At 55.2% G+C, this 70,123-nt stretch overlaps 2 protein-coding genes across 2 annotated transcripts; both read left to right on the top strand.

Annotated features, from left to right (window-relative positions):
- The first annotated feature begins 4,995 nt into the window (after positions 1 to 4,995).
- Positions 4,996 to 14,482, top strand: BCL2A1 (BCL2 related protein A1). Its single transcript, XM_079764162.1, has 2 exons — positions 4,996 to 6,795; positions 14,344 to 14,482. The coding sequence occupies exons 1-2, from the start codon at positions 6,208 to 6,210 to the stop codon at positions 14,443 to 14,445; spliced, it is 690 nt and encodes a 229-aa protein (XP_079620288.1). The 5' UTR covers positions 4,996 to 6,207; the 3' UTR covers positions 14,446 to 14,482.
- A 9,457-nt stretch (positions 14,483 to 23,939) lies between these two features.
- Positions 23,940 to 56,159, top strand: MTHFS (methenyltetrahydrofolate synthetase). The gene is made up of 3 exons (XM_079764152.1): positions 23,940 to 24,691; positions 27,946 to 28,207; positions 55,567 to 56,159. Exons 1-3 carry the CDS (start codon positions 24,353 to 24,355, stop codon positions 55,791 to 55,793), a joined length of 828 nt encoding a protein of 275 aa, XP_079620278.1. The 5' UTR covers positions 23,940 to 24,352; the 3' UTR covers positions 55,794 to 56,159.
- The last annotated feature ends 13,964 nt before the right edge of the window (positions 56,160 to 70,123 follow it).

The raw sequence follows: 70,123 nt of genomic DNA, 5'->3' as shown, positions 1-70,123 counted from the left end.
GGTCTCTGAGTGTGCAAGGCCGCCCCGAGGCCTCCCCTGAGCTGCTCAGCTCAGCACGCGGCCCCTTTTTATCCAGCGGAGTGACCCCAGGTCCCCTGTGGTTGAGGGGAGACCTGAGCAGGTGCCGGCCCTGAGGCCTTCACTCGTCTTCCACGCGCACAGGGCCCCGCAGACACAGCCCCCAGTGACACGGGGGATCCCCCGACCTTCACCTTCAATCCTCCAGGTTCCTGTGGAGACTCCGCTCCTGTGACGTTTCTCTTTACATGCATGACAGTTCAAATCCCTGGAGAAATGGGAAGTGGGGGTAGGAGATTCTGGGAACCCCCCAGGTTTTCTAAGCTGGGGTGGGGCGCAGATCGAGGGCGACAGGAGGGGCTTTCCTTTGGAACGTACCTCTTGGGGGGGGGGGTGGCGTCGCCAAATGCCAGAAATGGGTCACAGAGACACTGATTCAATGGCACTTCTGTTTCTTTTCTTTTTTAAAATATAGAAATTACTTTCAGAGAAGAAGGGAGAGAGAGAGAAACATCCATGATGAGAGAGAATCATGGATCGGCTGCCTCCTGCACGCCCCACCCTGGGGATGGAGCCCGCAACCCGGGCATGTGCCCTGACCGGAATCGAACCATGACCTCCTGGTTCCTAGGTTGATGCTCAGCCACTGAGCCATGCCGGCCAGGGATGTGTTGTTAATCTTTTTTTTTTTTTTTTTTTTGATTTTTTACAGCAAGGAAGGGAGGATAGAGAGTTAGAAACATCGATGAGAGAGAAACATCGATCAGCTGCCTCCTGCACACCCCCCACTGGGGATGTGCCCGCAACCAAGGTACATGCCCTTGACCGGAATCGAACCTGGGACCCTTCAGTCCGCAGACCGACGCTCTATCCACTGAGCCACGCAAGCCGGGCATGCGTTGTTAATCTTGAAGACACACGTTAAAACCACCATGAGCTGTCGCTGCTCCTCCGCCTCAGCACGGCTACGTTACACGGACCGACAACACTAAGTGTTGGCGGGATGTGGAGCGCTCGGCCTCCTGGGTGTTGGGAGCACAAAATGGGAGCTGGCTTTGGCCTGCGTTCTGGCAGCTTCCGATGAAGCTAAGCTTATCTTGACCGAAACAAACAAAACAGAACACAAACAAGTCATTTATCACCGAACCGGAAATTCCACTCGGAGGCATTTACACAAGACACATGGAAACTTGCCCCCACAGGGACGGGGGCAGAGACCAGGAGAGCCGGCTCCTTATCAACAGACGCACTGTGCGTGCGGCCCAGCAGCCAACCCCCAGGCAGCACCTGCGGGGAATGAGGGCCTGTGTTCCCTAAACACCTACATGCAAGTGGGTACAGCAGCCGGAGTCACCACAGCCCAGACTGGACAGCATCGATGTCCATCGTCAGGAGAGACAGTGACCCGGTGTCGCGTCCTCACCAGAGACGGTGACTCTGTGATAGGAAGGAACAGACCAGCCCTGGCCGGTGTGGCCCAGTGGACAGAGTGCCAGCCTGCTTGATTCCGGTCCAGGGCACGTCTGGTCAGGGCTCGTGCAGGAGGCAACCCATCGATGTGTCTCTCACATCGATGTTTCTCTCTGTCTCTCCCTCTCTCTCCCACTCTCCCTGAAAATCAATGGAAAAATATCCTCGAGCGAGGATTAACAAAAAAAGGAACAGCCCTGGCTGGTGTGGCTCAGTGGATAGAGCGTCGGCCTGGGGACTGAAGGGTCCCGGGTTCGATTCTACTCAAGGGCACATGCCCGGGTTGCAGGCCCGATCCCCAGTAGGGGGTGTGCAGGAGGCAGCCGATCCATGATTCTCTCTCGTCATTGATGTTTCTCTCTCTCTCTCCCTCTCCCTCCTTCTCTGTAATCAATAAAATCACATTTAGAAAAAAAAAGAAATTCTTAAAATTCTCCCAGTAAAGGAGACCAGACAGAACACAACACCTACATCTCATCTTCATCAAGTCTGAGGACTGGTAACATGATAGACTGTGACGCCCCTGTGGCCAGGAGGGGGGTGGGACACGTTGGGGGTGGAGACCCTTCATGTCACGATGGGGATGTTTCCGTTCGTCGGAACTCCCGGAGACGTCCGCTTGAGGGGGGCGGGTTTTCTGTTTGGAGACGAAACCTGGAGAAAGTCGATTTAAAGGAACCCCGGGGCCCTGGCCAGGTAGCTCCGCCAGTTAGAGCATCGTCCCTACAGACTGAGGTGGAGGGTTCGATTCCCGGTCTGAGCTGGTATGGGAGGCAGCCCGTCGATGGTCCTCTCGCACATCCATGTTTCTCTCTTTCTCTCAAATCAATAAATAGCCCTGGCCGGTGTGGCTCAGTGGATAGAGCGTCGGCCTGCAAACCAAAGGGTCCCAGGTTCGATTCCCGGTCAGGGCACATGCCCGGGTTGTGGGTTTGATCCCCAGTAGGGGGCATTCAGGAGGCAGCCAATCCATGATTCTCTCTCGTCATTGATGTTTCTATCTCTATCTCCCTCTCCCTTCCTCTCTGAAATCAATAAAAATATATCATAAATCAATCAATAAATAGATCCCTTAGTTTATAAACAAACCCAAACTCGAAAACGCTGTCAGTGAAAATGCAGGTCCGGCTGAGTTGCTCCTTAACGAACACCCTTCAGATTTCCTCGTATTTTCTAGCCACTTCCAAGCGCCCGGCCCCGCACCCAGGCCTCGGGACCCCCGTCCGGCCGCCTCTCCCAGCGCGCCCCCAGCCCCCGAGCCGCTCGGCAGCCTCAGCAGGTGCCTTCTCCCCGCCGGGGCGCTTCATTCGCCCCATAGAGAAGGCGTGGAGCCCCCCAAGCCCTCCTGTCCTTCTGTACTGGGCCCTGAACACGGGCAGGTGGGCTTCCTGGTGCTGTGTGAGCGTGCCTCCCTCCCCCGCCCCCCGCAACGGGAGCCAGGGGTCAGGAGCGTAACCCCATGTACAGGACACCCCCCACCCCCAGCAGGAGGCAGGTGCTCCAGGAGGGAGCTCAGCGCCGTGGCTGAGTGACAGGCCCCAGGCTCTTGGCTCCCCCAGAGCTCTGCCCTCCGGGGCTCCCCCCCCTTCCCCCCCCCCCCCCCCCCCCCCCGCACCAGCAGACACTTCTGCTTCCTCCCTGCCCTTTGCTTGGGGCAGCGGGAAGTCCGAACCCTCTGCCCACAGCTCTGGAAGGCCCCGCGCCCACAGCGGTTCTCCCGTGCTTCCCGAGAAGCGTGGGGACCAGGTGGCTTGGCTCAGCTGAGCGAAAGCGAAAAAGCGGGTGTCGCCGCAGCCACGGTGTGGGGCTGACTGGGAAATAGGGCGTTTATGAAGCAGTGGTAATCATAGAGTTCCGCGACGTCACGGCTGCCGGCTCTGCTGGCCTGGGGGGTGCCGGGGGGGTGATCAGAGGTCCCCGAGGCCGCCCCTCCCCAGGAGCCTCCAGCAAAGCCACCACAGCGCATCCGCCTGAAATGTGCCCTTTACTCTTCCCACTTGTTGTTGACCCCTCACCTGAGGATATTTCTCCATTGGTTTTTTAAAAATATATTTTTTATTGCCCGCCCATTTGGCTCAGTGGATAGAGCGTCGGCCTGCGGACTGAAGGGTCCCCGGTTCGATTCCGGTCAAGGGCACATGCCCAGGTTGTGAGCTTGATCCCCCCATGGGGGGCGTGCAGGAGGCAGCCAATCCATGATTCTCTCTCATCATTGATATATTTAAAAAACTTTTTTATTGATCTCAGCGAGGAAGGGAGAGGGAGAGAAACATCCGTGATGAGAGAGGATCATGGGTCGGCTGCCTCCTGCACGCCCCACACTGGGGATGGAGCCCACAACCCGGGCATGTGCCCTGACCGGGAATTGAACCCTGACCTCCTGGTTTATAAGTCGGCACTCAGCCACTGAGCCACGCTGGCTGGACCTGTGCATGGTTTTCGCCTCCCCTGGCTGCTTTACTCTTTCCTCCCCCATCTCCCTCGTGGCCTCTATGACCTTAGAAAAATCCCACCCCAACTCTGGCCAGTGTGGCTCAGTGGATAGAGGGTTGGCCTGCGGACTGAAGGGTCCTGGGTTCGATTCCAGTCAAGGGCACATGCCCGGGTTGTGGGCTTGATCCCCAGCTCTGGTGGGGGCGCATGTGGGAGGCACCCAATCCGTGTGTCTGTCACATCGATGTTTCTCTGTCGCCCCCTCCCATCCACTCTCTGAAAATGAATGGAACAACGTCCTCTGGTGAGGATTAACCGCTCCCTTGCCGTCTGCCCACAGGAGCCCTGCTCCCCAAGACAGCAGGGGAATTGGGGTGAGATCCCACGTGCAGACTCGCTCAGAGGATCCCTGGAAACTGGACTTCTCACGTGGGAACCATCCACTCCCCCCGCCCCCCTGCTCCCCTCCTTGCGCGCCTCCTGCCCGTGGCTTCTGGGTGCGAGTGGGCTTGCCCTCCTGGTGGTTCTGACCCCAGGCTTGGCCTCGTGGACGAGGGAGACGCCGGGCTGCAGCGGCTGCTGGGGCCTCGCCTGGCATTCCCATCGGAGGCCATTGTTCTCTGCGGAGAACGCCCTGGCGGCCCTGGGCCTGGGAAGGAGCGTGATGAGCTCGGGTTCCCTCTGAGCTGCCGGAAGCCCGGCCGTCTCTCCCGGATCCGCCTGGGGAAAGGGGAAGTTGCCTCAGCGGTGTCTCCCCACGGTCACCTGTCTCCCCACGGTCACCGTCACGCACCCGGGACCCTGCTCTGGGAGCTGGGATTCCTCCAGCCGGGGCGCGCCGGGCCTCCTCTCCCACTCCGCATCCCAGGTGGCCCTCGTCCGTCGGTCATTGCTCTCTGCTCCCGGTCAGGGCACATGCCCGGGTTGCAGACTCCATCCCCAGTGTGGGGGGCGTGCAGGAGGCAGCCGATCAGTGATTCTCTCTCATCATGGATGTTTCTCTCTCACCCTCTCCCTTCCTCTCTGAAATCAATGCAAATATATTTTAAAAAACATATTAAAGAAGTAAACAGTTCAGTGGTGTTTAATATATTCATACTATTGTGTGACCACCACTTCTGTGTAATTCTCAAACGTTTTAGTCATAAAACAAAACCCGCACCCAGCAAGCAGTTATACCACCCCCCCTCTCTGCATGCCATACTACCTGCCTGCTTCCTGTCTGTGCATCTGCTGAGGGCGGGTTTTTCATGTATTGGTTTTTCCCGCTTGGCATCATTTCTTAAAAGTATTTTTATTGATTTCAGGGAAGGAAGAGGGGGGGAGAGAGAGAGAAACATCAGTGATGAGAGAGAGACATGGATCGGCTGCCTCCTGCATGCCCCTCACTGGGGATCGAGCCCATAACCCGGGCCTGTTCCTTTCATAGGTCGATGCTCAGCCGCTGAGCCACACCGGCGGGGCTTGGCATAATGTTTTTGAAATTCACCCACATTGTAGGGTTCCGTTTATGGCTGGCTAATGTTCTGGCCCTGGCCGGTGTTGCTCAGTGGTTAGAGTATCCCCGGGGCACTGAAGGGTTCTGGGTTCGATTCCGGGTCAAAGGGCGCATACCTCGATTGCAGTTCTGTTTCCCAGCCCTGGACACGGTGTGTTTGGGAGGCAATCAACAGCTGTGTCTGTCTCACATCCATGTTTCTCTCTCTCTCTCTCTCCCTCTCTAGAAAAAAAAAAAAGGAAAAATATCCTTGGGTGAGGATTAAAAAAATAATAACAACGTCCCATAATTTGCTAATCCATTCATCTGGTGATGAACACGGGTTCTTCCCACCTTGTTTTTTTTCAATTTTTGTTGTTGAGAATATTACCTATGTTCCCTCTTTCCCCCACGGCTCCTTCCAGCGTGCCCGCCCCGCCCGGCCCGGGCCTTCCCCAGGGCTGCTCCTGCCGCGGGGCCTCTGTGCGTAATGGTACGCTGTGCGTTTAAATTTGCTCCCCGTTTCCCGTTATTTGGGGCGCAGACGCTCAGACATGGAATTGCCCGGCCGGGCGGTGATTTCCGAATGAACGACTCGGGGACTTGCCCCGTTTTCCCAGGGGCCGCGCCTGGGCCAGCCCCCCAGTCTCCGCGCCCCTCGCGCGCACGGGGCCCGAGAGCTGCAGCAGCCGCACGGCCGGATGGGGAAGTGGCCGCTGCTCTGAACTTTTACTTTCGCCCCCGCCCCCGCCCCCGCCCCCGCCCCGGGGGGAAGGACCGGGTGATGCGAGCAGAAATTCCCGGCGCTGATGTCACCCGCGGGCGGCCCGTCCCCCGCACTGGGCTCTGGTCCGCGCGCCCTGCGCTCCGGCCTCAGATTGCCGCCGCCTCCGGGGAAGGAGCTCAGGCCGGGGCCGGGCCGGGGAGGGAGGATGGCCGGCTGCGAGGGCTTCGGCTACGTCCAGGGGCTGGCCCAGGACTACCTGCGGCACGTGCTGCGGGGCCCGCGGCCCGCCCGCCCCGGCAGGGTCTCCCGGCTGCTGCGGGACGTGGCCTCGGCCGTGCAGCAGGACGCCGAGAGGACGCTGCAGCCCTTCCTGGACGGCCTGGACGTGGCGTCCGTGGAGGCCGCCAGGGCCGTGTTCCTCACCGTGGTGCGCGAGGAGTTCGAGGACGGCGTGGTCAACTGGGGCCGCCTCGTGACCGTGTTCGCCTTGGAGGGCATCCTCACCAAGAAGCTGCTCCGCGAGCGCAGGGCCCCCAACCGGGACCGGGACCAGGACCAGGACCCGGACGGCCAGGACCTGGACGAGGACACCTCCGAGGAGATCTCGCACTTCGTGGCCGAGTTCATTACCTCGCAGGCGGGGGACTGGATCAGGCAGAACGGCGGCTGGGTAAGCAGTGTCCTCGCTCTTCACTCGGGGACAGGAATTCAGTTTCCTGGCTGATTGGAAGTATATATACGCCCCGGCCGGTGTGGCTCAGTGGATAGAGTGTCCACCTGCGACCAAAGGGTCCCAGGTTCGATCCCAGTCAAGGGCACGTACCTCGGTTGCAGGTTCCTCCCCGACGGGCCCTGGTCGGGGCTCGTGCAGGAGACAACCCATCGATGTGTTTCTCTCACATCGATGTTTCTCTCTGTCTCTCCCTCTCTTTCACTCTCCCTAAAAATCAATGGGAAAATATCCTCGAGTGAGGATTCACAAAAAATAAAATAATAAAAATAATAATAAAGGCCACAATCCTTTAAAAAGAGAAAACAAAGTATATGTCCACGCACAGGGCGGCCGCAGTAGGTGTACGCCCTCTGAGTGCCCCTCACAGCCGGCAGCTCCGTCGATGTTTCTTTCTTCTCAGACGTCACCCGTTGGGATAAATAATTATTCGAAGGGTGTATCCATCTTTGGGGGGGGCACCCCGGATGTATGGATTGTAGTTGCAAGGCCTCTGCGCGTCTTCAGTAGCGCGTGCAGCCAGCCCGGGCTCAGTGTTGACTAGGGTTGTCATGACAACGCACGCTTAGCCAAAAGCGTTGCTTGTAGACGCTGTTACATTTCCCCACGAGGTCGCGAAGGGCAGGTCTCTCTGCAAGTCCATGGCTTACAAGGTCATCTTCGCCCCGTCTGCTAAGATGACAATTCTGGCTGTGAACGCCCGATGACGGAAGAGGAACGAACCGCAAGAAACGTGCTTCCAGAATTCCCAAAGGAGAGTCGTTGCATTGTCAAGGCCCCAGACAGCCGCGGCCTGCGTGGGACGGGACTCCGTTAGAGATCACGTGACGGGGCCTGTCACGCCGGGTGTCTCTGCTTTTCCTTCATAGCCCACGCCCCATGCGTCGCTTTTTAAAAACACTGTGTCCCCAGGCGTCCTCTCCACACACACACACCCCCCCCCAATCTGGCCCTTCCCTCTCCCCAGAGGTACCCCTGCTGTCAGTTATTTTAATGCAAAACATAGCTGTTGACTACAGCCATAGAAAGCACCCATAGTGCATCTTTGTAAAAAAGGGTTTTTTAAATATGTGTAAATAGTACACGGTGCTCATTCTGCTTTTTCTTTTCTTTTTTTTAATAATTTTCATTAATATATTTTGTTGATTTTTTACAGAGAGGAAGAGAGAGGGATAGAGAGTTAGAAACATCGATGAGAGAGAAACATCGATCAACCGCCTCCTGCACACCTCCACCTGGGGATGTGCCCGCAACCAAGGTACATGCCCTTGACCGGAATCGAACCCGGGACCTTTCAGTCCGCAGGCCGACGCTCTATCCACTGAGCCACACCGGTTAGGGCATTCTGCTTTTTCTTCACCCAAGGGTATTTAAAATAGTATTTTTATTTATTTATTTTTTAAAATATATATATATATATCTATAGCTGCCTTTTTTTTTTTTACTTGATTTCTTCTTTTCTTAAATATGTATTTTTATTGATCTCAGAGAGGAAGGGAGAGGGAGAGAGACAGAAACACCAATGATGAGAGAGAATCATAGATCGGCTGCCTCCTGCATGCCTCCCACCGGGGATCGAGCCCACAACCCGGGCATGTGCCCTTGTCCGGAATCAAACCCCGGGGCCCTGCAGTCCACAGGTCGGCGCTCAAACCACTGAGCCACACCGGCCAGGGCTAAAACAGTCCTTCTAAAAGCGCCACCTCCGTGCTGTGTGCAGATGCGGTCGAGGGTCCGGCCACTTCCGGCTCCCGGACATCGAGGCCCTTTCCACAGTTCACGCCATGAGCGTGCTGCATCGAAGGTCTGCCCGTGCCTGCCCTGTGCACGCGTGTTCTCCCGGGCGCATGTGGGGATCTGGACTTGCTGGGTCGCACATGTTTTGATTTACTAGATCAGTGGTCGGCAAACTCAGTCAACAGAGCCAAATATCAACAGGACAATGATTGAAATTTCTTTTGAGAGCCACATTTTTTAAACTTGAACTATAGAGGTAGGTACATTGTTATTAACTTAATTAGGGTACTCCTCAGCTGGCCTTTGCTAAAAACTCAAGGGGCCAAAGAGCCGCATGTGGCTCGCGAGCCGCAGTTTGCCGACCACTGGGCTAGATCCTTGCCATCCCCAGCGTTTCTACCAAGTCCCCCTCCCATCACAGCCGGTGAGAGTCTCAGGTGTTTGCCCCCATCCCGGCTGCCTTAGCTGTGTGGTAGCGATCTCATCCTTCCCCCCCTCTGCGGGGTTCCAATGCCCTAAGTTAGCTTGTTGAAGTCTTTCTCCCTAATTACCAGTGGGGTGGTGGCCTCCGCCGGCGGCTCTGACGGAGGGACCTGCCTACGTACATTCTTGGCCCGTTTTTCTATTGCTTTGTCATCTTCTCAGTGACCCGTAGGAGTCCTCTGAATATTCTGCATGCAAATATTGTTTAAAATATATATTTTATTGACTTTTTACAGAGAGGAAGGGAGAAGGATAGAGAGTTAGAAACATCGATGAGAGAGAAACATCGATCAGCTGCCTCCTGCACGCCCCCCACTGGGGATGTGCCCGCAACCAAGGTCCATGCCCTTGACCGGAATCGAACCCGGGACCCTTCAGTCCGCAGGCCGACACTCTGTCCACTGAGCCACACCGGTCAGGGCTGGATGCAGCTATTTTTATACAGGTGGCAGGTGCTCCTCCTGTTGGCTAACTGGCTTTCAGAACCCTGGGTGACTTCAGTCATCGTGAACGTTTCGAAACTTGATGTGACCTTTGCATGGCGTGCTCCCCCCCCCCCCCAGTACTCCTCCTTCAACTGGCCTTTTCTTCCTGCGATGCTTCTGACTCAGCAGGCCTGGCCTGGGGCTGGGGCAGCGTGAGAGATCTTGTCAGTTTCTTCCTGCGGCTGTGGGCAGCCAGAGGAAGGAGGGGGGTGGGGGAGGCTTCCGCTGTGGGAGTAGTTTTAGTTTCACACGAAGGCAGACATTCTCGGGGCCTCAGAGGCCCCCTGTCAGCCTGGGCTGGGACTGAGTCCCCAATGCTTAGAGTATTTGCAGCAGAGACAAGGGATGAATATTATTTGAAAACTAGAGGTCCATGTGCACGGATTCGTGCACCCGTGGGGCCCCTCAGCCTGGCCTGCATCCTCTCGCAATCTGGGACCCCTCGGGGGATGTCTGGTACCCGCGGCGCTCCACTGTGGGAGCGCACTGACCACCGGGGGGCGTCTGCCCCCCGGTGGTCAGTGCGCATAATAGCGACTGGTCAAACGGTCAACTGGTCTACCTGTCACTTAGGGTTCTATCCTATCTAATAAAAGAGTAATATGCAAATTGACCATCACTCCAACACAAAATGGCTGCCCCATGTGGACACAAGATGGCCACCACAAGATGGCCAGTAGGGGAGGGCAGTTGGGAGGGATCAGGTCTGCAAGGGAAGGCAGTTGGGGGAAATCAAGCCAGCAGGGGAGGGCAGTTAGGGGTGACCAGGCCGGCAGGGGAGGGAAGTTGGGGGCGACCGGGCCTGAAGGGAAGGGCAGTTGGGGGGGACCCAGGCCTGCAGGGGAGAGCAGTTGGGGGGGACCAGGCCTGCAGGGGAGGGCAGTTAGGGGTGACCAGGCCTACAGGGGAGGGTAGTTAGGGGTGACCCGGCCTGCAGGGGAGGGCAGTTAGGGGCAATCAGGCTGGCAGGGGAGCAGTTAGGCATTAATCAGGCTGGCAGCAGAGTGGTTAGGGGGTGATCAGGCTGGCAGGCAGAAGCGGTTAGGAGAAATCAGGAAGGCAGACAGGCGAGCAGCTGGGAGTCAGCAGTCCTGGATTGTGAGAGGGATGTCCGACTGCCCATTTAGGCCCGATCCCAGTCACTCATTGAAACCTATAGATCCAGGGATCGGGCCTAAATGGGCAGTTGGACATCCCTCGAGGGGTCCTGGATTGGAGATTGGAGAGGGTGCAAGCTGGGCTGAGGGACACACACCCCCGTGCATGAATTTCGTGCACCGGGCCTCTAGTATATATATATATATGTATATATATATATATATATGTATATGTATATACACACACACACACACACACACACACACACACACAAGATGTAACCTTGTAGCAATGAATGTTGGGAGCTCCTGGAACTCCTGATCAGTGGGGGCGGGGAGGCTGTCTGGGGGAATTTCTAGAAGTGAACTTACCTTCCCGGGAGGTACAGGGGTCAGGGTGAGCCTGGCAGGGTGAGCCTACGCGCGCGCACACACACACACACACACACACACACACACACACGTAGGGACACACGTGTGCCCGCACACGCATGCTCGGCCGTCACGGAGCCCTTGGGTTGGTTCAAGCTCCCCACGTGACACCGGCAGGACTTGGGCCTGAGACGGGATGGACACACCTGGCAGGAGGGCATTTCAAGGTCGCCCCGACCTTCCTTCCTCGGCTCCCATGAGTCACTGCTCTGTGCACGGGAGGCCGGGCTGCTCTGAGTCAGGACGCTAGCCGGGCAGAGGGCAGAGGGCACCTTCTCACAGCGCCTTGGACAAACGAGCTTGAATGAATGAACTTGCCCTTGAGTGACTCATTTCCGGGGACGGCACAGCCTGTGCCTGCGGGTCTAGGCCCCAGGAAGGGGGGGGGGGGGGGGGGGCGGCACCTACTGGGAAGCGGGCGAACCCCGTTCCTTTCCGGGCTCCGGGGTGACCTGACAAGTTGCGTAACTTCTCAGCCTCGGGGCCTCTCTGCAGCTCGGGGCGACCCGGCCACCTGCCTCCTGGGCTGGAGGAACCCCGTTACTGCTGTAGCGGGAGCACCCAGAACCGTGTCCGCAGAGTTCTCAATACTTGCTGTTGTTGTTATTAATAGTAGTATTGCCTAACTTCCCTGAACAAATAGACTAAATCCCCGTTAATTATATGATCAATTACAGTTAGCCGCCATCTAAAACAGATGCCCTGGGCGGGGGGGGGGAGACCAGTGTATCAGTAATGGGATTTATGAGCTCCTGGTTTATTCTCTTTCTTATTTTTAAAAAAATATATATTTTTATTGATTTCAGAGAGGAAGGCAGAGAGAGAGAAAACATCCATGATTCTTAAGAGAGAATCATGGATCGGCTGCCTCCTGCACGCCCCCCCGCCCCCGCTGGGGATCAAGCCTGCAACCTGGGCAGGTGCCCTTGACTGGACTTGAACCCAGGACCCTTGAGTCCGCAGGCCAATGCTCTATTCACTGAGCCAAACCTGCCAGGGCTCTTTCTCACTTTTAACAGCATGCGTTCCCTGCTTCCTTCCTTCTTTCCCTCCCTCCCTCCCTCCCTCCCTCCCTCCTCCCCCCCCCCCCCCCCCGCCCTCCCTCCGGCTGCTGCTCATCTGGTTTACTCCGCATCCACACCCTCAGTCTTCCCTCCGGCCCCTCTGCCCATTGAGGTGCTGAGAAGGGCCAGCTCTCTGGGCTCCGACAGGAGGGCGAGGCTCTCCTCCGCTGTCCCCAGCACCCCCAGGCAGCCTCGTTCTGGAAAGCCTTAGAGGTGACCCGCCCCCCTTGGGATCGCCTTCCTTTTGTGCCTGCAGGCGCGCTCCCAGGGCCAGTGGGTGACCTTAGGCAACTGGCTCTTTCCAGGCCTCAGTTTCCCCATTTGTCCAACTCAGAGAGGGCATCTGGCCGGATGGCCTCACAGGTACTTCCAGTGCGGACGCTCCCTAATGTAGACGGTGTCCAGCCCAGACTCCATTGTGAGAAGCTGCGATCAGGAGAGTGACGTGTGAGGGACAATCAGAACCTTCCCAGCGGCTCAGAGCACCCATTCGGTCCGGCTTTTCGTGGTCCTCACGCCTCAGCAAGTGCAGTTTACAGACACACCTGCATGTTCCTTCTCCTTTTTCACCCTCCCCTGAGGGTGTGTTTTTATTGATTGATTTTATTTTATTTTCTTAGAGAAGAAAGGGGGGAGAGAGGACAATCGATGAGGACGAGAAACAGCCACTGGCTGCCTGCCGAGTGAGCCACTGATTCAGTTCCCACATTGAAGCCAGAGCCTCTCGGAGCGCAGGGTGATGCTCAGCCAGCGGAGCCTGGCCAGGGCCGCGCGCACATTTCAGGCCAGACGCTGAGAGAGAAGGGGAGCCGCTCGGCACTTACGCAGTTGAAATGTGGCTCGTCCCAATTAGAGTGTGCTGCAGGCCCGGCCCGCGCGGCTCCGTGGCTGAGCATCTACCTATGGGCCAGGAGGTCACGGTTCGATTCCTGGTCAGGGCACAGGCCCGGATTGCAGGCTCAATCCCCAGTGGGGGGTGTGCAGGAGGCAGCTAATCAGTGATTCTATCTCATCATTGATGTTTGTATCTCTCCCTCTCCCTTTCTCTCTGAAATCAATAAAAATATATATATTTTAAAAAGATACGCTGTAAGTACAAAATACACATTGTTTTATTTTCTTTTTATTCATTTATTTTGTTAATCCTCACCTGAGGATATTTTTCCATTTATTTTTAGAGAGAGTGGAAAGAGGGGGAGAGACAGAGAGAAAGAAAATACACGTTAACGATTTGATACAAAACACTGTCAAATATTTCACTAACCATTTTCCTATTAACTGCATATTAAAATACTACTTTAGGTAAATATATTTCAAAATCAATTTCGCCTCTTTCTCTTTTCCTTTTAAAACGTGGCTACTGCCCTAGTTTGTTTGAGAGTGAATAGAGTGTCAGCCTGTGGACTGAAGGGTCCTGGGTTCAATTCCAGTCAGGGCACATGCCTGAGTTGCAGGCTCAATCCCCAGTAGGGGGTGTGCAGGAGGCAGCCAATCCATGATTCTCTCTCATCATGGATGTTTCTATCTCTCTCTCCCTCTTCCTCTCTGAAATCAATAAAAAATATCTATACTAATAAAAGGGTAATATGTTAATTAGACCGGGTTGGCAGTTAGGGGTGATCAGGCCAGCAGGGGAGGGCAGTTGGGGGCGAGATCAGGCTGGCAGGGGGGGGGCACTTAGGGGTGATCAGGCCAGCAGGGGAGGGCAGTTAGGGGTGATCAGGCAGGCAGGTTGAGAGGTTAGGGGAGATCAAACAGCCAGTGGGGCAAGGTAGGGGCAATCAGGCAGGCAAGGGGGCAAGGTCGGGGTGATCAGGCTGGCAGGCAGAGGGGTTAGGGGCGATCAGGCAGGCAGGCAGGAGAGTGGGTAGGAGCCAGTCGCGTCCCGGATTGTGAGAGGGATCCCAGATTGGAGAGAGTGCAGGCCGGGCTGAGGAACCCCCTCTGTGCACGAATTTCGTGCCCCCGGCCTCTAGTTTAAAATAAATAAAACATGGTTACTGAGAAATTAGAATTAGAACCACAGACGTAGCTCCCTGAAGATGATGCTGAGGTTGGACCCTCAAACTAGTGAGAGCCCAGAGAGATGAGCCCTCTGCATCGCCGCGGTGACACGGCCTCTGCTTTTCCTCCCAGCACACTCAGTGTCCCCGATCGTGTTCTAAAACCGTGCCCTCTGTCCTCTCCTAGGAACACGGCTTCGTGCAGAAGTTCGAGGCCCGGCCGGGCTGGCCGGCCTTCCTGGGGGCGGCGGCCAAGGTCCTGCTGTGCGTCCTGGGGCAGCTGCACTGACCGCAGGGACCCGGGTGTTGGGAAACGTGGACTCTTGCGAGAGGTATTGCCAACCCTCACTTCTCCTCCTTCTGAGCAAACAACACTCGTGGTGCAACCGGAGGGCTCAGGAGTCACGGACACTCTGCCCCATTTCCACCAATAAATCGCATGTTCGTGCCTCTGCGTCCTCCGCGTCTTCCCGGGGACAGGTCACAGGGAGGGGATGAGTAAGAGGAAGGTGAGTCTTCGGCCCCAGGCGGGCTTCCTGATGGGCGTGGCCGTGACCCAAAGCCATTTTCTGTGACACTGGCCCGCATTGCAGTGGGTGCGTCAGCTGCCACTTCCCGGGGCCCTGTATTGGGTCCGCCCCGGTGCCCTGGGGTGCTGAGTTTTTCCTCCGGGTGCCCTCCCCCAGCCGGCACTCCTTGGCCATTTGGAGGTGACGGAGACGGCCGCTGGACACTCGGGACACAGTGGGATCGTTAGGACAAAGGGAGGTCCATGACTTAGTGTCGGGCCATTGGTAAACCTCCCATTAAAAGACTTCACAGCCTGGCCGGTGTGGCTCAGTGGATCGAGCGCCGGCCTGCAAACTGAAAGGTCCCAGGTTTGATTCCGGTCAAGGGCACATGCCCAGGTTGTGGGCTCGATCCCCAGTGAGCGACTTGCAGGAAGCAGCCGATCCGTGATTCGCTTTCATCATGGATGTTCCTTTCTCTCTCTCTCTCCCTCTTCCTTCCTCTCTGACATCAATAAAAATGTATAAAAAATTTTTTTTTTCACAAGTTAGAAAACTGCCTTTTGTTAGGCTGTGCTCCGATTTTTATTTTTTATTTACTTATTTATTTTTTATATATTTTATTTATTTTTTACAGAGTGGAAGGGAGAGTGATAGGGAGTTAGAAACATCGATGGGAGAGAAACATTGATCAGCTGCCTCCTGCTCACCCCCTACTGGGGATGTGCCCGCAACCAAGGTACATGCCCTTGACCAGAATCGAACCTGGGACCCTTCAGTCCGCAGGCCGACGCTCTATCCACTGAGTCAAACCGGTTAGGGCTGTGCTCCGATTTTTAAAAAGATAATTTTTGTTGATTTCAGCGAGGAAGGGAGAGGGAGAGAGAGAGAAACATCCATGATGAGGGAGAATCATGGATCTGCTGCCTCCTGCACGCCCCACACTGGGGATGGAGCCCCCAACCTGGGCACGTGCCATGACCGGGAATCGAACCGTGACCTGGATCCTAGGTCGATGCTCAAGCACCGAGCCACGCCGGCCGGGCGAGGTCAGCAAATTTGATTGTGACATGGGAGCTCTGTACCTCGCTCTAGTCCTTCCCACTCCTCCTCCTCCTCCCACCACACGGTCTCTACCCCTTGGGGTTTGCGTTCCCTCTGCTGGGACGTGGTAGACGGATCCCCGTTTTCCTCTGGAGAAAACAGGCTTAAATGCAGAAAGTCTCTGGTCCAAGGTCATGGGGTTGGTGGGCGGGTCACATGGACGCCCAGGCCCACGCTGGTCCTCAGGGCCAGAGCCTCCTCTCACGCTTCCTCCTGGTCAGATGGACCGCCTGACCCTCTGCTTCCTCCCCCACCCCTGGCAGGAGTCGGGGCTGCCAGTCAAGGTCCGCTGGGTGACCCTGGTCTCCCACCCACAGGGCGGGTCGTAAGCAGCCCGTGAATGTCCCGTGTCTTCCCCGTGGCATCGGCCCAACTTGAAACCAGTCGGTTGCCACTGTTTTGAATCTGGAAACTTCTACCACAGGGTGAGAGCTGCCGACAGGGAAGGACTGCTGTGTATCATCTGTATGGAAATAAAACCCTTGCTTGATTATTATTATTTTAATCTATTTTTATTGATTTCTGAGAGGAAGAGAGAGGGAGAGAGAGAGAAACATCCATGATGAGAGAGAATCACAGATCGGCTGCCTCCTGCACGCCCCCTCACTGGGGATCGAGCCCGCAACCCGGGCACGTGCCCTGAGCGGGAAACGAACCGTGACCTCCTGGTTCATAGGTCAAGGCTCAGCCACTGAGCCACGCCAGCTGGGCAAACAAACCCTTTCTTTTCTTTTCTTTTTTTAAAAAATATATTTTATTGGTTTTTTACAGAGAGGAAGGGAGAGGGAGAGTGAGTTAGAAACATCGATGAGAGAGAAACATTGATCAGCTGCCTCCTGCACACCCCCTACTGGGGATGTGCCCGCAACCAAGGTACATGCCCTTGACCGGAATCGAACCTGGGACCCTTGAGTCCACAGGCCGACACTCTATCCACTGAGCCAGCCCGGTTAGGGCCAAACCCTTTCTTGATAAGCAGTAGCAGCCCGTGTGGCTCTGTCTGCTGCTGAAGCAGAGCAACCCCCATCTTGTATAAAAACTGCTGTTTGAAACCCTCTGCTATTGTTAGATAGTCCCTAGTCCTATAAACTCTGTCACTTTAAGACAGTCTTTTATTCTATAAAATGATTTTATTTTTAGTTCAAATAATAGAAAAAGATAAACTTAACTATCTGACCTTGCAAGCTAGCCATCCAAAGTAATAGACTAATATAGACTAATACTGATAACAATTCCCATATTCTTTTTTTTTTTAAATATATTTTATTGATTTTTTACAGAGAGGAAGAGAGAGGGATAGAGACTTAGAAACATCGATGAGAGAGAAACATCGATCAGCTGCCTCTTGCACACCCCCTACTGGGGATGTGCCCGCAACCAAGGTACATGCCCTTGCCCGGAATCGAACCCGGGACCTTTGAGTCTACAGGCCGACGCTCTATCCACTGAGCCAAACCGGTTTCGGCAATTCCCATATTCTTATGCCACGTACTAACTCATTATGTTTTCAAGGTTACAACTGTCTGTAACAATAACTCACACAGAGCCCTTTGTAATATCTGCGAACAAAGAGGCTCAAAAAGTATAAATATAAGAAACTTCCTGCCCTAACTGGTTTGGCTCAGTGGATAGAGCGTTGGCCTGCAGAATCAAGGGTCCCGGGTTTGATTCCAGTCAAGGACATGTACCTGGGTTGCGAGCACATCCCCAGTGGGGGGTGTGCAGGAGGCAGCTGATCGATGTTTCTCTCTCATCGATGTTTCTAACTCTCTATCCCTCTCCCTTCCTCTCTGTAAAAAATCAATGAAATATATTTAAAAAAGAGAAAAAAGGAACTTGCTGTGGGACGTGGCTGAGATTTGGAAGAGACACCTCCCTCTGGGCCGCGGGCAATACACGCCTCCTGACTAACTGGCTCAGTAAGACGTCTTGTATCTCACTCGCCGATTACGCTACCTCACTGGAAGGTGCTGATAGGGGCCCCGCCTGAGGGTGCTGCCCGGCCAGGCCGTGTTTCCAGGGTGGGCGGTTTTCTCCGGTTCATCCGCCTCGTGACCAAAGGCGAGATATTCCCGACGGCGGGCGAGCCCAGGGCCGTGATGGGAACCGAGCCCATGACCGACGTTCCCCGAGCCTGTTCTCACGTTGAAGTTGGACGACCGAGCCGTTTGGGCACCGCAGGAGCCCCCGTACGGGAAGAGGGCGTCACAGACCCTTGCAGCACCGTTCATGCAGGCAGCTCATCCCACTGGCCTTGCTTCCCTGAGGACTTCCACGTCGCACCCCCTCCCGCGCGTCTGCCTGTCTGCCCTGCACCTGTACCAGAACATTCCTCTTCCCTCCTGTTGCGGGGACCCGCTGTTCTGAGGCCAACCCTTAGTATTAGTGTGTCAGACCTTGTTCCTCGTGGTCCCTCGTGGTCCCTCCCTCTCCGGCATCGGCGTGTCCCTGCCGGCCCATCGGTCCCCTTAGCGCATAGACTTGCTGTCATGGCTCCGTGTCATGGTGTGGCCGGTGGCTGACTGGAATGGCTGGGAGACCAGCTAGGAGCCTGCTGTGATCCATGGGTGGTAAAGACTTCCTGACTGTCACTCGATCAACGAAAATTCTTGTATCTGCCCTGACCGGTGTGGCTCAGTGGATAGAGCGTCGGCCTGCAGACTGAAGGGTCCCAGGTTCGATTCCGGTCAAGGGCATGTACCTTGGTTGCGGGCACATCCCCAGTGGGGGGCGTGCAGGAGGCAGCTGATCGATGTTTCTCTCTCATCGATGTTTCTAACTCTCTCTCCCTCTCCCCTCCTCTCTGTAAAAAAAATCAATAAAATACATTAAAAAAATAAAATAAAATTTCTGTATCCATCCATCTGTATGTGTATATGTAAAGCCACGAGCTCACACTGACACTGTTTTGTTATTGTTAACTCTTCGCCCGGGGACATTTTTCCACTGATTTCTAGAGAGAGTGAAAGGGAGGGGGAGGGACAGAGAGAAACATTGATGTGAGAGAGACACATCGATGGGTTGCCTCCCATACGAGCCCTGACCAGAGCTGGGGATTGCGCCCGCCACCAAGGTACGTGCCCTTGATGGGAATCAAACCCGGGACCCTTGCCAAAACCGGTTTGGCTCAGTGGATAGAGCGTCGGTCTGCGGACTCAAGGGTCCCAGGTTCGATTCCGGTCAAGGGCATGTACCTTGGTTGCGGGCACATCCCCAGTAGGGGGTGTGCAAGAGGCAGCTGATCGATGATTCTCATCGATGTTTCTAACTCTCTATCCCTCTCTCTTCCTCTCTGTAAAAAATAAAAAAACAAACAAAAAAACCCGGGACCCTTCGGTCTGCAGGCTGATGCTCTATCCACTGAGCCACACTGTTAGGCTAGGCCTACACTGATACTTTTAATTCCGGTACACCACCACAGGGCTCACGCCAGACTTCCTCTTTCCTTACTTGTCCCTGTTTTTTTCCAAAAGGGAGAAACCTGACTCTTATTACCCACAATGTACACTGAGTGACCAGATTATTATGATCTCTGAAGGCATAATAATCTGGCCACTCAGTATGTGTGTTTGTGTATAAATATTTTAGAGGCCTGGTGCATGAATTCGTTCATGGGTGGGGTCTGGCCAGCCTGGCCAGGGGGAGGGGACATGGGCGGTTGGCCAGCCTGCCTGCTGGTCGAACTCCTGGTCAAGGGGACAATTTGCATATTAGCCTTCTATTCTATAGGATATATATACACACTGAGTGGCCAGATGATTATGCGTTCAGAGATCATCATAATCTGGCCACTCAGTGTATGTACGTACTTGTGTTCAATTCTAGAATATAGATAAAGTAGTTTGACAGCCGCTAATATACCGTCCTCTGAAAAATAAAAATACAAACTACAGGCAATACACTGTGTCCCCAAGGAACTGTATGCACACTTTAACAGCTGGTGACTCCGTTTCCACTCCTTTTCAGGTTTAACTGACTTGAAATAATGGGTGAAGCCAGACAGCTTTGAACAAAGAAAACATAGCCACTGGACTTTTTTATGGGGATCCATAAAAGATAAAGTTTACGGCCCGGCCAGCGTGGCCCGGGGGTTAAGCGTCGACCTATGAACACTCGATTCCCCGTCAAGGGCACATGCCCAGGTTGCAGGCTCCATCCCCATTGGGGGCTGTGCAGGAGGCAGCCGATCCGTGATTCTCTCTCATCATTGATGCTTCTATCTCTCTCCCTCTCCTTCCCCTCTGAAATCAACAAAAATATATATTAAAGTTTACGGTACAAAACAGGCAACAGTTGACAAATGGAGGGTGCATAAACACCGAAGGAAATGATTCTTGATGTCTGCGATCCCGCTGCTTTGTGTTAAGAGCGGTGCCTGGGCCAGAACTGTCTTCAATTTGAAAACAGGCACTGACAAACAAATTATTAATTTCTGTAGATGCTTTTAAATTTTATAAGTGAACTCTATGTTAATAAATGCTGACTTTATCACCATTCAAAGTGTGTGTACATTTTTTGGGGGGATACTCTATCTATACTAATAAAAAGGTAATATGCTAATAGATTGGACATCTTCTGTACATCCTTCCGGACGTCCTTCTGGACAAAGCCACGGTTGCAGGGGCCAAGGCAGAGACGGTTAGGGGCGATCAGGCCGGCAGGGGAGAGCAGTTAGGGGGATCAGGCCGGCAGGGGAGAGCAGTTAGGGGCGATCAGGCCGGCAGGGGAGAGTAGTTAGGGGGATCAGGCTGGCAGTGGAGGGCAGTTAGAGGGGATCAGGCTTGCAGGGGAGCAGTTAGGGTCATCAGGCCGGCAGGGGAGAGCAGTTAGGGGGGATCAGGCCAGCAGGGGAGAGCAGTTAGGGGGATCAGGCTGGCAGGCAGAGGCAGGCAGGGGACCCAGATTGGAGAGGGTGCAGGCTGAGCTGAGTGATCCCCCACTCCCCCAGCCATGCATGAATTTCGTGCACAGGGCCTCCAGTATTTGTATAAAGTTATTTTTGTCTTTAGCCTTATGGCATTTCGTCAAAATACTTAGTCCAAAGTTACGTAAGCTCTCCACCCATTTGGTTGTGGTTATGTTAATCATTTGTAATCCAGTTTGGTTTGTCCCTGCTTGGGTTGCGTTTTGGTTCCCTCCCCTTGCCCCGCCCCCCATACACCCCGGGTGTATGCACGTCTGTCTGTAAAACATTACCGTGGTCCTAGCAGAGCTATGCAGAACCAAGTAGCAGGCGAGAAATGTCACTTTCTCCTCCTCGCTGCTACTCCATGCCTGTTCCCCATTCTTTCTACCCTTCTCTCACCCGTTCCCGCACAGGCGCCCAAACTCAGTCAGGTTCTGGTTTATACATGTACTTCATTTTCCCCCACAAATGAGTGGAAACATTTATATTTTCTTTTATGCCTTTCTTTTTATTTTATGAAGATATAAGTCGCATGGAATTCACTCTTTTATCTTTTTAAAAAAATATATACACTGAGTGGCCAGATTATTATGATCTCTGAACGCATAATAATCTGGCCACTCAGTGTATAGAGGCCCAGTGCATGAATTCGTGCATGAGTGGGGTCCGGCCAGCCTGGCCAGGGGAAGGAGACATGGGCGGTTGGCCGGCCTGCCTGCTGGTCGAACTCCTGGTTGAGGGGACAATTTGCATATTAGCCTTTTATTTTATAGGATATACACTGAGTGGCCAGATTATTATGCATTCAGAGATCATCATAATCTGGCCACTCGGTGTATTTCTTTATTGATTTCAGAGAGGAAGGGAGAGGGAGGGAGAGAGAAACATCCATGATGAGAGAGAATCCTGGATCAGCTGCCTCCTGCACACCCCCCACTGGGGATCAAGCCTGCAACCCAGGCATGTGCCCTTGACCGGGAATCAAACCCAGGACCCTTCAGTTCGCAGGTCGATGCTCTGTCCACTGAGCCAAATGGGTGAGGGCAGAACTCACCCTTTTAAAACGTAGTACATTCAGCATGGTACCACTGGCACCGCAGTTGAATTTTAGGACATGGTCATCATCCCCAAAAGAAATCCTGAACTCTAGTGCCCTTGGCCCCCAGCCCGCTGCAGCCACTCAGCTGCTTTGTGTCCATGGGTGTGCCCGTTCCAGACCTTTCCTATAAATGGGACCATAAAATACGTGGCCCTTGTCTAGCTTCTCTCACTTAGCGTACGATCTTCAAGGTTCGTATTGCATTTTACTTGCAGGGGGATGAGGGGTTTTCAATTTCTCCGCATCCTCTGCAGCCCCTTTCTGTTTGTTTTGTGTGTGTGTGTGTTTAAATTATAGCCATCCCAGTGGGTGTGAAGTGGTGTCTCTCTGTGGTATTGATTTGCATTTCTGTAATGACTAATAATGTTGAAATCTTCCCATGTGCTTATCGGCCATTTGTGTATCTTATATGAAGAAACGTCTATGGAAGACCTCTGTCCGTTTTAAAACTGGATTATCTGTGTGTGTGTGTTTACTGCTGAGTTGTAAGAATTCTTTTTATGCTATTCTGGACATGAGCCCCTTATCAAATATACTAGAGGCCTAGTGCATTAAAGTCGTATGGGGGTTGGGGGGGGGAGTCCCCTCAGCACAGCCTGCACCCTCTCGCAGTCTGGGAGCCCTCAGGGGATGTCCAACGGGGAGCAGGCTGTCAGTCGGACATCTTAGCGCTGCAACGGAGGCGGGAGAGGCTCCCACCACTGCCGCTGTGCTCGCCAGCCGTGAGCCCGGCTTCTGGCTAAGCCCGGCTCCTGCGTTGAGCGTCTGCCCCCTGGTGGTCAGTGAGCATCATAGCGACCGATGGTTCGGCTGTTCGGCGATTTGCATATTAGTCTTTTATTCTATAGGATGACTTGCAAATATTTGCTCCCATTCTCTAGGTCAGTGGTTCTCAACCTTTCTAATGCCGTAACCCTTTAATACAGTTCCTCATGTTGGGGTGACCCCCAACCATAAAATTATTTTCGTTGCTACTTCATAACTGTAATGTAATGTAAATATTTTCGTTGCTACTTCATAAATCGTAATGTAAATATCTGTGTTTTCTGGTGGTCTTAGTGACCCACAGGTTGAGAACTGCTGCTATAGAGCTTAAGACCATCGGAAAACACAGATATTTACATTACGATTCATTAACAGTGGCAAAATTACAGTTATGAAGTAGCAACGAAAATAATTTTATGGTTGGGGGTCACCACAACATGAGGAACTGTATTAAAGGGTCGCGGCATTAGGAAGGTTGAGAACCACTGCTCTAGGTAATCTTTTCATTTTACTGATGGTGTCCTTTGATGTATTTTTTTTTTTATATCCTCACCCTAGTATATTGATTTCTACAGAGTGGAAGGAAGGAGGGAGAAAGAGAGAGAGACATATGGATTGGTTGCTTCCCAAACCCGCCCCTACTGGAGCTGGGAAACCTGCATCCAAGGTACAGCCCTTGACCAGGAATCGAACCCATGATCCTTCGGTCCTTGGGTAGAAGACCAAGCTCCTTTGCTCTAACCACTGAGCAACCCGGCCAGGGCAGATGCACATTTTTAATTTTGATAAATTTTCTTTTGTTGCTTGCGTTTTTGTTGCTATAACAAAGTAACCACTGCCTAAGTCAAGGCGATGAAAAGGTATGCCTCGATTTTCTTCCATTACTTCTGTGTAGGCCTTTGATCGACTTTGAGTTGAAGGTATTTAAAAAGCCCACGCATGCCCATGACTGGAGATGATACACCAAATTTCCACACGGCTTCGGGTCTGTTTCTGTGCTTCTATCTGTTCTACTGCCATGTGTGTGTCCGAGTTCATGACGGTATGTTTCAATGTCTAGAAGGGCTAGTTCCCCCCTACGATTTTCAGTGTGTTCTTGGCTGTGTTTTTTTAAATGTTTTTGTAGCCCTAACCGGTGTGGCTCAGTGGATAGAGCGTGAGCCTGCGGAATGAAGAGTCCCAGGTTCGATTCTGGTCAAGGGCATGCACCTTGGTTGTGGGCACATCCCCAGTAGGGGGCGTGCAGGAGGCAGCTGATGTTTCTCTCTCATTGATGTTTCTAACGCTCTCTCCCTCTCCCTTTCTCTCTGTAAAAAATCAATAAAATATATTTTTTAAAAAATGTTTTCATTGATTTCAAAAGGGGAGAGGGGGGAGAGAGAAACATCAATGAGGAGAGAGAACCATGGATTGGCTCCCTCTGGCACGCCCCCTACTGGGGATGGAGCCTGCAACAGGGGCAAGTGCCCTGACCCTGAATCAAACCTTGACCTCCTGGGTCACAGGTCGATGTTCAACCACTGAGCCAGGCCGGCCAGGCCTCGCTATTCTTGATTGTTTTCCACACAAACTTTAGTGAAGTTGATGTATTTATTAACATAAAACGTAGTCCGTTTTCTCTAAACTTGCAATTATCTTAAGAGTTTCATGTCCTTACCCGTGGGACCCTCCCCCTTCCCTGGGGTTCCTGAGCGGCGCCCCGAGAGGGCTGATCTGACCTACAGGAGTCCGTCTCCCACCTGGAGGTCCCCGGAGGTGCCCGCACCTCCCGATCCAGGTAAAGGCCCCGCAGGGCGGAACGCCCGGTGCCTCCATGGTTTCCGCCGGCGCTCGGCTTCCATCGGAGGAGCGAACCCCCGCTCGCCACCCCACCGATGGTCACGGAGATGGTCAGGAGCCGGGGTGGCCCGCGCAGGTCAGCTCCGCGGGGCGGGGCGGGGGCGGGGCGCTCGCGATCCGGAAGCCGCCAGACCCTCCCGGGCCTGCGGACCAGCTGCGCCAACCCGGCGAGAGGGCGGCCTGTACCCCCCACATGGCGGCGACCGCGGCTGTGAGCGGCGCCAAGCGGAGCCTGCGGGCCGAGCTGAAGCAGCGTCTGCGGGCCATCAGCGCCGAGGAGCGGCTGCGCCAGTCCCGCCTCCTGGCCCAGAAGGTGCGCGATCGCAGGGACGGCCACGGTGGCGGCCCAGGTGGACGTCCTGCTAGCCGCGCGGCGCGGGTTTGCGGATCTGCGCAGGCGCAGGCCTCCGGCGCGCGCATCCTCCCTCCCCTCCCCTCCCCGCGTGCGTGCGTGCGTCCCCCAGCGCGCATTCACCCCCGACGCGCACGCGCACGCACGTTCCCCGGCGCGCGCACGTTCCCTCCGCCGCACTTCCGCCAGCCCCGGCGTGCCTACGTCCCACGCACGACGTGCGTACGTCCCCTCCCTCTGGCACGCGCACGGCCTTGGGAGCGTGTCGGGGCGCTCGAAGGCGCGAGGTCCCCGAGGGAGGGCGACTGTGAGGATGGCAGTGAGCGGGCGGAGTGGTGCCGCCCTGTGCCCGGGGAGGCGGGTGCGGAAGAGCTCGCCCCCGTGGGGCCAAGGCGGGAGCAGGTGCGGACAGACACCCCTGGTGGGTGCGGGGCGGCCCTGCTGAGGTGCCTTCAGGCAGCGTTCGAGGTCGGGAACCCAGAGGAGGCGAGGGGATCCCTCTCGGTGAAATGGCGGGAGAGTCGGGGCGACCGCAGAGGAGGAACGTGCCCTCGGGGTGCCGGCGCCCGTGAGCGAGGGCCGCCCTGACTGAGCCTCGCTCGCCCGGGGCCTAGCATGGGCCTGCCGGGCAGCGGGTGACAGGACGTGCTTTTCCGAGTGAATGAGAGGAAACATGGATTCTCCCGCTGCCCGCAAAGGTGGGAAGCGGATGGGGAGACAGGCGGGGAGAGAGCGGGGTTCCCTGTCTGGGGGTTCCAAACCCGCCCTTGGTTCCTCACCGCCGCCTCGTGAGATACAGGGTGTCCCCCCAAAACGGACACACACTTTGAGTACTTATTAATTCCAATGGTTTAAGTGTGAAAAGAAAGAAACAACAATGGAGCTGTCAGCTGTTCAAAGTGCGTATGCATTTTGGGGGGACACCCTGTATTCCGGGCTGTTGATGGGATGGGGGTTGGTTTGTCAGCCAGGAAGGCTCGTTCTAAAGGCATGGGGGGACTGATTTTGGTGGTACACCAGAGAAAAAAATCCATGTCCCCTGAGTAGGTAAATACTAAAAAAAATATTTAGCTTTTTAAATATACTAGAGGCCCGGTGCACTTGTGGGGGATGGGGGGTGGTTCCTCAGCCCGGCCTGTGCCCTCTCGCAGTCTGGGACCTCTTGGGGGGTGTCCACCTGCCGACTTAGGCCTGCTTCCTGGGGGGATCAGGCCTAAGCTGGCAGTCAGACATCCCCCTGGCAGCCCTGGAGCCCTCAGCGGGAGCAGGCCTAAGCCGTCAGGCGGACACCCTTCGCGCTGCTGAGGAGGCGGGAGGGGCTCCCACCACCGCTGCTGCGCTCCCCGCTGTCAGCCCGGCTTGTGGCTGAGCGGAGCTCCCCTTGTGGGAGCCCAAGAACCACCAGGAGGCAGCTCCTGCGTTGAGTGTCTGTCCCTGGTAGTCAGTGCACGTCATAGCGACTGGTCCTGATTGTTCAGTATTAGGGTCGGTTTGTGTATTACCCTTTTATTATATAGGACTAGAGGTCCAGTGCATGAAATTCATGCACGGGTAGGGTCCCTAGGCCTGGCTAGCGATTAGGGCTGATCAGGTTCCCCTCCCCCCCGCCTCCCCGCCTCTCCTTCCCTCACTTCCTCAGCACCCCACCGCTGCTGGTTGCCTGCCATGTTCCGTACCGCCCCCTGGTGGTCAGCACACATCATAGCGAGCAATCGAACTCCTGTTCTCCCGGTTGAACTCCTGAGGGGACACTTTGCATATTAGACTTTTATATATATAGGTAGAGGCATGGTTCACGGGTGAGGGCCAGCTGGTTTGCCCTGAAGGGTGTCCCGGATCAGGGTGGGGGTTCCCTTGGAACATGGGGCGGCCTGGGCGAGGGGCCTGTGGTTGTTTGCAGGCTGGCCACACCCCCCAGCAACCCAAGTGGAGGCCCTAGGATCTGGGATTTATTTATCTTCTATAATTGAAACTTGAGCAGACCCAAGCCTGCTTGCTCTGTGGCTGCCGCCATCTTTGTTGGGATTTATTTATCTTCTATAATTGAAACTTTGTAGCCTTGAGTGGAGTCCACGGCCGGCCAGGGTATACGGGAAGTTTGGTTTCCTCCGTTGCCAGGGAAACCCAAGCCTCCTGCTTGCTCTGTGACCACAGCCATCTTGGTTGGGTTAATTTGCATACTCACGCCTGATTGGCTGGTGGGCGTGGCTTGTGGGTATAGCGGAGTTATGATTAGTTTGCATATTACTTCTTTATTAGAAGGATATTTTTATTGATCTCAGAGAGAGAGAGATAGAAACATCAGTGATGAGAGAGAATCATGGATTGGCTGTCTCCTGCACGCCCCCCACAGGGGATCAAGCCACCAACCCGGGCATGTGCCCTGACTGGGCATCAACTGTGACCTCCTGGTTCATAGGTCGATGCTCAACCACTGAGCCACGCCGGCCAGGCCCCACAGTGACTTACTTTATTTATTTATTTATTTATTTATTTATTTATTTATTTATTTTTAGAGAGGAAGGGAGAAGGAAGAGAGAGATAGAAACATCAATGATGAGAGAGAATCATTGATTGGCTGCCTCCTGCATGTCCCCTACCGGGGGTCAAGCCCACAAACTGGGCATGTGCCCTTGACCAGAATCGAACCTGGGACCCTTCGGTCCGCAGGTTGATGCTCTATCCACTGAGCCAAACCAGCTAGGACCCCACAGTGACTTTATAATGAGTTTTCATACTTACAAAAATAGGTGAGTCAGAGAGGTGTAAAGGGATCAGACAAGTAAGTGTTGAGGTTAGAACCAAAATTTAGAGTTCAGGACCCCACTGTAGCACTCTGCTGTTTTTTGTTTTTTTGTTTTTGGTTAGTTAAAGAAGTTGAAGAAGCCCTAACTGCTGTGGCTCAGTGGATAGAGCATCAGCCTGCGGACTGAGGGGTCCCGGGTTCGATTCCAGTCAAGGGCATGTACCTTGGTTGCGGGCACATCCCCAGTAGGAGGTGTGCAAGAGGCAGCTGATCGATGTTTCTCTCTCATCGATGTTTCTAACTCTCTCTCCCTCTCTCTTCCTCTTTGTAAAAAATCAATAAAATATATTAAAAAAAAGAAATTGAAGAAGACGGGGGTGGGGGAGAAAATGTTGACACTGTTCAGGGGAGTCACTGATTTTTAACAGCGTAATCTTGGCAAATACCACGGCCCTCGTTTCCCACGCAGGTGATGGCCCACAGTCAGTATCAGAAGGCCCAGAGGGTCTCCATCTTTCTGAGCATGCACGATGAGATCGAGACCGACGAGATCATCAAGGACATTTTCCGCCGCGGCAAGACCTGCTTTATCCCCCGGTACCAGTTCCAGAGCAGCCACATGGACATGGTACGGCTAGCGTCGCCCGAGGAGATTGCTTCGCTTCCCAAAACATCCTGGAATATCCATCAGCCCGACGAGGACGAGGCTCGGGAGGAGGCCTTGTCCACAGGTGAGCACGCGGTACCAGGATGGACATCCTAGGTGCTGGGAGACTGTGATGAGTTCTTTTTTTAAAATTTTACTTATGTTCAATTTCTCTTGAACTCTAAGTATTCCTTTTTTTAAAAAATATATATGTATTTTATTTTATTTTATTTTATTTTTTATTTTTATTTTTTTCCAGAGCACAATGATGAATTATGGCTTTATTTACATTTCTATATATATATTTTTTAAATTTCTTTATTGATTAAGGTGTCACATATTTGTCCTCATCCCCCCATTCCCATCCCACACCCCTCCCCATGGATGCCCCATTGGTTAGGCTCTTATGCATGCACACAAGACCTTTGGTTGATCTCTTAACCAAAGAGAACTTAACCATTGGTTAGGCTCTTATGCATGCACACAAGACCTTTGGTTGATCTCTCCCTTCTCCCCCCACCCTCCCCTATCCTCCCTCTGAGGCCCGATAGTCCGATCGGTGCCTCCTTGTTTCTGGTTCTGTTCTTGTTCATCAGTCCATGTTGTTCATCATTTCCCCTAGATGAGCGAAATCATGTGTCACTAGAGATGTACTTATAAGAATTGAATGTGCGACGGGCAATAATAGTTATGCTGACAGGCAAAAAATCAGTCTGTAGTGAGTTTCTTTCTGGACCAACAGTTCTTTTGAGACCCAATATCAATGTCCACCAGTTCCTTATGAGTACATGTCGGCACTGACCCCTCAGCTCTGGATGGTGGACAAATGGTGATAATGCAGGTCCGACTCCCTCTGGTTTGGTCTCGGCCGGACCCAGGGGGGGCACGGCCTCACCCGGACCCGGGACCCAGGCTCACCCGGATCCAGGGGCCCGCGGCCTCACCCGGACCCGGGACCCAGGCTCTCCCGGGTCCAGGGGCCCGCGGCCTCACCCGGACCCGGGGCCCAGGCTCACCCGGGTCCAGGGGCCCGCGGCCTCACCCGGACCCGGGGCCCAGGCTCACCCGGGTCCAGGGGCCCGCGGCCTCACCCGGACCCGGGGCCCAGGCTCACCCGGGTCCAGGGGCCCGCGGCCTCACCCGGACCCGGGACCCAGGCTCACCCGGATTATATATGTATTTTAATATATTTTATTAATTTTTACAGAGAGGAAGGGAGAGGGAGAGAGAGTTGGAAACATCAATGAGAGAGAAACATCGATCAGCTGCCTCCTGCACACCCCCTACTGGGGATGTGCCCGCAACCAAGGTACATGCCCTTGACCCGAATCGAACCTGGGACCCTTGAGTCCGCAGGTCGACGCTCTATCCACTGAGCCACGTCGGGTAGGGCTGTGATGAGTTCTTAGACCTCTGATCTGCGTGTGATGTTTGGGTCATTGGGGGTCGCTTTCCGCTGTAGGAACCAATTTGTGTTTTACTTGTATTCCAAGATACCCACATTACCAGGCGTACTGGTTGATAACGTGGATTTTGTAATCAAAGAAAACACGATCATTTCAAGAGAAACATCAAAAGTGCTTTCTTCAAAGTAATGTCCATCGCAAGATACACATTTCCCCCATCTTCCAGGTAATTTGTGGATACCGTCCCAACAGAACTTCTCTTGTTTTGAGACAGACCATTCAGAGACCCCATTTTCACATCTTCGTACGTTTTGAAGTGCTGCTCAGAAAGTGCGTGTGCCATCGATCAGAACGAGTGATCATCTGAAGGAGCAAGGGCTGGTGAATACGGCGGGTGGGTTAATGCTTCCCAGGCAAGATCTTTTCACGTGTCTTTACCTGGTTTTGAAGTGTGTGATGGTGCGTCATCATGAAGCAACATTACTTTGCTGTGTCTTCTGGCCGGTGCTGGTTGTTTCACGATCAAAGCGCGGTTCAAATTAATTATTTGTTGTCAGTAGCTATCAGTATTAACGGTTTCACCTGATTTTAGAAGCTCATAATACACCACACCTTCCCGATCCCACCAAACGCAGAGCATTGTCTTCTTTCCGAAGTGATTTGGCCTTGCCGTCGATGTTGATGGTTGACCTGGATCAACCCATGATTTTGTGCGTTTAGGATTCTCAAAATAAATCCACTTTTCATCGCCAGTCACAATTCGATGCAAAAAAGACTTTCTTTCTTGCCGTTGAAGCAACATTTTACTGATGACTTTTCAGTTTTCCATTGGTCTTTCGTTCAGTTGATGTGGCACCCATTTTCCTTCCTTTAAAATCTTTCCCATTGCTTGTGAATGATTGGAAATTGTTTGCTGAGCAGCGTGTAATCTTTCTGCAAGTTGTTTTTGAGTTTGACATGCATCTTCATCCAATAATGCTTATAATTGTTGGTCTTCAAACTTGTTCGGTTGACCTGGACGTTCTTTGTTTTTCACGTTGAAATCATCACTTTTAAATCTTTTAAACCAGCGTTCACAAGTATCTTGAGATGGAGCATGTTCACCATAAGCTTCCCGAAGTATTCAGCAGCACTTTTCTTCAAAAAGAGTAATGAATTAAAACTTCCCGCAAATGCTCTTTTTTTTGGCACGAAATTCGACATTTTTAAGTGTAAAAATATCTATGACTAGAGGCCCGGTGCACGAAATTCGTGCACGGGGGGGGGGGCAGCGGGGAGTGTGTCCCTCAGCCTGGCCTGCACCCTCTCCAATCTGGGACCCCTCATGGGATAACCAGCAGTTGGACATCCCTCTCACAATTCAGAACTGCTGGCTCCTAACCGCTCACCTGCCTGCCTGATTGCCCCTAACTGCTTCTGCCTACCAGCCTGATTGTCCCTAACTGCTCCCCTGCTGGCTTGATTGCCCCTAACTACCTCTGCCTCGGCCCACACCTGGTACCCAGGATTCCCTCCTCCAGCTGACCACAGGCACCCAGGATCCGGGCTTCCCTCCCTCTGGTCAGCCATAGGCGCCCAGGCTAGCTGCAGCCTTAGGGGATGGTGGACAGGGGGCTTCGCCTGTGCTGCAGCTGCAAGTGCTGGCGCCCAGGACTGCAGGGTGGGCGGCTTCTTTGTCTCCCAGGCCACAGCCAGCCGCAGGTGCTGGTGCCCGGGACTGCAGGGTGGGTGGATTCTCCATCTACCATGCTGTAGCCAGCTGCAGGTGCTGGCACCTGGATCACAGGGTGAGCGGCTTCTCTGTCTCCCAGGCCACAGCCAGCCACAGTTACTGGTGCCCAGGACTGCAGGGTGGGCGGCTTCTCCATCTCCCAGGCCTGCAGCCAGCCTCAGGTACTGGTGCCCGGTTTCTCCATCTCTCCCAGGACGTGGGGCGGGTGAACATGGGGTGGGCAGCTTCTCCAGCTGGCTGTAGCCTGGGATCATAGGGCAAGTGGCTTCTTCATCTCCCAGATCGCATCCACCCTCAGGTACTGGCACCTGGTTTCTTGTCTCCCCCAGGACGTGGGGAGGGCGGCTTCTCCAGCTGGCTGCGGCTTGGGATCACGGGGCAGGCGGCTTCTTCATCTCCCAGGTCGCAGCCAGCCTCAGGCGCTGAGGCCGGGTTTCTCAGTCTCCCCTAGGAGGTGGGGCAGGCGGACCTGAGGTTTCTGCTGCTGGCTGCAGCCTGGGATCACAGGGCAGGTGGCTTCTTCATCTCCCGGGCTGCAGCCAGCCTCAGGCACTGGCACCTGGTTTCTTGTCTCCCCCAGGACATGGGGTGAACCGCTTCTCCAGCTGGCTGAGGCCTGAGATCACGGGGCAGGCAGCTTCTTGGTCTCCGTGGCTGCAGCCAGCCTCAGGTGCTGGGGCCCAGTTTCTCCGTCTCCCCAGGACATGGGGCGGGCGGACCTGAGGCTTCTGAGGCTGGCTGCAGCCTGGGATCATGGGACGGGCAGCTTCTTCGTCTCCCGGCCGCACCCAGCCTCAGGCGCAGGGCCTGGTTTCTCCGTCTTCCCAGGACGTGGGGCAGGTGGATGTGAGGCAGGCGGACCTAAGGCTTCTGAGGCTGGCTGAGGCCTGGGATCATGGGGCAGGTGGCTTCTTGGTCTCCGTGGCTGCAGCCAGCCTCAGGCGCTGGGGCCCAGTTTCTCCATCTCCCCAGGACGTTGGGCAGGCGGACCTGAGGCTTCTGAGGCTGGCTGCAGCCTGGGATCATGGGGCAGGCGGCTTCTTGGTCTCTGTGGCTGCAGCCAGCCTCAGGCGCTGGCGCCTGACTTCTCCAACTCCCAGAGACCTGGAGAGGCTGGGGGGCGTGGCTGCCACCATGTTTTCAGTTTAATTGCATACTCACTCAGATTGAATGGTGGGCGTGGCTGGGGCGTGGCTGGTGGGCGTGGCTTGTGAGTGTAGCGGAGTGATGATTTGCATATTACTCTATTATTAGATAGATGTTAACATCGTCAGCAAATTTGACATAGGAAGTTTTGAAGCTTGCTGTCAATACAACAAAATAGCATCCATATCAAATTGCATATATATCAACACATGTGTAACTCCATCTATTGAAAAACATACGCATTATTAACCGGTACACCTGGTACCTGACTTGGGATGCTCTCTGTAAGCAGCTATAATAATAAGGTAGGAAGGTATTAAGACTCTTGTCCTAACCTTATAGATTGAATTACACATTTTTCCTGAATAATTTTTTTTGTTGTTAATCCTCACCCAAGGATATTTTTTTCCCCATTGATTTTTAGAGAGTAGACGGGAGGGGAAGAGACAGAGAAACATCAATGTGAAAGAGACACATTGATTGGTTTTCTCCCACACGAGCCCTGACCAGGGCTGGGGAGGGAGCCGGCACCGAGGTACATGTCCTTGACCGGAATCGAACCCGGGACCCTCAGTCCGGGGGCCAGTGCTCTCTCCACTGAGCCCCACCGGCTAGGGCTCCCCTGAATAATTTCATTATTTCCCGTGGTTTCAATTCTGGTCTGTATAGTAATGAGCACGTTATCATTCATGCTAACAAGCTTTTAGGTCTCCCATTCAGACCTCTCCGTTCCCTTCTGGACATGTCTACCTGGATGCTCTGTGGGCGTCTCAGATACAGCATGTTCCAAACTGAGTCATATCCCCTCAGCCACTACTCGTGCGTCTCTCTTAGTGCGTGGTAGCACCGCCACCCTGCTGGCCGGGCCAGAAACCTGGAGATCGCTGCCGACTCCTGCCAAGTCCTGATGATTCTATCTCCCAATGATTGACAGAACCTGTCCCCTCCTGCCCACCCCCTGCTGCTACTGCAGTCAGCCGCCAGCTCTTCCTGTCTGGCTGTGGCAGCAGCCTCCCCAGGGTGCTTCCTTCCCAGGTCTCGCCTGCTCTCCGTCCTCTCCATCCATTATCTGCACCGTGATGGAGACCAGATTTCTAAAGCGCACACCTGCCCCGCGCTCCCCCGTGGAAGCCTCTCAGTGACTTCCTGCCGGCCTTCGGTGGAAGGAAACGCGCCTTCACCAGGCTTTTCCTGGTTGGGTCCTGTTTATTTTTCTACTTTTACATCTTTCTGCTCCCCCACTTGCAGCCACTCCGAACGTCTCCCAGTTTCCACCCCCGCTTTGCCTTCTCTGCCGCTGGGCCTTTACACGTGCTGTTCCCTGGCCAGCAGCTGCTCAGGAGATTTAATTACTAAGCAGTCGCAGAGCTGAGAGCAGGCGCAGCTAAGAGGACTGCTGTGTGATACAGCGCCTCACACCTGCCAGAGGTGTATATTGGGGCTAAGATTGAAGTGCTTGCAAAGAACCCCAGCACAGCTTTATGCAGCCTTCTCCCCAGTTCTATCCCCCTTCCACAGTGACACCGTAACCTACAAAATCCATCCTCTGTTGGGGTGGCTCACAGAAGTGGGGGGCTACCGTCTTTGCTACCAGAACTTCTGCTATCCAGTCTTATATTTGCCAGATGTTCAGGCACCAAAGGGGCACTCAATCTACCTCTGTCCTGCACCTGCAGACCAGATGCACGCCACCAAAACACAGCTCTTCCGTGTTCCCAAGAAGCAAGGTTGCAGGCATTTTAAGAGAATGAGGTGGGCATCCTAGAATAAAAGGCTAATATGCAAATCGACCAGACAGCGGAACGACCAGTCGCTATGACGCGCACTGACCACCAGGGGGCAGACGCTCAATGCAGGAGCTTCCCCCTGGTGGTCAGTGCGATGTCCTACTCCCGCGGGCCTAAGCCGTCAATCGGACATCCCCCTAGGACTCCTGGACTGTGAGAGGGCACAGGCTGGGCTGAGGGACCCCCGGCCCTGAGTGCACGTATTTTGTGCACCGGGCCTCTAGTCCTATATAATAAAAGGGTAATATGCAAATTGACCCTAAAGGCTGGACAATCAGAACGACGGCTGGCCCAGTCACTATGAGGCGCACTGACCACCGCTTGGTCCCTTTCCCGGGCTGGCAGGCTCTGATCGCCTGATGGTGAATGGGGAACCGGGGGTGGGTGGCGGGGGATGCAGGCGGCGCCAGGCCAAGGCCCTTGCCCTACTGGTTGCCCCACACACAGAGGGCAACCTGCAGCAGGGGCGGGGCCGGTGAGCGGGTGGTAACAGCTGACTTCTCAGTCCTTTCCCCCCCGCCGTCAGGCACTGATCACCCTATGGTGAAAGGGGAACTGGGAGTCGGGGGGGGGGGGCATCTGTGGGCAGCCGGGGAAGATGGCCCTGATCGCAGGCCAGGCCTAGGGACTGTAACTGCGCACGGATTTCGTGCTCTGGGCCTGCAGTTTCCTCATAAATAAGAAAAGATGGAGTTGTAGGCGCTCATGCTGCTCACACCGACTGCACCATTTCCCCCAACTCGCAGGCCTGCGGGGGAGCCCAGGGCACTTCCCCCGTCCTGGTGGGTTATATATTAACAGCTCCTCCCTGGCCCCTGCATCACCTCCAAACATCCCTGCTAACGGAAAGTCTACCCGCTGTCCTCCAGGGCAGCTCAGTGCCTCCGCCGGTCAGCGCTGCCCCTTCTAGAGGGCATTCCTACAATGCGTCACCCTTGACCTCCATGCATGTGTCCGGTTTCTGGGGAAGGACGGCAGTGGGAGGAGGAAGGGGGAAGCAGATCTTTCCTCTCAGTGTAGTGGCACTTCCAGGTCTAAACAGATGAGCGCAGGCATTCACGTATGGCTTTAGCACATTGTCTGGCACGTATGAGCTGTTCGTGGTAACTATTATTAACCTTAAGCAAGGAACGGAACAGTATTCATTATGCAGTCAACTCATTGCCTATCGAGTGTGTAACATTTTGATAATTTCCAGCAAACATGTCTGCGCATCTGCTTTGTGTCAGACACCTTGTTAGCTCGGGAAAGAGAGCGTCCAGGCCTTCTAAAGGCCCAGCTGTCGCTGGGGAGACAGAAGAATATGTACATAGAATAAGCATCCCCACCTTCAACATCTGTCAGATGCAAGTGTCAAATGAAAATATACAGAATACTAGAGGCCCGGTGCACGAAATTCGTGCAGGAGGGGGGTTCCTCAGCCCAGCCTGCACCCTCTCGCAATCTGGGACCCCTTGCGGGATGTCCGACTGCTGGTTTAGGCCTGTGGGATGGCGCCTAAATTGGCAGTCGGACATCCCTCTTGCAATTCGGGATGGCTGGCTCCTAACCGCTCACCTGCCTGCCTGCCTGATCGCCCCTAACCACTTACCTGCCCGCCTGATCGCCCCTAACAACTTCTGCCTCGGCCCCCGCTGCCGCGGCTTCATCCGGAATGATGCCCGGAAGGTCATTCGGCTATCCAGTCTAATTAGCATATTATGCTTTTATTATTATAGATAATACAGAAGCCCAGTGCTTGAGCCTGATTAGAAAAAGTCAGCTCCAACCTGGTTGCTCCTCCTCCACAGCATTATCCGCACGGTGTTCCCGGGACAGGTCACTTTCTCAGCCACGCTTCTCCCTGCAGATGTGCAGAGGATAGCGGGCTGTCCCCGTAGCTTCTTTTGACTGCCGTCTGCGAGCTGGCCCTCTCGCTATTACAGAAGCATTCGAGTAGGCAGCCTCCGCGCTCCCTTATCTCCCAGTATCCCATTCTGCCGAGGATTTTTCCTCGCGTCAGCAGCTTGGAATGTGGCAGCTCCGGTGCTAACGCATCCATCCAGCTTTGTGTGTTGGGGATAAGCTGATTAGAGCTGATTGTCACCGGTGTGACTTATGTAGCCTATTTATCTTCCTGGTTTGCTCACATTAGCATGGCCTAGAAAAAAGGGAGCTCTCTGTCCTCCATGGCGATAAGTTCCTAAGCACAAATTTCACACGCGGGGTTTTTGTGTTATGATTTTTTAACCCTTTGCACTCGCTTTTTTCTCAATTCCTTTATTCTACTCGGGATTTAATTTTTTAAATACCCAGATTTTACAAAGCGCGGCAGTAGAATAAAAAACTAGAGTTTCTTTTCATACAAACTTAGTTATTTGGATTTTTTAATATTTCAAATTATTGATACATTCAAAGAGTAATTTTAATCTCGACATCCTAGTGCAAAAGGTTAAAAATCGATTGGAGAGAGATTTGTTGTTCCACTTGTTCATACATTCATTGGTTGGTCCTTGTCTGTGCCCTGACCAGGAACTGAGCCCACAACCTTGGCATATCAGGATAATGCTCTAACCAACTGAGCTACCCAGTTAGGGCACTATTTTTATTTATTTACTAGAGGCCCGGTGCACGAAATTCATGCACGGGGAGGGGGGTCCCCTCAGCCCAGCCTGCACCCTCTCCAATTCGGGACCCCGGGATTGGGCCTAAACTGGCAGTCGGACATCCCTCTCACAATCCTGGAATGCTAGCTCCTAATCGCTCACCTGCCTGCCTGACTGGTCGCCCCTAACTGCCCCCCTCCCCTTCCGCCGGTCTGACCGTCCCTCACTGCCTCTGCATGCAGGCCTGATCACCCCTCACTGCCTCTGCGTGCCAGCCTGGTCGCCCATAACTGCCCCCCCTCCCCCCGCCCGCCGGCCTGGTTGCCCCACACAGCCTGCTGTTCAGTCGTTTGGTCGCCCCTCACTAACCCCCCTGCCAGCCTGGTCATAGGCAGCCATCTTGCGAGGGTGTGAGGGTTAATTTGCATATTACCTCTTTATATAGGATTTTATATATATATATATATATTGGTTTCAGAGAGGAAGGGAGAGGGAGAGAGAGATAGAAACATCAATGATGAGAAAGAACCATTGATCAGCTGCCTCCTGCACGCCCCCTACTGGGTGCCAAGCCCACAACCCGGGCATGTGCCCTTGATTGGAATTGCACCTGGGACCTTTCAGTCCACAGGCCAGCGCTCAATCCACTGGGCCACACCAGCCGGGGCTAGGGCCCTATTTTTGTGTGATGTATACAGCAAAGCATCAGATTGGTAGATGAAGTAGACGGCCGCCTCTTCCTTGAATTTGTCCTCCCAATCAGGGCTGCGTGGGCCATTTGATGAGCCAGGAGTCTTTCCATCCAGAGGAAGTAATCTGATTCAGTCTGGGTGTCGCAGAACGGGATGTCATTGGCCCCGAGACCTAAACATCCACAGAAGGGTGAGCTTTGGCGAAGGCCGGGTCAGGTGTCGTTCAGATCCCCCTGTCTCTGACCTTGGACTCCGCTCTCCCCTCTTCTGGCTGCGGACTGGCGTCCCGGCTGGGCCCAGGATGAGAGGCAGATGCTGACTCCTGTAGGCATCCCTGGACGGACAGCCTGTGGCATCGCCTTGGGCAGAGTGCCAGGTGACCCCTGTGAGGACACGCCCTGTTACCAGCACCGCCGTGGTGTTACCCAGGAATGCTCTGTGGAGGCTGATACCGCTGTCCCCCAATGCTGTTGGGGTGTCAGGGGGAGTTTTGTTGGGTGACTTTTTACTAAGCCAACCAATAATGGCCATTACAGGACCCTAGGGGTTTGCTGTCTCAGTACCACTCACAACCACAGCTCACGCTCTCCCCCAAAAAGGTGGGTCCTTCTAACCCTGGAACACGTGTCTCCTTTGCTTCACAAAAACCCCCTCCACTTATCTTGTTTGAACCCCCAAAATAAACGGTCAAGATTAAAAATAAATCGAGGCCGTTGTAATTTTGGAACGTGCTTTTGTGCGCTCCATCTGCCCCCCCCGCCCCCTTCCCCCCCCCCCCCCCCCCCCCCGAGTCTGGGGTGGCCTCTCCCTGAGGGGAGAGAACCTGCCCCCAGAGTTAGAGCCAACTCTGCCCGGTCCTCACTCACCTCGTGGCTTCAGGTGGGCTCACTGCAGCCCCGGAGGTCAAGGGCTTCTCCAAGGTCACGGGGCAGCAGCTAGGACTCTGGTTCCCGCTCCAGGGCCGGCGAGGCTCCGCTGCTTTTCCCAGCCTCTCCTCAGCCCGCGCTCTCTACCCCTGCGCCCCCTTCCCTTCCCCCCGGCGGCATCTGTCACCCACGGACCGGGTCCCTCGGTGATCGTGTTCATGGGCATTGTTAACGTAAAAAACCATCGAAACCTGTAGAGAATTTTTGTGAGTTTATTGGAGCCAAACTATCAACAATTGCCGGGAAGCCGAACCTCAACAGATTGAGATGACGCTCCGGAGAATGGGGGTTCCATCTGTGTTTACACATTGCAATCGAAGGAGGGACGCAGGTGGGTGACATGAAATCCATTGGGGACGGACCAGAGAGGCGGGAGCAGGCAAAGCGGGGAACCCCTGGGATTGCATAAAAAGTGAAATGATGGACACACACTCAGGTGGGTGCAGGGACAATTCACATGATAATGAAGGAATTTGTGGTCTCTGTCCTGGCGCCCAGCACAATAGGTTGTGCCCCAAGGGGTCCGGAAAAAGGGGAGTTACAAGGTACCCAGACATTCCAAGGGTGTGTTATCCCAGATGCAAACAGACAGACGGGCTCCGTGAGGGTAAAGGCTGACCTTGTCAGGGAAGACGCCGGCCTAGGAGGTGACCCCCCACCATCCCTGCTTCTCGTTCAAGTTTAATTTCAGACCATCCTGTGGGGTGACGTTAGGTCTCTGAGTTTGCAAGGCCGCCACGCAGGCCTCCCCTGAGCTGTCAGGTCACACGTGGCCCCTTTCGTCCCCAGAATGCTGGTTCGCTTTCCCAAGGAGGCCCTGCCCTGAGTCAGGCGTCTCTAACAGACACCGGTCATAAGCTCAGGTCCCCCCACCCCCCGCCCCGGCCCCGCCCATCTGTTTGATTCACAAGGAAACACACAGAGGAAGGGCCGAGGTTTTCATGGTCTCCGGGGCCTCGCGTTCCAATGACCAGGGCCTCCTCATCGGCTTCCTTGGAGCCGTTCCGGAATTGTCTGTTTTATCTCGTGCAGCAGCAAGCTTAGACTACATTCTCATGTCACAGTGGCAATTTGCTTTTTGTTAACTCCCAGCCCATTAAGATGAAAAGACACTTCCTTAAGGGCTCTGGCCTGTTATTCTCGCCAAGGTGGGTTAGCCCGCCCAACGCTCTCATCACAAATGACAATTCACCGAGTGTGCCATCCAACACTTAAGTGTCGTTAAAAGGCCTGACCCAGGTGGCAGGGAGGTGCCTACACGCAGCTCGTCAGCTATTTAAACTCCTTTTCCAATTCGCTTTTTATTTCATTACCTTTCACTGAGACATCAGAACGTCTCTTAGGGGTATGTACATTTCTGTGTATGTTCAATTCAGGGAAGTGGCAGAATTTTTAATTTTAAGGGAAGTTTGAAATGAGAAAAAAAGAAATTGTTTTTAGTTTAGTGTTCTCACCCTCGCACCTCAAGCTAGAGCGGCGAAACCTGCATGTAAATCACCGTCATGGGTGTACGGGGCTGTGCTGTTCTTCCCCCTCCCCTTCCTCTTTATTTATTTATGAAATTTATTGGGGTGACATCCTATATAATAAAAGGCTAATATGCAAATTGTCCCCTCAACTGAGAGTTCAACAGGGAGTCGGGGCTGGCTGGCCAACCTCCCACGGCCCCACCTCCGCGGCCAGCTCTGACCCCAATTGTACCCCCCAACCCCGGTTGGGGGCGGGTGGGCCCGCCAACTGCCCACAGCCCCTTCCCCTGGCCGGCCCCGCTCCCAATCGCCTCCCCCGCATTAGGGGTGGGGCTGGCCAGCCAACTGCCTTCGTCCCCTCCCCCTGGCTGGCCAGGCCCGATGGGCCCCGATTGCGGGCCGGACCCCACCTGTGTACAAATTCGTGCACCCGCCTCTAGTTGGTTAATAAAATTCCATAGGTGTCCGGTGTACAGTTCTCTAGTACATCATCTGTATATTGTATTGTGTGTTCACCACCCCTAGTGAGTCTCCTTCCATCACCATGAATCCCCCTTTCCCCTCTCCTACCTCCCCCTCCCCTCTTCTCCTCTCCCTCGCTCGCTCTCTGTCCCTCCATCCCTCCCTCCATCTCTCTGTGCCCCTCCACCGACCGGTTTTCTAGTTGGTTAAGTGGGGCTACAACTCGGTGTCCAGAGTCCAGGGCCCTGTTTGTGGCCTGGACACTTGGCTGGCGGGCCCCTCCCCCGCCGCCCCCCCCCCCCCCCGGAATCCTCCTCCCGCAGTGTTGGCTGTGTGCGGGAAGAGCCGGGTTTTGGTAGCGAATTTTATAAGGAGCGATACCGCTGAACTGGGACTTTTAAAAATGGCAGAGAGGATCTATTCACCTTTTTCCTGGCATCTCCGAGGTACGGTCCACTTGTGTTTTGATTTCTCCACATACCAGTGGGGTCCTGCTTTTCCTGGGGGGCTCTCTGGAGGCACGGGTCTTTCCTCATTTCCCTCCCTGTGGCTGATGCAGGGCGCCCAGGCTCTCCCTGCAGAACCCATAGCTTCTTCCTGTGGCATTGGGCCCTTCTCAACACGGGCTAAGCGTGTCCTCGTTCATAGGTCCTTCCAGAGACAGCCGGGCCCTGGCCCCGCGCTTGGTCCACGCTTTCCCACATCTGTGCCGATGCCGGCTGTGTTTATCCCTTCCTCCTGCCTCTCTCTCCGGCCCTTCAGCATCCCCCTCAGTGATGCATGGCTGGTTCAATAGGTCATCCCCTCACTGAGGTTTCCCCGGACGTGTCCCCCTTCTCAGTGGGATGCAGCATTTAACTTCCTACCGTGAGGTCTGATCAATTATTAATCGATGCCCCTCCCCTGGGAGCAGACCTTAGGCCGCTTCACAATGGACACCCCACTCGCTTAGACCACATGCCGCTGGCTGAGGCCTTTCTCCCTCCGGACTTTCCCAGGACCCGGACCTGCGCAGAGAATTCTCCGCCCAGAAAAAGCCACCCAGAGGCCTTTAAACCCTCCGGCTCCCCGTCTTCGGGGGCGGGTGCTGTTTTGGGCTCAGCCCATCTGGTATCCGGATGGCCTAATAAGTTCATAATTCGTCACCCCTTTCGGCCTCGTGCATCCCTCCTTCAGCGACCCTCACGCCTCATCACTTACATCACGCCCTATCGCAGCTACTTGTCTATACACACTGAGTGGCCAGATGATGATGATCTCTGAACGCACAATAATCTGGCCACTCAGTGTGTGTCCTATATCATAAAGGGCTAATATGCAAATTGTCCCCTCGACCAGGAGTTCGACCAGCAGGCAGTCCGGCCAACCGCCCATGTCCCCTCCCCTCCCCTCCCCTGGCCAGGCTGGCTGGACCCCACCCGTGCATGAATTCATGCACCGGGCCTCTAATACACACACACACACACACACACACACACACACACACACACACTGAGTGGCCAGATTATTATGTGTTCAGAGATCATCATCATATGGCCACTCGGTGTATATAAAGCCAAGCGACCTGAATGACCGGAACGACTGGAAGGACTGGTTGCTATGACACACAATGTGGCCTGCCAACCGTCCCAATCGGGGGCAGGGCCGGCCAGTCAACCTCCCACAGCCCCTTCCCACCCCCACCCCCCGGCCGGCCCCAGCCCCAATCGGGGCTGGGGATGGCTGACCTCTCGCCGCACCCCCTGCCCCATGGAGATTGGGCCTAAACAGGCAGTCAGACATCCCCCAAGGGGTCCTGGATTGTGAGAGGGTGCAGGCCAGGCTGAGGGACCCCCCACCCCCGTCCCTGTGCATGAATTTCGTGCACCGGGCCTCTAGTAAGTTCGTAATCCTTCACCCCTTTCGACCTCGTGCATCCCTCCTTTGGCGACCTTAACACCTCATTACTTACATCACGCCCTATCGCAGTTACTTGTCTGTATGCGTACAACCTATCCCTGTGTCTGCTCAGATGGTTGGGCCCCGGAGTTATCAGCAGTTCATTCTCCATACCCTCTGCTCCTCGGACAGCGAGCTGTTAGCAGTGGCTGTTTCTTAACTCGATTCCCTTGCATTTTGATTGAGCTGCAAATCCTCAGGATTTTTTTTTCCTGCTTCCTTTTCCCCATCGAGGTGCTCTATCAGGTTTTAGGGAACATTTAGGGTTTCAAGAGCGAGCTTGTCTCCCCCCCACCCCCGCCCCCCACCAGAAGACGTACTGAAGCAGATAAAAGGGCAGCTGGAGTGACAAAAGCCCTTGGAGCGCCTTAGGAAAGGCCGTTATATGAAAAGCAGCCGCTATTATTCCCAAGGAATAGGCTGCTTTATCGCGGGCTCGCAGCAATAGGATTTGTTCTAGAAGGCACAGCTCATCCGAGCCCAGCGAGGAGCCCTCCGAGGCCGGAGAAGAGAGCGAGCAGGAGATATCGAATGTGCCACGTGGCTTCATTTTAGGTAAATGTGCCCGTTTAACCAGCCTCGGTAAAGCCAATGGTGGAGCCCCAGCCATTGTGGCCCAGTGGACAGAGCTCCGGCCTGCGGACTGAAGGGTCCCAGGTTCGATTCCGGTCAAGGGCAGGTACCTTGGTTGCGGGCACATCCCCAGTAGGGGGTGTGTAGGAGGCAGCTGATGGATGTTTCTCTCTCATCGATGTTTCTAACTCTCTGTCCCTCTCCCTTCCTCTCTGTAAAAAATCAATAAAATATATTAAAAAAAAAAAAGACAGCTGAATCCACCATAGCCTGTGTGGCTCAGTGGATGGAGCGTCGGCCTGCGGACTGAAGGGTCCCAGGTTCGATTCCCGTCAAGGGCATGTACCTTGGTTGCGGGCACATCCCCAGTGGGAGGTGTGCAGGAGGCAGCTGATGGATGTTTCTCTCTCATCGATGTTTCTAACTCTCTACCCCTCTCCCTTCCTCTCTGTTAAAAAAATCAATAAAATATATATTTTTTTAAAGACAGCTTAACCATCCCCTCCCCACCCCCCAGTGAAGTTCATTTTGGTCAGTATCTGCAGCACAGAATAAGCTGAAGCCGAGTTTTCCTTTTTCTCTTTTAACCTATTGTAGCTGCTGTAAAGCTGGGCTCAGCGAACTCTTTGTCAAGGGCCTGAGAGTTCATATCTGGGGCTCCGCGCTCTGCACTGTCTGCTGCGGCGATTCAGCGCTGCTGTGTCAACAGGAGGCAGAGCGAGGCGGCGGGCCACGCCGTACCCACAGAGCAGGCGGCGGCCAGGCTCGGCGCTCAGCCAGTCACCCTCACCCCTCTGCCCGCGTGTCGGGACCCTCACTTCTCTTCTGGTCCTTGGTGTGTTATATATATTTTTTAAAATATATTTTTATTGCCCGGCTGGTGTGGCTCAGCAGTTGAGCATCAACCCAGGAACCAGGAGGTCGCTGGTTCGATTCCCGGTCAGGGCACATGCCCAGGTTGTGTGCTTGATCCCCGGTGGGGGCCGTGCAGAAGGCAGCCAATCGATGACTTTCTCTCATTGATGTTTCTATCTTTCTCTCCCTTTCCCTTCCTCTCTCTCTAAAAGTCAATAAAAATATTTAAATATATATATATTTTTTATTGATTTCAGAGGGAGAGGGAGAAAGAGATGGAAACACCAATGATGAGAAAGAATCATGGATCGGCTGCCTCCTGCACGCCCCCGCTGAGGATCAAACCCACAACCTGGGCATGTGCCCTGACCGGGAATCAAACTGTGACCTCCTGGTTCACAGGGTGACACTCAACCACGGAGCCACGCCAGCCAGGCTACGTATTGATGTCAGAGAGGAAGGGAGAGGGAGAGAGAGAGAAACATCCATGATGAGAGAGAATCATGGATCGGCTGCCTCCTGCACGCCCCACACTGGGGATCGAGCCCACAATCCGGGCATGTGTCCTTGACCAGAATCGAACCTGGGACCCTTCAGTCTGCAGGCCGACGCCCTATCCACTGGTCCACACTGGCCAGGGCTAGCTTGCTATCTTTAATATGGGAGACAGCTGCCGTCGTTGCTCATAGTGACAACGATGATGATAAGAAAATAATGCAAACCCAGTGATCACTATCTACTGACTGGTATTCCTTTAATAATGCTGGAGTTATTCTCTATGCACCACACCAGCTAGCCTTCCAATATCATAACCAACACACTGAGGAAGACAGCCAGCGTGTTTGAAGTACATCTTCAAGGGGAGACTGGAGGTTTTCCTGAGTATTCCTAAAAATCTTGCTTTTTCTAAAGGAAGATAGCGTTGTTCTGATTATAAAAAGAAAACGGACTCAAGCAATACAGAGAGATATAAAGAAGAAAACACACACACCCGATCCCCACACCCGGCGGTCACCACCGGGAGCCACGTGGCAGTCCTTTTCTGGATCCGTCACGTGGCCCCTCCAGACCACTGTCCCTCACGCCTGCTCGTGCGCGTGGAGGGCGCTGCGTGGACTGCACAGGCGTCCTCGCCCTGGTTTCCGGTTCTTCAGCCACTGGAGGGGGGGAGGGAGGAGGGGGGAGGTGGAGGTGAGAGGTATTGGTTCCCTGCTGTCCCACCCCCAGCACATCAGCCCCTCGGGTGCCTGTAACCATGCCCGCTCCTCACACTTGCACCCTCAGATCTGGGGGTGACCCCAGCTCCCCAGGAGTTACCACCCTGGGAACTGCACCTTCTCTGCTGCCTTCCATCAGCCCTGCCCACCCTGTGAACCCTCCCAGGACTCAAGTGTCCTCGCCTCCCGGTGAGCGTGCCCCGCCCTCACGTGGCCCCGACGGACGGATACAAGGTCGTGTCCCATTTGAGCGACACCCACACCCACACCCAGGTGGGCGGGTAGCGCGTCCCTCGCCTGCTTTCCCTCTCCAGGCCGGACACAAAGCGCCGGGACGCCGGAGGTCGCGTGCCCGCTCTGGCATTGACGGGCCGTGTGACCTGGGTGGGTGACAGCACTCTCAGAGCGCGGCCGCCCCGTCGGAAGGAGAGGGAGGCTGGCATCTGCCCCGGGCCGCCTTGGCGAGATCCGATGAGGTCGCGTCTGCCAAGTGCATTAGCGCCGGGCCTGGCACGCCGCCCTCGGGGCCGAAAGGGACTCTGAGGAGCCATTCCATCTTCCTTCGTGGGAAGCAGGGTCTCCTCCAGGAGCCTTTGCGCATGGGAAGGCCATGCGTGACGGGGAGGGGAGGCCATGTGTGACGGGGAGGGGAGGCCATGCGTGACGGGGAGGGGAGGCCATGCGTGACGGGGAGGGGAGGCCATGCGTGACGGGGAGGGGAGGCCATGTGTGACGGGGAGGGGAGGCCATGCGTGACGGGGAGGGGAGGCCATGTGTGACGGGGAGGGAGGGCCATGGGTGACGGGGAGGGAAGGCCATGTGTGACGGGGAGGGAGGGCCATGCGTGACGGCTCCTTCCATGCAGGGTCCTGGGGCCCCCTGCTCTGCCCAGGCAGCCTTCTCCTGGCACCTCCGGCCAGGATGTCCCAGATGCCAGCAGGTGGCAGTAGAGAGCCACACCCGCCCTGCCTGTGCTTTGGGCCAGTAGCCGGGCCTAAGCACTGTATTGGGGTGTTCGTGTTGGGATTTTCCAGTTACTCAGAAAGCAGTGCTTTAGGACCTGCAGCGCGAGAGCAGGTGCCATTCACGCCTGCGCACACTCACACTGGCATTGTCCAACACTCGAGAGCTTCCCCCCTCCCTCTCTGTCCGCCTTCGCTCCCCTTTCCCGGAGGAGTCTGCCTGCCTGTCCCCTCCTTCCTTGACTTAAACACACAGCCGGTGCTCACGGGCAAACCAAAGCGCTGGGCTCAGCAGCGCCGAGGTTTTAAGTAGGAGGTTTGCAGGAACCGTCTCACATCCTGCCCGCCGGTGAGCAGCGTGCCCGGACATACGGGGGTGCTGCTGGTCCGGGGTGCTGCCGCCGGCGCTCTGGGGGCAATGCAGTCCCTGTGTCTGATGGGAACTCGGGGCCCCTGTTGGAAGAAAGGGCTTTATAATGACACAGCAGCGATCCGTCCCTCGGCAGCGGGTCTTCAGTGGGTGATTTTCGCTGTGGTGTCTGGTTCTGTGTGGAGGTTCCCCAAAGGCCAAAATGCACTAAGACCCAACGTACCACAAAGAGCGGAGGTGCCTTTACGACGTAAGGTTTAAAAAGTTAGCTGTCTCCTTAGGCGGGCTAGTCGAATCCTAAGAGCACTGTGAGTTTTCAGGGAAATACACTTTTTTTCTTTTTTTTTTTATTGTTTAAAGTATTACAAATAGTAGTACATATGTCGCCTTCCCCCAGCCTCTCCCACCCCCCGGCACACGCCCTCACCCCCCTCCCAGTGTCTTGTGTCCATTGGTTAAGCTTATATGCACGCATACAAGTCCTTCAGTTGATCTCGTACCTCCCTCCCCAGCCTTCCCGCTGTCATTTGACAGTCTGTTCGATGCCTCTCTGCCTCTGTATCTATTTTTGTTCATCAGTTTATAATGTTCTTTATTATCCACTAGAGGCCCAGTGCATGAAATTCGTGCACGGGGGAGGGCGGGTGTGTGTCCCTTAGCCCAGCCTGCACCCTCTCCAATCTGGGACCCCTCGAGGGATGTCTGACTGCCCGTTTAGGCCCGATCCTATTGGGATCGGGCCTAAACAGACATCCCTCTCACAATCCAGGACTGCTGGCTCCCAGCTGCTCGCCTGCCTGCCTTCCTGATTGCCCCTAACCACTTCTGCCTGCCAGCCTGATCACCCCCTAACCACTCCCCTGCCAGCCTGATTGCCCCTAACTGCCCTCCCCTGCCAGCCTCATCACCCCTAACTGCCCTCCCCTGCTGACTTGGTCACCCCAACTGCCCTCCCCTGCAAGCCTCATCACCCCTAACTGTTCTCCCCTGCAGGCCTGGTCCCCCCCCAACTGCCCTCCCCTGCCAACCTGGTCACCCCTAACTGCCCTCCCCTGCCAGCCTAATCGCCCCTAACTGCTCTCCCCTGCTGGTCTGGTCTCCCCCCCAACTGCCCTCCCCTGCAAGCTTGGTCCCCCCCAATTACCCTCCCCTGTAGGCTTGATCGCCCCCAACTGCCCTCCCTTGCAGGCCTGGTCCCTCCCAACTGCCCTCCCCTGCTGGCCATCTTGTGGTGGCCATCTTGTGTCCACATGGGGGCAGCCATCTTGTGTGTTGGAGTGATTATCAATTTGCATATTACTCTTTTATTAGATAGGATAAATGAGTGAGATCATGTGATATTTATCTTTCTCTGACTGGCTTATTTCACTTAGCAGAATGCTCTCCAGTTCCATCCATGCTGTTGCAAATGGTAAGAATTCCTTCTTTTTTACCGCAGCGTAGTATTCCATTGTGTAGACGGACCACAGTTTTCTAATCCACTCATCTGCTGACGGGCACTTAGGCTGTTTCCAAATCTTAGCTGTGGTGAATGGTGCTGCTGTGAACATAGGGGTGCATATGTCCTTTCTGATGGGTGTTTCTGGTTTCTTGGGATATATTCCTAGGAGTGGGATCACTGGGTCCAATGGGAGTTCCATTTTTAGTTTTTTGAGGAAACTCCATACTGTTCTCCACAGCGGCTGCACCCGTCTGCATTCCCACCAGCAGGGCACGAGGGTTCCTTTTTCTCCGCATCCTCGCCAGCACTTGTCGTGTGATCTGCTGATGATAGGAAATACGTTTTTTTAAAAGCCCCATTTTTACATATAATCAGAGGTGCGATCGATTTGACGACTCGCCACAGGAAGGGTTTTGTGTCTCCCCTCGTGCGCTGTGCTGTGTCCCCGTGAGGAGGGGCCAGCGAGGCCGTGTTCCAGTCTGTCCTTTCGGGGCAGCCGTGAGCTCCAAGCACACGGTGGGTTTCTGAGCGTTCTGCCCCCGGAGCTGCACGGATCCCTGGCTCTGAGTTTTCTTTGAGGATTTCCGCTTCTCCGTGTTTTAAATATATCTTATTGATTTTTTACAGAGAGGAAGGGAGAGGGAGAGAATCAGAAACATCGATGAGAAAGAAACATCCATCAGCTGCCTCCTGCACACCCCCCACTGGGGATGTGCCCGCAACCCAGGTACATGCCATTGACGGGAATCGAACCCGGGACCCTTCAGTCTGCAGTCCAACGCTCTATCCACTGAGCCACACCGGTTAGGGCTTCTCCGTGTTTGAGAAACACGTGTGAGGGACGTGCCCTGTCTGTCCTTGGCCGCGTGGCTTAAGGAGCGAGCGCGCAGCGATTGATAAAGTTGGCATCTGGTGTTAACAGCTCACAGACACCTCATGGCACAGTGGGCCAGTCCACTCCAGAGCGTAGGTGGAGGCGGTTGGACTGAGGCTGCCAAGCTGCTACGTGGGGGTGCTGGGACCCAGGCCCCACAGCCGGACCAGAAGCCTGCACTGAGCCCGCCTCTCTCCGCCTCTGACGCGCTCGCCGTGTTCCCTCCGCCCCTTTGCCTGATCCGCGTCCCCTTCAGCAACAGGAGCAGCGTGTGCCGCCAGTCCTCACCCCTCTGGCAGCAAGCCCGCGGCGTCTCTCCTGAGTGAATGCCCCGAGCGATCTGACCTCCCTGAGCCCGGAGCCTCAGTTTTCTCATCTGTGAAATGGGCATGCGAACCCCTCTCCCCAGCCTCACCAGGCAGATGCGCTGCCCAGCGGGTCCCGTCACCTTCCATCCCCGGGGCTGGCGTGGTGCCTGGCACGCGTGGGCACTGACACGTGTTCATGTCTCTGCTCGCCTCCCCCACACGCTGGACTTGGGATCAGCATCAGGTGCCGCCGGACGGTCTGAACAGATGGCCCCGCGGATGGAGTCGGGAGCTAAGACACATGTGGCTGAGAGTCTTAACTGCTTCGCTCTCATTCTCGCTCGCACGGTAAACGGAACTGAGATCGGCATATCTCAGGGGAGAGACCACAGCTCTGCTCCCAGGAGCAGGCAGGGGATTCCTCCCTGTGGGGGGTGGCGTTCTCGCGGCATCGGATGGGGCCGCTCACACCAACCTGCACGGGCAGGGCGCGCAGATGGCCGGAGAGCTGAGGTGTGTTTTGCTGTCACTGTTAGGGTGAGAGGGGTCTGGCAGGCCTGGGGAACGCATGGCAGGAGCAGGGGCTGCAGGCGGGAGACCCTGGGGTGGGGGTGGGACGGTGACTGTGTTGATGCTCAGCTACACCAGCCGGAACTGGCATTTCTTTCTTTTTCTTTTTTTTAAATATATTTTTCTTGATTTCAGAGAGGAAGGGAGAGGAAGAGAAATAGAAACATCAGTGATGAGAGGATCATTGATTGGCTGCCTCCTGCACGCCCCCCCACTGGGGCTGGAGCCGGCAACCCATGCATGTGCCCTGACCGGGAATCGAACCCAGGACCCTTCAGTCCCCAGGCCGACGCTCTATCCACTGAGCCATATCAGCCAGGGCAGCATTTCTTAATTAAGAAAGAAAAGCTTTCCTAATGACTGGGATGAGCATAGGAGGCGGCATCCGCGCCCAGGGCTGCAGAGCTCACGGGCATCATCGAGGTCAGTGTTCGTGACCAGCCGGTGGGGTGGGCACTGTGAGTAGCTGCCTCCTGTGGATGAGAAGGTGGGGGCCCCGGATGGGTGGCTGCACCTCAGGGACGGCCCCAGGCCCTGCCCGCCACCCTGGACGGCCACCAGAGGGCGCTGGCGTTCAGAGCCAGCTCCAAGTGCACAGGCCGGTGTTGCCGGCAGCGTTGGGGCTGAGTTTCCGGAAGGTGAGCTGGCAGTTTGGATGCAGAGCCCCGGTGGGAGCCAGCAGAGCCTGGGGAGAGCGGCCGGCACACCACACCGCGACGGCAGGACAGGCGGCCTGGGGCGAGCACTTCAGGACTGGGGTTGCAGGCCTGATGCCGCGGGGCTGCTGGGCTCCGGCCGGGCCTGTAAGCAGGTGCAGGACTGGCACCGGGTGGCTCTCACACGTGGTGCTGGTGCCAGCGCCTATCTAACGCGCCTCTGGTGCCTGGAAGGGAGCCGTGCTAGGGGCTGACACAGCATGCTAGGGGCCCGGTGCACGAAATCAGTGCCAGGGGCTCGGCCCTCGCAGCCACAGTGGCTGCCTTGGCCCTCACAGCCCCGACTTCGTCCAAAGGTTGTCCGGAAGATCGTCTGGAAGGTTGTCTGGATGGTCATTCTGCTGTTCAGCAATCCAGTCTAATTAGCATATTACGCTTTTATTATTATAGACTAGAAGCCCAGTGCACGAAATTCGTGCACTGCGGCGGGGAAGGGGGGTCCCTCAGCCTGGCCTGCACCCTCTCACAGTCTGGGTCCCCTTGGGAGATGTCTGCTGAGGGGGGATCGGGCCAAAACCGGCAATCGGACACCCCTCTCGCAGTCCGGGACCCCTCGCTCCTTACCACCTGCCTGCTCGCTGCTCCTTACCACTTGGCTTGCTCTTCCTTAGCGCTGTGCCCTCGCCTCCCGGCTTCTCTGACTAGCATGCTGCTTCCGTCCCGGCCTGAGGGGTGGCCAGAACACTGGCCCCAGGAAATGGCCTGTCTGTGGGGCAGACTATAAATATTTCTCTCTTTTCCACGTCCATTGTGGCTAGAGAGCGGTCTGGTTCCTGAGTAGGGGCGGCAGGGGATTGAGAAAATTAAAGAGACAGACACAAATACAGTAGGGAAAGCTGGGCCAGGTGGGACCGCTGTCCTCTGATGGAGAGACAGGGACTCAGAGCCAATACAGCGCGTTTATTTTATACAGCAAAAATCAGGAAGTTTCACTAAAGCCCAAGACAAAGGAGATTATGTGCATTCTTGTGGCTTCTTTGTAATCGTCACTTCTGGGTGGGCCGGATAATCGTGTTTGTTCCTGGTGCTTGGCTGGATTTAGATAACGAAGCCCCCCCCCCTGGTGCCTGAGCTGAAGGTCAGGCTGACAACACTCCTGCCTCTGGCAAGGTGAGTTTCCAGGATGTGGCTCTGCTAATGCCACTGGATTCAGCTGACAATAATTAAAGAAACTCTCACGTGCCTTCCCAGGCGTTCTCTACAGCAGACACACGCGAACCGGCGGCAGCACAGGGTGGACGCCAGGAGGCCGTCATGACAGCGCAGGAGTGATGAGAGCAGAGGGGCCAGATCCGTTCCAACCCCAGGGCTTTGAGGACGTTACTTCCTCACTCTCACGTCTCCTTTTCCGTCCTCCCCGCTGCCTGCAGGCAGGCGCTCTCAAGTCCCACCTTCTCTCTCTGGTGTCCTGACGCTGGTGGAAACCCTGACTGTCCCCCGGTTTCCTCTTGGTACCTTTGCCTCTGATAAAAGATTGTGGTGAAGGGCACGTGACCTGGATCCACCTCCTCACAGACATTTAAGCGCCAGCGCAGGGTTAACTGACACGTACCGCCCATCTCGCACGCGTGAGACTCGCACCCTCACCGGGGGGCAGGGCTTCCGTTCCCGCCTCCCGGGACCCCGCCAGCCTGGCCGCCGCCATGCTGTTCCCTGTGGGTTTGGCTGCTTGAGATCCCTCATTTGGGGGGGGGGGGGTCGTGCAGTGTCACTCCTGCTGCCGCCGGCTCATTTCCCGTCACCTGCTGTGCTCGGGGCTCTTCCGCCATGTGCCCATGCGGCGTTTTCCCCTTTTCCGTGGCCGAGTGCTATTCCTTTGCGCATCACATCTTGTTTGTGCGTTGATTCTGTTGATGGGCTTTCAGGCTGCTCCCACTTCGTGGCTATTGCGACTCATGCGGCCGTGCCCATGGTGTGCAGCTCTCTCTCCAAAACCCCGATTTCCCTGCTTCTGGATCCATACCCAGAAGTGGGTCGTTGCTGGCTCTGTTCCTAATGTTCTGAGGAGCCTCCGCCCTGCTTCCTGTAGTGGCTGTACCTTTTCTGTTCCCAGCAGCAGTGCGGGGGTCCCCCTTTCTCCCCATCCTCACCCACATTGATTCTGTTTTGGGGGGCGGCGGGGGGGGGGGGGCGGTAAATGGACATCCTAACCGGTGTGAAGTGATACTTGAGGTATTGATGAACATTTTCCTGATGATTACTGATGTTGAGCCTTTGTCCAGGTACCTGTCGGACATTTTTTGGGGGGCTTTTGGAGGGAAGTGTCTAAGTCCTTTGTCTATTTTTTAAATTGGGTTAATTTGTGTGTTTTTTTAAATATATTTTTTATTGATTTCAGAGAGGAAGGTAGAGGGAGAGAGAGAGAAACATCAATGCTGAGAGAGAATCATGGACCGGCTGCCTCCTGCACGCCCCACACTGGGGATCGAGCCCACAACCTAGGCATGTGCCCTTGGCTGGAATCGAACCCGGGACCTTTCAGTCCACAGGCCAACGCTCTATCCACTGAGCCACACCAGCCAGGGATTAATTTGGGTTTTTGCTCTTGAGCTGTAGGGATCTCATCGACGTTAGCTGCCTTGTCTCCATGCCCCTCTCTGATGGAATCATGTCTTCCACTCCGCCTGGCCCTCCCGCCCTAGGATTCCCGCCCCACAGTCTGCTCCTCCCACCTTCCCGCGGTTTCCACAATACACCCAACCTACACACGTCCTTAGAAGCCCAGGTCAAGTCAGGGCTCCCCGAGGCCTCTCCTGGCCACAGCCAGCCACCCCCTCTGCTGAAGTCTCTGTACTTCTTCTTTTATCTACACTAGTAAAAGAGTAATATGCAAATTGACCGTACCTTCGCTACGCCCACAGCCAATCAGAGCGAACAAGATGGCGGTTAATTTGCATATGCTGAGGGAGGGAGGAGTGAAGAAAGCAGAAAGCAAGGCGCCTGCGGGGGCGGGCGGCAGCGCAGCTGTGGAGCACGTGGCCATGGTGGCCTCAGAGGCGGTGGCAGGCAGTGTGCGCAGCGGCGACTGCACGCGGCCGCAGCAGTGGCAGAGGTGGTGGCAGCAGCTGTGGTGGCAGTGGCGGTGGGTGGGGCGCTCAGTGGAGGCGGCGGGCGGGGCGTGGCGAGGCGGGTGGGGCATGGCAGGGCGGGTGGGCAGGGTGGGGCGCGCAGCAGCAGCGCGCACAGCAGAGGAGGCGTTGGCAGCATGCGAGGCGGGTCAGGGTGCTCAGAGGAGGCGGCAGCACGCGGCCACAGAGGCAGCTGCATCAGCGGGCGCGGAGGGTCAGGAGTGCGGGGTGAGGCATGCAGCGGCAGCGGCTGTGTCCTCCACGTGGCCGCATGAGGAGGAGGTGGCCTCGGGCTGGGTTGGGTGGGTGGGGCGGGCGGGGGGTGCCCCGCCCATTCCGCCCACCCCGCCCGTTCCGCCCGCCTTGCCCCGCCCTGCCCACCGCAGTGGGAGAGGTGGGGGCATGGGAGAGGTGGCCGGGCGGGAGGGAAGCCTGCCAGAAGTCTTGCAGGAATATTCCTGCAATGGGTCCCTAGTATATATATATAATGTGCCTATTTTTTTAAAATATATTTTATTGATTTTTTTACAGAGAGGAAGGGAGAGGGATGGAGAGTTAGAAACATCGATGAGAGAGAAACATCCATCAGCTGCCTCCTGCACACCCCCCACTGGGGATGTGCCCACAACCAAGGTACATGCCCTTGACCGGAATCGAACCCGTGACCCTTGAGTCCGCAGGCCGACGCTCTATCCACTGAGCCACACCGGCCAGGGCCTCTCTGTACTTCCTGACTCGCTTTTGAGTAAGAGGCAGAGACTGTGCCTGGCTTTGGGGTGGAGATGACACGGGCGTGTTTTAGGTTAACTGACCTTCACCACCTCCCTCCCCAGGACTTCCCAAGCCAATTGCCACACTGTCGGGGGGCAGAGCTGCCCAGTGGGCCTGCGTGGGCTCTGCCGCGGGGAGCACGTGGAGGGGGCGGGGTCTGAGTGCGCCAGCCGCTGGCCTCCCAAGGGAGAAAGATGAGCCGGCCGGGGCCGCGATGGGCCTAGACAGCAGGTGTGCACGGCAAGGTCGTGACGGTCACATGACGGCATGCCCTGCTGGGCGCCGGCAGGCGGGGTGGCAGGTGTGAGCTGGGAGCCAGAGAGCAGCTGCGCTCACCGCGCCGTTCTGCAGGTCGTCAGCACAGCTGCGGAGAGCGGGTCCCCTCTCCTCGGAACACCCGTTCCAGAGAGTTCTCGGCTCCCATGCGTGTCCTGGCCAGCGGGGCTGAGCAGTGGCCCGTCCACGCTGCGCTGGAGGTCAGCCAGGAGCCCCGGGGCAGCCTTCAGGGGCCCAGGCCCCGGACAGGAAGGCTGGGCCATTTCCGGTCCCTGTGTGCCCCGGAGGGATCCAGCCGTGGGCTGGTTCTGCGGCCTCGATCGTGTCCTTTTGGAATGGCCCCAGGAGGTCAAAGCCTGCCCTCAAGTGGACCGGGGACAGCTGACCACCTGTTCCGGCTTGCTTTCTTTTTTGAAAAATATGTTCTATTGATTTTTTACAGAGAAGAAGGGAGAGGGACAGAGTTAGAAACATAGATGAGAGAGAAACATCCATCAGCTGCCTCCTGCACACCTCCTACTGGGGATGTGCCCGCAACCAAGGTACATGTCCTTGACCGGAATCGAACCCGGGACCCTTCAGTCCGCAGGCCGACGCTCTGTCCACTGAGCCACACCAGTTAGGGCTGGTCCGGCCTCCTTATGCCCTCCTCCCACCCCTCCAGGGGTCACATCCTGGGATACGGGCTCCCCTGCCAGGCCGGTGTGTAGGATCACCCGATGCTTAAACAGAGATAGGAAGGAAGAAACAAGATCCTAGGCCCTGCCCTAACCGGTGTGGCTCAGTGGATAGAGCATCGGCCTGCAGACTGAAGGGTCCCAGGTTCGATTCCGGTCAAGGGCATGTACCTTGGTTGCAGGCACATCCCCAGTAGGGGGCGTGCAGGAGGCAGCTGATCGATGTTTCTCTCTCATCGATGTTTCTAACTCTCTCTCTCTCTCTCTTCCTCTCTGTAAAAAAATCAATGAAATATATTTTTAAAATTAAAAAAAAAAAAAAAGATTGTTGGCCCCTGGCCCTGGCGTCGCTGAGCTCGGTTGTGGCTGGGCTGGGTCTGACGTTTATGCGATGACCCTGTACCTGCGATCAGGACACGGAGCCCTGGCGGGTGAGAGATGGGCTGCTGAGGAGCCGGTCATTTCTTTCCTCCTTTGTCCGACCTGGGCTTGTGGGTTTTAGAGTGATCACGCGTTTCCTTAGACATCAGAGAAAGTTGTCGTGAAAAACAACACGCAGGCTTCACAGGGGTCTGTCTTTCCGAAGCCGTTCACCCCCATCTGTGCATTCCTCTTCCCCACAGGCGGCCTGGACCTCATCTTCATGCCGGGTCTCGGGTTCGACAAGCAAGGCCACCGGCTGGGCCGGGGCCGGGGCTACTACGACGCCTACCTGAGGCGCTGCGAGCAGCACCAGCGGGCGAAGCCCTACACCATGGCCTTGGCGTTCAAGGAGCAGATTTGCGCCCAGGTCCCCGTGGACGAACATGACGTGAAGGTAGACGAAGTCCTCTACGAAGACACCCCCTGAGCCCCGCCGCTGCAGCCCGATGCGCGGGGTCCAGGCCTGAGAGAGGGGCACACAGAAGACGTGCGTGTCCCGTCAGGAGTCAGTCAGAATCGCACCCCACCGGGAACACGGGCTGCATTGTGGTAATGATTACAAGATACAAAACCCAAAACCACCTTTAAAAATGAATAGAGTGCCCTGGCCGGTGTGGCTCAGGGGGTAGAGCGTCGGCCTGCGGATTGAAGGGTCCCAGATTCGATTCCCAGGTTGCGGGCTCGATCCCCAGTGTGGGGCGTGCAGGAGGCAGCTGATCCATGATTCTCTCTCATCATTGATGTGTCTCTCTCTCCCTCTCCCTTCCTCTCTGAAATCAATAAAAAATATTTTTAAAAAATTAATAGAGCTTTTGGTGGCTGTGATGCTTGGGAGGTCCGGCCGGGCCGAGGACATCGGATCTCATTGTCCTCCCAGCAATTCAACCCTCCCCTGAAGGCCCTCAATAAAACTGATTAATCCCAAAATGAAATTAAATGAATAGACTTGGGTACAGTAGAACATGAATTAAAATGGAGGCCCTCATCATAGGGTTTTGAGCTTAATTTCCCAGTGCGAACATGACTAGTCGATCTCTCTGCTGTTCAGTGTAAGTAAATATTTCTGAGGAAGTGTGCTCTGACTCAGGGAGGGAGGAAGGTGAACTCCCGGGAGCGGGCGCTGTCCAGGGTCCTGCCGTGGCCCGGCCGCCTTGGCAGGTATGTGCACACTCACCATGACGAGTGATGTGTTGGTGTTGGCTTCATGCACAGGGATTCTCAAGAATATTACTGCTCACACTTTCATAGCTAACCGACTTACCTTGGGGTGTTTCAGATATATATATACACTGAGTGGCCAGATGATGATGATCTCCGAACGCATAATAGTCTGGCCACTCCGTGTATATCCTTCCTATATAATAAAAGGCTAATATGCAAATTGTCCTCTCGACCAGGAGTTCGACCAGCAGGCAGGCCAGCCAACCACCCATGTCCCCTCCCCCTGGCCAGGCTGGCCGGACCCCACCCATGCACGAATTCACGCATTGGGCCTCTAATATATATATATATACTGAGTGGCCAGATTATTATACGTTCAGAGATCATCATAATCTGGCCACTCTGTATATATTTTTTGGATGAGTTAATAGAATACATTCAGGATATTTTCATCCATACTCTTTGGATGATAGCTTATGATTTGATGTTTTAGGTACAAAAGTTGAAAAAAAAAAAAGCACTTTAAAAATGTCCACTGACCTCACGTGGTACTTTCCCAGCGCAGGGTGCACAGTGGGAGGCGGGAGGGAGACCGTTTCTGTGAGCTGCGAGGTCATGTGACCGCGCTGCTTACACGTCGGAGGGGTGACTTCAACCGTGAGGTCAGGTGCAATGCTCACAGCGCTGGCCGGCAATGGGTCCGAACTGGGTAAGCAGTCAAAGCTCTGAGCCGCTGCGGGTCTGGAAGCTTTAGCTCCTCCCGCCAAAGGGGGTGTCACACGCCCCTCCCCAGCCTCTCCCGTGCAGGCAGGTGCTGAGGCTCAGGGACTGAGGACTGCAGGGCCTCCCTGGACGGGGGGCCTTCCCCAGGGTCCCCTCGGGGGCCGTGGGCCCTGTGCCGAATGTGAGAAGCCACGGCCAGCACGGCTTCCGGGTTCAAAGGCTTGGAGAAAGAGCTGACGCACAAATTGACACACAAGACAAGAAATATTCATTTGGAATTGTGGGGGGAAGCCAGGGAAAGCTTAACTGGAGCAGTCAAGGTCCACTGAGTCTCTTATTTACTAGAATACACAGTTGTCATTTAGGAATGCAGACAGACATATCCATGGTAATGTTTAGTAAACAGTAAGATTATCAGGTTGGGGGAGTTTGCTTTAGGCCAGTCCTCAGCAAACTCATTAGTCCACAGCCAAATATCAACAGGACAACGATTGAAATTTCTTTGGAGAGCCAAATTTTTTAAACTTAAACTTCTTCTAACACCACTTCTTCAAAATAGACTCGCCCAGGCCGTGGTATTTTGTGGAAGAGCCACACTCAAGGGGCCAAAGAGCCGCACGTGGCTCACGAGCCGCCGCGGTTTGCCGACCATGGCTTTAGGCCATTGAGTCAGCAGTAGGTAATAAAATGCAAATTCACCCTGTGACTATCAAAGGAGTTATGTTAATTACTATTGATCTTGGTTTCCAGCAGCGGAAAATGTTGGGAAGGGGAAAGCCACCCTGGCGTCGCAGGTGGTGACCTGGAACCTGTGATCAGGGCACAGGCCCACGGTGAGGGTGTCGGGTTAGGGGGCCGTGCAGGAGGGGGGGCCGGCAGTGAGGCCCGCACAGAACACCGGTGAGTGCTGGGCCCCGTGTCCACGGCGGCTGCCCGTCTGTGGTCTGTGCCTGATTTCACGGGAAAGGAAACTGTCAAGTGCTGGTCCACGTGACATACCAGTCAGAGCAGCACGTGTTGATCACAGAGCCCTGCAGAGGGTGGGCCGGCGGGCAGGCGGGTGGCTCCGTGGCGGCTCACGTCCTGGTCCCAGCTTCTCTCTTCTCTCCGAGATCACGGGGAAACGCGTTCGAATCGCACCACGATCGCGTGTTTGCATGCCACTCTCCACCAGCCCACAAGCTCCAAGTGGGCAAATTCTCTGCTAATTGTATGGTTTGCCCCAGTCCCCGCCACAGGCCCCACCCACAGCACAGCCAGCCCCTTCCTGCTGAAGGGATGGGCCCGCGTGCGTGTCGCTGTGGCTTCGGAAGCTCTCTCGGAGGGAGAAGCCGAATGTACCGGCTGAGGCTGGCGCGCTCAGCAGAGGGTGCCCGGCTCCCCCATCGCCAAAGGACATGGGTGGCATCGAGCCTCAGGGGCCGAGGCTGGTGGCAGGAACCCCCGACGTTTCCCCAGGGCCCAGCAGGGTGCATCCCCCAAACGGCAGGCTGGTTTGCTGGCCAGTTCTTGTTCCCCCCGCAGCCGTGAGCACAGCTGGCCAGACGTACCAGCGGGCCTTCCAGCCGGGGCGGGAGCCCAGGGCCTGGCGGAGGCAGAGTCGGCACACTGCAGAACCCGCCAGTCACCGGGGAGATGGGAGGGGATAGGGTCCTGCTCTGGCCGGAGCCCTTCCTGGACCGCAGGAGGCCAGGGAAACGCAAGTGCGTTTATTATGTATACTAGAGGCCCAGTGCACAAAATTCGTGCATGGGGTGGGGAGGTCCCTCATCCCGGCCTGCCCCTCTCCAATCCAGGACATCCCCCTTGCAATCCGGGACCGCTGGCTCCTAACCGATCACCTGCCTGTCTGCCTGATTGCCCCTAACCACCTCTGCCTGCTGGCCTAATGCCTCTAATTGCTCCCCTGCTGGCCTGATCACCCCTAACTGCCTCTGCCTGCCAGCCTGATCGCCCCCTAACTGCTCTCCTCTGCCGTCCTGATCGCCCCCAACTGTTCTCCCCTTCTGGCCTAACCACCCCTAACCTCCTCTGCCTTGGCCCCTGCCACCATGGCTTTGTCCAGAAGGATGTCCAGAAGATGTCTGGTCTAATTAGCATATTACCCTTTTATTAGCATAGATTAGCATATGCGCATTTCCCACCTCTGTGAGGATCACTGTGCCCTCTTACAGGGGGAAGCAGGCCAAGGTCCTAGTCCAAATGAGTGGCGGCTCAGGGTCTGAACCAGGATTTCCCAGCCCCTGCTCTTTCCACTGCCCTGCACTCCCATGATCCTTTGGGAGGGAGTACCCCTGGCTCTCTTCCTGAGCCTCCCGGGAGCTCTCCAGGGTCCCGGGGCCTCCAGCTCAGTCGGGGCCTGGCTGCTTGAGTTCCCTCCTGGCCTAAGCCCACAGACTCCACAGGGGGTGGGGCAGGTTTGAGGCTGGGAAGCCGGGGAGAGGGCTGCTGGCCTCGTCTGTGTCTCTCCTCTTGGATTCTTCACTCGCCGGCGTCTGCCGAGCGCAGCTTCTCGGCTCTTTGGATTCTCTTAAGAGTCAGCAAGTGCTTGAAGGCACAGCCGTGCCCAGCAGCTCTCTGTGATCCCGGTGGCCTCCCCACATAGGATAGCTCTCTGATGTTCCTAAGCAGAACTTTATTTTTTTATTTTTAAAAAATATATTTTATTGATTTTTTACAGAGAGGAAGGGAGAGGGATAGAGAGTTAGAAACATCGATGAGAGAGAAACATCGATCAGCTGCCTCCTGCACGCCCCCCCCACTGGGGATGTGCCCACAACCAAGGTACATGCCCTTGACCTGAATCGAACCCAGGACCCTTCAGTCCGAAGGCCCACGCTCTATCCACTGAGCCACACCGGTCAGGGCTTTCCTCCTCCTCCTTCCAGAATCCGGGCCGGGCCTGCAGCCCGGTCTCGTACCCACTCCCTCTGTTGCTCTGTGCCCAGCTCTCTGCAGAGCCGCCTCTCCGCAGCCTGTGGCTCCGACAGCAGGTAGAGTTGTCAGTTTCCTTTCTCGGGCCGCAGAGCGAGACCAGTCTCCCGAGGCCTCCGGGTCGGCAGGATGGGCCCCATCCCGGGTTCCCACCGTCCCAACCCCCGGGCTGCCCAGCAGGCACCCCTCAACTCCGCCCAGGGAGAGAGAAAAGGACCCGACAGGGTCATTCATAAGGGACACAAGTCGCCGCTCACACGCGAGAGAGACTTAGTTCCATGTGTCCTCCAGGACACGTGAATGAGACCGTGTGAACGGTGAAAGCTGATCAGGACGGCAATGTTTGGGTGCGAACCGTGACTCAGGACGTGGGCACTCACATATTGCTGCGGGAGTGTAAGTCCTTCAGAGCCGTTTGGCAAAATGGGACAAAAATCCACTTTTCCACGACGCGCAGGCGTTTATATCCGTGAAATAAGCGTGAGCTGTTTGCAGAGGGTTTGGCCCAGGTTGTCAGCGAGGGCAGCTTGCCTAGGGGCACACGGTACCATCCGGGGCCACATTCAGGCAATAGACAGGAGGGACTGGTAGTCCAGTCAGCCACTGAAGATCGTCGACAGATTCTTTTTTTTAAAATATATATATTTTATTGATTTTTTACAGAGAGGAAGGGAGAGGGATAGAGAGTCAGAAACATCAATGAGAGAGAAACATCGATCAGCTGCCTCCTGCATGCCTCCTACTGGGGATGTGCCCGCAACCAAGGTACATGCCCTTGACCGGAATCGAACCCGGGACCCTTGAGTCCACAGGCCGACGCTCTATCCACTGAGCCAAACTAGTTAGGGCTCGTCGACAGATTCTTAAAGAGGAGGATTGTTCAAGTCCTAAATCTTAGAAAGAAACAGGTTACAACTTCTGTGCCACAATAATTGCATTTTGTGGAAAGAAAATCAATGAAACAATATGTACTGACATGGCTACAGCTCATGTTTTATCAGACACAAAGATCTAAGAAACACTTATTAAAAAAGAGAGTCCGGCTGGGGTGGCTCCGCAGTTGAGCGTCATGACCTAGGAACCAGGAAGTCAGGGTTCAATTCCCAGTCAAGGGCACATGCCCGGGTTGCAGGCTCCATCCCCAGTGGGGGGCGTGCAGGAGGCAGCCAATCCCTGATTCTCTCTCATCATTAATGTTTCTCTCTCTCTCCTTCCTTCTCCCTTCTTCTCTGAAATCAATCGTATTCTATATAATAAAAGGCTAATATGCAAATCGACCTAATGCTGGAATGACCGGTCGCTATGTTGTGCACTGACCACCAGGGGGCAGACACTCAATACAGGAGCTGCCCCCTGGTGGTCAGTGCGCTCCCACACGGGGAGCACCGCTCAGCCAGAAGCCGGGCTCACGGCTGGGGAGCGCAGTGGAGGTGGCGGGAGCCTCTCCCACCTCTGTAGCAGCACTAAGGATGTCCGACTGCTGTGGTGGGGAGCGGGCCTAAGCCAGCAGTCAGACATCCCCCGAGGGTCCCGGACTGTGAGAGGGTGCAGGCCAGACTGAGGGACCTTCCCTCCCCCGACACCCCCGGTCGAGTCCACAAATTTCGTGCACCAGGCCTCTAGTAAAAATATATTTAAAAATAAATTTAAAAAGAGAGGAAGCAGGAATCCCGATTGTGAGCTGTAGGAAGAGTGGGCTGCGTTCCAGTCCCCAATCTGCCTCTGCCCTGAGGCCTGAGGTCATCCGACAGACAGACTGCCCTCGCCTGTGAATAGCACCCACCTGTGTTGAGGGCTTTACTGATTACAGATCCCGTTCTACACCGTTGTTTTATGTTGTGCTCACACTGTACCTTGCGGGGCTGATGGAAGGAGATCGGCACTTAGTAGGCTTTTTATCGGCAGTTGATCAATAAGAATCCCATCTCCTTTCCACCTGTGAGGGTCATGGAGGGCAAGGATTCGAAGGACCCAGAGCGGCCAGGCCAGTGACCTGGCGAGGTGGCCGAGTTAAAGCTGAGCAGGACGGGGAGGCAGGCAGCCCACACGGCTGGGTCCGGGGACCAGTTACTCATCGAGGATGAGGGGTGTGGGAAAAGCCAGAGAGCAGTGGCAGGGAGCCGCTGGGGGTGCAGGGCTGTCCGAGGGGTGGCCCAGCGGGAGGCTTGGGGCAGGGTGCTGGGGGCCAGGTGCTGGGAGTTGCAGGCCCCTTTAAGAGTGTGGGAGCAGCCCGGCTGGTGAGGCTCAGTGGTTGAGTATCGACCTATGAACCAGGAGGTCAGGGTTCAATTCCCAGTCAGGGCACCTGCCTGGGTTGCAGGCTTGATCCCCAGTCGGGGGTGTACAGGAGGCAGCCGGTCCATGATTCTCTCTCATCTATACTAATAAAAGCCTAGGTGGTCCTCATGCGCGATCTCATCACAAGATGGCCACCACAAGATGGCCGCCACAAGATGGCCGCCACAAGATGGCTGCACGCACAGTGGAGGTGGGGCCCGGCGGCCACTCCGCGCGGTGAGGCCTGGGGGTCCCGTGGCTCCGTGTGACGCAGAGGAGGCCGCTCCTGGCATCTCTGCCACCTCACACGGAGGAGGCGAGTCATGGCAGAGGAGGCTGGTCGTGGCAGAGGAGGGCAGTTGGGAGCAATCAGGCTGGCAGGGGAGCAGTTAGGCATCAATCAGGCTGGCAGGGGAGTGGTTAGGGGGCGATCAGGCAGGCAGGCAGGCGAGCCATTAGGAGCCAGCAGTCCCTGACTGTGAGAGGGATGTCCGATTGCCGGTTTAAGCCCGATCTCGCAGGGATCGGGCCTAAACCAGCAGTCAGACATCCCCCGAGGGGTCCCAGATTGGAGAGGGTACAGGCGGGGCTGAGGAACACCCCCCTCCCTCCCGTGCACGAATTTCATGCACTGGAGCATTGGCCTGCAGACTGAAGGGCCACTAGTCATTGATGTTTTTGTCTCTCCCTCTTCCTTCCTCTCTGAAATCAATAAAAATATTTATATTTTTTTAAAATAAAAATAGCCGAAACCCGTTTGGCTCAGTGGATAGAGCGTCGGCCTGCGGACTGAAGGGTCCCGGGTTCGATTCTGGTCAAGGGCATGAACCTTGGTTGCGGGCACATCCCCAGTAGGGGGTGTGCAGGAGGCAGCTGGTCGAGGTTTCTCTCTCATCGATGTTTCTAGCTCTCTATCCCTCTCCCTTCCTCTCTGTAAAAAATCAATAAAATATATTTTTAAAAAAATAAAAATAAAAAATAAATAAATAAAAATAAAAATGGCACACATTGCATGTTGAACAAAATCAGCATTCTAGGTTGGAATAGAAGGAGGAGGGGATGGGTGTCGATGGGGCCCCCAGCGTGGTTCATGCAGCAAGGATGAAAGGCGACGGGGTGGGGGCCGTGGGGGGTGGGGAGGTGAGCATGCCGGCCCCCGGCCGCCCCGGAGGGGCTCTTTCTGAGCTGAAACGTCCCGCCAGGACCTTCTATCTCCGTCTCCCTCTAAATGGGCCTTTCTGGACTCAGCCAGCACCAGCCTGCGTCCCGTGGCTCTCATCTCCCCGCTCCTCTGAATCTCCTTCTCGACAAACGCCCGACGCACGAGACCGGAACAGCTTCCTTTATAAACAATCCTTTCTGGCTGTTTAGGGGGGAGGAAAAAAAAGGAAGGATAATTAAAAAGTACATAATTACCCAGAGATGGCATTCCGCTCCCAGCGGGGACCTCCGTCCTGGAGACGCCTGTGAGCCAACGTCACGGGGGACTCGCTCTCCGAATGAGTGATGAGAAGGGGGTTCCCAGCTCCTTTGGTCTAATCGCTCATTCTCAGGGAGACGGAGTCGACAGGGAAGACGGGGTGCAGGGATTTAAAGGAGCCCTAGCCCTCGCCAGTGTGGCTCTGTGGACAGAGCGTCAGCCTGTGGACAGAAGGGTCCCGGGTTCAATTCCGGTCAAGGGCACGTACCTGGGTTGCAGGCTCCTCCCCGGCCGGGGCCCTGGCCGGGGCTCATGCAGGAGGCAACCCACCCATGTGTTTCTCTCACATCGATGTTTCTCTCTGTCTCTCCCTCTCTCTTCCTCTCTCTCTAAATCAATGGGGAAATACCCTCCGGTGAGGATGAATAAAATAAATAAAAAAGGCGCAGAGGGGTGGGAAATGGCCATGCCGCGCTCCCCGCTCTGTAAAGCCCCCTGGGGTGGGGGAGAGGTGTCCCCTGGGCACAGTCCCCCAGCGGAGGGGCTGAGGGGGACGCCGAGGAGGGTGTAGGATGGCTGCGGGCGCTCTGGCAGCGGCCGGCAGGTAGAGTCCCCACTCCCCTCGGCGGCACACCTGTCCGGGGGATCCTGGGGCTCGGCCAGGCTCCCCCTCCTGCTGTCCTGGGGACCTCTGGGCTTCCCAGGAGGCCCAGAGAGAGGCGTCTCGGACTAAGGCCTGATTGTAGGCAAAGGGATCGAGATGTTGCAAGTAAGAGGCTGCCCCGTGCTCTCGGGGGCATCCTACATAATAAAGAGCTAATATGCAAATGGTCGTCACACCCTCACGCCATCACGCCGTAACGGCTCAGACACTCAACACTGGGGAGAGAGGAATGGGGACCAGCCAGGCTGTGGCCCAGGAGAGGGACAGCCGGCCCGCCCAGGGGCCCCTGCAGCTGCAGCCAGCCCGGGCGAAGCTGGCCCGGGTCCTGGGTGCCTACGGCCAGCCAGAGGGAGGGAAGCCTGGGTCCCGGGTGCAGGGCGAGGCAGAGGCAGTTAGGGGCGATCAGGCCAGCAGGGGAGCAGTTAGGAGCAATCAGTGGATAGAGTGTCAGCTTGCAGACTGAAGGGTCCCGGGTTCGATTCCGGTCAAGGGCATGTACCTTGGTTGCAGGCACATCCCCAGTAGGGGGTGTACAGGAGGCAGCTGATGGATGTTTCTCTCTCATCGATGTTTCTAACTCTCTCTCCCTCTCCCTTCCTCTCTGTAAAAAATCAATAAAACATATACTTTTTTAAATTAAAAAAAAAGAACCTGACACAGTGAACATCGACCGCAAGACAAATAGCCCACCACAAATAACCCACACACCGTGTGTGTGTGTGTGTGTGTGAGTGTGTGTGAGTGTGTGAGTGTGTGTGTGTGTGTGTGAGTGTGTGAGTGTGTGAGTGTGAGAGTGTGTGTGTGAGTGTGTGTGTGTGTGAGTATGTGAGAGTGTGTGTGTGTGCGCGTGTGTGAGAGTGTGTGTGTGTGTGTGTGTGTACAAAACTGGTTTACAGTATTCTGCATCTTTCCATTTTCCGGGCATTTTCAAAAACCTCCTCCTGGACACAGTAATGAAAACCTCGTGTATTTTCAGGCAGACACTTCATCCTGAAACGGGATTGGCTGGTCTAATTCCTCCGGCTGTCTGTGATATTTACCGCCGCCCCGAGAGGCTGGGCCGTGGCTCTGAAACAATCCCCGGCTTTTTAATTCCCCCGGGTTTCTGCTGACTGCCACATGGAGCTGTTAGGTCTCCAGCAGCTGCTGTTTATCTCCCCCACATGGACCCAAAAACGCTTCCTGCCCGGCCGGCGTGGCTCGTGGCTGAGCGTCGACCTGTGAACCAGGAGGTCACGGTTCGATTCCCGGTCAGGGCACATGCCCCGGTGGCGGGCTCGATCCCCAGTGTGGGGTGTGCAGGAGGCAGCCGATCCATGATTTTCTCTCATCCTTGATGTTTCTCCCTCTCTCTCTCTCCCTTCTCTCTCTCTCTCTCTCTCTCTCTCTCTCTCTCTCTCTCTGTCTCTCTCTCCCCCGCCCTCTCCCTTTCTCTCTGAGATAAATAAAAATATATTAAAAAGAAAAACAAAGAAACAAACAAAAAAACTCTTCCAGCCTTAGCCAGTGTTGCTCAGTGGATAGAGCGTCGGCCTGTGGACTGAAGGGTCCCAGGTCCCATTCCCGGTCAAGGGCACAACAGCAAGCTAACCTACTGGTCAGAGCATCTGCCCCCTGGTGGTCAGTGCACATCATAGTGAGCGGTTGAGCAGCCTTAGCATATTATTAGCGTATTATGTTTTGATTGGTTGAATGGCTGACCAGCCAACCAGCCACTTAGCATATTAGGCTTTTATTATATAGGATTGATCTCAGAGAGGAAGGGAGAGGGAGAGAGAGAGAGATGTAGAAACATCCATGATGAGAGAGAATCACGGATCGGCTGCCTCCTGCATGCCCCCCACTGGAGACTCAGCCCACAACCCAGGCATGTGCCCTGATCGGGAATTGAACCTGAGACCCTTCAGTCCAAAGGCCGATGCTCTATCCACTGAGCCAAACCGGCCAGGGCTCTTTCCTTCTTTTTAAAATATATTTTTACTAGAGGCCCAGTGCACGAATTCATGCACCAGTGGGGTCCCTCGGCCTGTCCTGCAGGATCGGGCTGAAACTGGCTCTCCGACATCTCCCGAGGGGTTCCGGATTGCGAGAGAGCGCAGACCAGGCCGAGGGACCCCCATCAGTGCACGATGGGTGCTGGGGAGGGATGCAGGAGGTTGGCCATCTGGGGAGGGGCCACGGGAGGGCTCCAGGGCGTGTCCGGCTCATCTTGCTCAGTTCCAATCAGCCGGACTCCAGCAGCAAGGTAACCTACCAGTCAGAGTGTCTGCCCCCTGGTGGTCAGTGCACATCATAGTGAGTGGTTGAGCGGCCTTAGCATCTCATTAGCATATTAGGCTTTGATTGGTTGAGTGGCTGGCCAGCCACTTAGCATATTACCCTTTTATTATATAGGATTGATCTCAGAGAGGAAGGGAGAGGGAGAGAGAGATAGAAACATCCACGATGAGAGAGAATCACGGATCGGCTGCCTCCTGCACGCCCCCCACTGGGGATCGAGCCTGCAACCCGGGCACGTGCCCTGACCCGGAGTCGAACCAGCCACGCCTTGGTTCCTAGGTTGATGCTCAACCATGGAGCCAAGCCAGCCAGGCACTGTCACCATTTCTCAGGCCTGGTAGCTGGTGGGAGTTCCCAGCCTCCCCTCCCCCTGCCCCTTCCCCTTGTCCCAGCGAAACAAGGAGATTATTAACATTGTCCGTGTCTTCCCAGTGCGCCCCCTACCCCCAACTCCCCCCCATCTCCCAAGGCGGCTGTGGCTTGCTTGTCTGGCTGTCTGGGTGTTTGGGGTTTAGAATCAGGACGATGGGGAGAGAGACGGCCCAGGAAAGATGGGGGGGAAGGGGGAGAGAAAGGAGAGCCTGGTCGGGGGCAGGGCCTTCGGGGTGGAAATGGAGAGGGAGGGCGGGCACATGGGGATCGGGAGGGGACAGGGGGCATTTTAAGGGCTGGAGTCACGATCGGAGCTATTTTGCCATTTCTCTCGACGCCTGGATTGTATTCCTTTGCACGTGACCCCGCCTGCAGCTTGGGTTGTGCTGGGTCTTGGAATGCATTGGGGTAAGATATGCAAATGCCTTTACAGCACACAGGGACTTAGCGGCCGCAAAGCCGCCAAGGCTGTTCTGACGGCCACGGCGACTGCGGGCCTCTGTCTCCCTCCCTGTGCCTCAGGCGGGATGTGACGGGCTTTGAGGCAGCCGGGCAATTTTTTTTTTTTAATATGTTTTATGGATTTTTTACAGAGAGGAAGGGAGAGGGATAGAGAGTCAGAAACATCGATGAGAGAGAAACATCCATCAGCTGCCTCCTGCACACCCCCTACTGGGAATGTGCCCATGACCAAGGTACATGCCCTTGACCGGAATCAAACCTGGGACCCTTCAGTCCGCAGGCCGACGCTCTATCCACTGAGCCACACCAGCCAGGGCTGTAAATATTTTTTAAATTGTTTTTAGAGAGAGAGGAAGGGAAAGGGAGAGAGAGAGAGAAACACCGATCAGCTGCCTCCTACATGCCCCCCACTGGGGATCAAGCCCACAACCCGGGCATGTGCCCCGACTGGCCTCAGTGTGTGGGTCCATGCTCAATCCACTGAGCTTCGCCAGCTGGGAGGAACCCCCTATTTTTAAAAAAAGCTTTACTGTTGAAAGTATTGCCTATGCACCCTTTTCCCCCATTGACCCCTTCTAGCCCGCCCCTGTCCCTGTGCCAGGCCTTCACCACCCCATCGTCTGTGCCCACAGCTGATGTATATGTGCATGTAAAGTCTCTGGTTGAGCCCTGGCTGGTGTGGCTCAGTGGATAGAGCGTCGGCCACTGAGCCACACCAGCCAGGGTATAAATGGGCATTTTCATAGGCATTTCTACTTTGACTTCTTTTCACTCCATCGCCATATAAAATTATTTTATACTAGAGGCCCGGTGCATGAAAATTTGTGCACGGGGGGTTGGGGGGGGGAGTCCCCTCAGCCTGGCCTGCACCCTCTCCAATCCAGCACCCCTTGGGGGATGTCCGACTGCCGGTTTCCCAGGAATTGGGCCGAAATTGGCAGTTGGACATCCCTCTCACAATCCGGGACTGCTGGCTCCTAACTGCTCACCTGCCTGCCTGCCTGCCTGATCGCCCCTAACTGCTCCCCTGCCAGCCTGATCACCCCTAACTGCCCCCCCCCACCAGCCTGGTCACCCCTTAATGTCCCCACCACTGACCTGGTCACCCCTTAGTGTCCCCACTGCTGGCCTGGTCACCCCACGCAGCCTGCTGTTCGGTTGTTACTGTGAGTGCGTCGTGACCAATTTGCATATTACCCTTTTATTAGCATAGATAACTGTTCTCTCATTTATTTGTTTTTTTCCAACTGGAATGTGAGCCCCATGGCGTGTTGGATTTCTATCTATTTACCACGGATTCACCAGCATTTAGAGAAGCGTCTGGCACAATCCGTATTTGCTGAATGAACGAATGAGTGAGTGAGCGAGCGAGCGAGTGAATCGATTTTTCTCCTGAAAAGAAAAGTGTGTTGTTGTTTTCTACATAGGAGACTTCTGGTACTGCCATATGTTGTAAGAACATAACGCAGCCCCCGCCGGCGTGGCTCAGCGGATAGAGCACCGGCCCGCGGACTGAAGGGACCCGGGTTCGATTCCGGTCAAGGGCACGTACCTCGGTTGGGGGTTCCATCCCAGGCCCTGGTCGGGGCATGTGCAGGAGGCAACCCATCGATGTGTCTCGGCGGTCGGACTTGAGTGTTATGTTGCCCCAAACCAGTGATCAGCAAACTGCGGCTCACGAGCCACATGCGGCTCTTTGGCCCCTTGAGTTTTTAGCAAAGGCCAGTTTAGGAGTGCCCTAATTAAGTTAATAACAATGTACCTGCCTATATAGTTTAAGTTTAAAAAATTTGGCTCTCAAAAGAAATCTCAATCATTGTCCTGTTGACATTTGGCTCTGTTGACGAATGAGTTTGCTGACCACTGCCCCAAAGGGTCTCTCTATTGCGTGGCTCAGGGGTTGAGCATCGACCTATGAACCAGGAGGTCATGGTTCGATTCCCGGTCAGGGCACAGGCCTGGGTTGCGGGCTCCATCCCCAATAGGGGGCGTGCAGGAGGCAGCCGATCCGTGATTCTCTCTCATCATGGATGTTTCTCTCTCTCCCTATCCCTTCCTCTCTGAAATCAATAAAAATATATTTTTTTATTTTAAAAATATATTTTATTGATTTAAAAAATATATATTTTATTGACTTTTTACAGAGAGGAAGGGAGAGGGATAGAGAGTCCGAAACATCGATGAGAGAGAAACATCGACCAGCTGCCTCCTGCACACCCCCTACCGGGGATGTGCCCGCAACCAAGGAATGTACCCTTGACCGGAATCGAACCTGGGACCCTTCTGTCTGCAGGACGACGCTCTATCCACTGAGCCAAATTGGCCAGAGCTAAAAATATATTTTTAAATGGTTGCGTGCGTGCGTGCGTGCGTGTGTGTGTGTGTGTGTGTGTGTATTTATTTTTTATTTATTTTTTTACCATTCAAGACATTTTAAATAAATCTACCTCAGTCTCCAGGGCGG

Source organism: Cnephaeus nilssonii, assembly GCF_951640355.1.
Source record: "Cnephaeus nilssonii genome assembly, chromosome: 24".
NCBI classification, from domain to species: domain Eukaryota; kingdom Metazoa; phylum Chordata; class Mammalia; order Chiroptera; family Vespertilionidae; genus Cnephaeus; species Cnephaeus nilssonii.
The sequence above is the reverse complement of the archived record's forward strand: the minus strand, read 5'-3'. Positions and strand labels throughout refer to the sequence as shown.

Coding starts and splice junctions, on each gene's coding strand:
- BCL2A1 (XM_079764162.1), top strand. CDS start 6,208: ATGTCACCCGCGGGCGGCCCGTCCCCCGCACTGGGCTCTGGTCCGCGC. Junction 6,796..14,343: donor TCAGGCAGAACGGCGGCTGG/GTAAGCAGTGTC, acceptor GTCCTCTCCTAG/GAACACGGCTTCGTGCAGAA.
- MTHFS (XM_079764152.1), top strand. CDS start 24,353: ATGGTTTCCGCCGGCGCTCGGCTTCCATCGGAGGAGCGAACCCCCGCT. Junction 24,692..27,945: donor CCCGCCTCCTGGCCCAGAAG/GTGCGCGATCGC, acceptor TTTCCCACGCAG/GTGATGGCCCACAGTCAGTA. Junction 28,208..55,566: donor GGAGGAGGCCTTGTCCACAG/GTGAGCACGCGG, acceptor TCTTCCCCACAG/GCGGCCTGGACCTCATCTTC.